General features: G+C 41.5%; 1 protein-coding gene across 1 annotated transcript; it reads left to right on the top strand.

Annotated features, from left to right (window-relative positions):
• Window positions 1-7406: 7406 nt before the first annotated feature.
• On the top strand, window positions 7407-48962 carry rtn4r (reticulon 4 receptor). The gene is made up of 2 exons (XM_079160493.1): window positions 7407-7526; window positions 47435-48962. The coding sequence occupies exons 1-2, from the start codon at window positions 7505-7507 to the stop codon at window positions 48814-48816; spliced, it is 1404 nt and encodes a 467-aa protein (XP_079016619.1). The 5' UTR covers window positions 7407-7504; the 3' UTR covers window positions 48817-48962.
• The last annotated feature ends 16767 nt before the right edge of the window (window positions 48963-65729 follow it).

Below are 65729 nucleotides of genomic sequence, written 5' to 3'. Positions count from 1 at the left end.
GTTTTAACTTTTAGTTGGAGTTAATGGATTTTCAGTTTTTGAAACCAAGGGTTTGTTTTAGGTCTGTGGAAATAATAGATGTGCTTAAATGTTCTTGGGCCCAAAGGCGTGATTCATGCACAAGTTTTCAGAGGTTTTTAAGATTTCTTGCTGGCAAACGGACAAGTAAACTTGAAATAACAATCTTCATGCATAATTACATAATTATTTTCATAGGATTTGCCAATAAAGTGGACTTTGACTTTGATTTCTCAATCAGCTAAAAAAAAACATGCGGTCATATGTTCATGAATCCATTCTAAAGTAAATTGCAAATTTTGGAAACTTTCCATTTGTTTCATGCGAAGATTGTGAGTGTACGCTGCTGTGGAAGGCAGCATGAAGGAGTCATGGCTACCATTTGCTATCTGTGCTCCCTATCACCCAGCAGACAAGACTAAATCAAATCCACATGAGACAGATGCACAAAGCCTGTATTCATCCAAGCATCACTCTTTCTCTCCGTCTCTTTATCTTTCTCTTTTTCTCTTTATTTCCCCCCCTGTCCGGCTCTCATTTGAAAAGGAGGAGAAAATCAAGGTCAGGCCACCGATCACGTGAAGTTGCAGGGGAATAAATTTCCACATACTTGTCCTCTCCGACCCACTGACAATCTCAAGGAATGTAGCCTTGTCAAGCCAGGTAATATATGACTAGTGAAGACATATCGCATGTTTGCATGGGATGCTTTTTCACCGTCTACCTTCCCTTTCCCTCTCTCCTCACACACACACACACACACACAGCATTCAAATTCATATAGGAAGTGATGGGTGGGTGGGTGCTTGATTCATGAGTCAAAAGCCACAAGTCCACATTGTCAATGTTTGAGGAGAGGAGAATCTAATTAAAATGGGAAGAGAAGAGAAAGTGAGTGAGAGAGAAAGTGAGTAAATCAGCATAATTACAGCTTAGTGCAAACAAGTCCACATTGTCTTTATTCCAATAAGTTAATGAGGTTACAGACTGGGAAAAAAAGAACAATTCCATCACTGCTATGGCCTTATGCAGGCCACCAAGGAAAATGAGCTGTCACCCGATCTTAATGGCGACCGGCTTTTCACCCAGGCCTGAATTAATATCCGACTCCCAGGCCTAATGAGCAAGAGCTGGGAAGGCAGAGTGAACTCTTTGTCCTGCGAGTTCGGTGAAAAAAAATTGGAGGAAAAGCAAGGAAATAAAAATAAGAAATGGTTGGCGCAGAGAGTAACGGCTCTTGTGACGGAATACATCGTTGTGATTGGATTCTGCTCCTCAAGGGCAATTCCAATCCCAAGATGCATTATCAGTGTGACAATCCGAAAATGAATGTTCTTGAAGTCTTTCACTATACACTGCAAAACTATGTACAAAGACATAATTAGGTGGCAGCAGTAGTAGTAGTAGTAGTAAAGTTGATTACAGCTTTATAGCACCTGTACCTAGACAGGTGTTATTATTGCATTATTGCTAGCCCCTAATTGTAGATTGCAGTTGTGTACATATTGATACACTGGAGCCCAGTAAACAGGGCATACTAAGGACTCTGAGGTCATGTGATTTGGTATGTGAGATTATTTACAATACGAAACTTCCTTAAAGGGACAGTTCAACACAAAATCAAAAATCTTCATATCTTTCCGCTTACCTTTAGTGCTATTTATCAGGATTTATTCTACAGTTCCCACATGAAACTGCTCTCAACAAGGTCAGTTGAATGTATTGGGTAACAGCTTCATGATTTCATGAGTTTTTCAAATGTGTTTTTTGGTGCTTTGAGCACCACGAGTCAAGTGCCGCATCATCCCATTATGTTGGCAAGAAGTTAGACATCTCTATGGTTGACATCTCCAAAGATAACTTTCAACAAAGTAATATAAATTGATAAATAGCACTTCAGGAAAAATATGCATTTTTTAATACTCCAACGGGTCAAATTTAACTGAGGCAGTTTTTTGTTTTTGTATATTACGTTGTTTCATTAAAATATTTAAGTCCCCCTGCCATTAACTTTTCCTAAAAGTGAATTATACAGCACCCTCTGTTGTGAAATACTGCCAAAATAAAGCCGGATTTGGAAAATGTCCAATTATACATATAAGTGCAAGCAAGTCAAATGTACCCCCAGACAATGCCCTCATTTTAGTGCTATCAATTTTGCTAGATAAACATTCTATGTATTTATGCAAACACATTCTGTCCCACTACTGTGCAAAGTAGAGCTGCGTCATAAATCAGGCATTAGACCTGCTCAATGCATTGAGTGAAGAAGACTCTGATGGATTGAGCCATGCATCTTGGGTTGATTCTGACTGTTGTTATGAGAAGCATAAAAGGTACGGCAACTATAGTGCTTCATTATTCAAGGTTTCAAGGGTGATTTATGTCATTATTTACAACACAGGGATGAGCAACGAAATGCAGTTGTAGCCCATTTTCAACTCAAGAAAAGCGGGACAACCAAAACAATCACAAAAACAGTTTTGCATTCCTGGAGTGCATTTTTTGAATTTGCATCATAAGGAATGTAAACAGCAGCATTATACAGCCCTGTGTTATTGAATGATAAATAAATGACCTACTCAGTGTATTCAATTGCGACTACTTTTTGGGGCAACTGAAATAAAGGATCCCGGGTTTCTCCTTAAGAATTGTATTCCTGATATTATGCAGATGACTTTGAAACAACACTCCCTAAATTTAGGAGATACAATTTATAGAAAATATATATGTTAAATTGTACTGTAGTATGAAAACACTCCAGACCGCTTCTTTTCTAAATGACTTGCTATAGGGCCCTGTCAGTACAATACTGGTTCAAGTGTAACTATGCTTCAATTGCATGACTGGGTTTGCCGTTGCTGCGAAAGCAAATATATGCACACATACACAGTACACGCAGTACATCGGCTTCACATTGTCACGTTGGAGACAGCTGTTTTCTGTTTGAGTTGATTGTGCAGCTGGAGAAAGTAATCTACATATACAGTATATTCAGTTTTTATATTTGGCCATTTTTGAGAATTATATTTCTTTGATATATTGATAGTTTAAGCAGGAGAGTGGAAATGCTGCTTGTCTTGTTACCTAATCCTTATGTTCTGAATGGGGTCTTGGAGAATTCTTTAACAGCTCAAAAACATATTTAACAGTGTTATGTTAGCTTGATACTTCACAGCTGCTCCTTATTTTATGATAATTTCTTATAAAAGTGATTTCAAACTGATGCCCATACAAGATAGATGATGATGTGTTGACCCTTACAAATTAGGTTTTAATAAAAGAAGTTTTAATACATTTAAAAGGAAATAAACGTTGATTTTGCAGCTATTATTTTTGTCATGATGTGAGCCCCCATATGTTAAGAAAGAAAAGCCAATGTCAGCAGAACACAAGAGCTGATTGGCAAAGACACACAAATGCTAACCTTTCCTTGTCTCCTTATATTTCTGCTTGTTGTGTTCAACATGATTTCCATAATTGCAATCACTGTACAAAGGTATTCTTTAGTGTGTTTTCTTGCTTTTGTAACTTCTGATGCATTTCATACAGTGTGTCCATGTGTCTGTGTGTGTGTGTGTTTGCATGTGTTTGTTTAATGTGGCCAATCCACCCCTTTCATTATTATGTGCAGAGTTACGAGGCCAATAAAAATAACTCCAACGATTAGTGTAAAAAAGTAACAGCACTGCTCTGAACTGGCTTTACCTCTCATATTTCACAAAGATGTACTGCGAAACTCAGCCAGCGGGGATTCCCTACCCAAGCAGGATTTACATTTTCTCTCCTTTTTCTTTACAAATATTTTTGACGGTTCCTTTTTAAAACATTCAATATTTATTTATATCCTATAGCCACTCCGTGCAGCAGGTTCGGGGGCAAAGTTGACAAATGTATTAGCCTCTTCCAGCTCGGCCTAGCAATGGCCAAACACAGCAGAGAGAATGTGTAACGCCGGGAAAACGCCTGCATCTCTTGGACCATTCTTGAATATTTACACGTTTCGGAGGACTATGGAAGAGACGAATTCTCAGCCAGGAAGAGAAATGTCATAGACATGCTTCACGTGAGTGTGTGTTGGATTGATGACCTTTAACATACACATAACCTGCGCCGCCAACCTTTTCATCTGGAGTGAATTAAAACCTTCAGTTTTAGCTTTCATTCACGTCCTGTAATTAACACTGGTCCTACAGTAGCTCCTGTGGCAGTGGGACACGACTAACTTCCCCACTACTGAAGGAAGTCATTCATGCCCCCGTTCTCCTTTTGATCCGTCAAACTTGTGATGAAAGAATGGCAGAGCCTTGGCGTTGGCGTCCTCTGCCTTTGAGACTCAACAGCTTGACTCATTTCATTAATGTCATGAAATAAAGATGCTCAATCTCCTTTTTTTCGCATTCGCATAGCAACGATCCACCCTTAGTTAATTTACGGTCGCTCGCCGTGAAAGGCCTCCAGCCTCAGAGCTCCCATGACAATTTACCTATGTCCTTTTCACTTGCTGGCACATATCATTGTGATACACTGTAATGGAATGAGCAGAGGACTCAGGAGTGAGTGGTTCTGTTTTATAATGAGCTGGGGGAGGTATAATAATCAGTTACAGTATACCTTTCACTTCCTGGCTCAAGGAGACGTCTCAACCAGTGAGCCAAATGAATGTTTTTCCTATCTGGGGATATAGTCATGAACTCTGGGAATGTATTTCAGTGGCCAATGTTTGCGATAATTTTAACGCGGTATGCTGTGACTTAATTAAGACCCTATTTTAAAAGCAACTTCAGTTCTTTTCTATTTAATGACGTTTCTGTTTTAAACTAATAGTTGCTTATATGAAAAAAAAGTATTTCACAGCAAGCACGTCTACATAACCTGGTTATTCAAGAATATATTTTCTATAATTAGTATCTAAATTAAAGGAAATATATGAATGTTTCCGTCTGTTGCCCCCCCCCCCCCCAGTCTTGTTTGTAGTGGTGATAACAGCATTTTTATTTCATTTTTTTTCTCTTGAGAGAAGCCTTATAAAATCCAGCACAAGAAATGGCACTTTGCCTGTTCCAGTACACTCCCGGGCATACAAACAAAGAGCATACAAATGCATGACAGGATTATGCACACACATGTGTTTGCCCACACGGATGCTCTCAGATAAAGCAGGAGAGACAGGCACGACCGTGAAAGGTGACAGCGTTTCCTGCTCTCGCGGGGTGACCTCGTTCCCAGCAGGTCGCTGCTGCGGCTTTGGACCGTGCCTCTACTGGCCATCTGGCCCTGCCGGTCACCACTGTGAGCAAATACCATGCGAGTGGCTCACAGACATACTCCGATGGTGTGATTCAATATTGGTGGTAGTTGTAAGCTCGGGATTAGCCTGCTGCTCATACCCCCATTTCACTCGACTACACCACCCACCTGGCTGTGGTTTTCCATTCACCTGCTCCCTATGGTAATCTCTTGGCTTTTTCCTGTCTCAGTCGACATACTAAAGTATAATTAACACAAGCATTTGATCCTGTGCTGGTGGGCCTCAAAATACACACACTGTAGTGTTTTCTGTACGTGTCACAATTTGAAAAGATGCTATTCCAAGTTCAAGATTTCAATTTGGAGAGTTTCCTGTATTTCATTATGACATGATGTACATGCCAGCAGATGGAAATATTCCAGATTCCCTCATAGAGAATGTAATGAACATGAACAACATTGTCTCCACTGTGAATTCAAAAGTTTCTCTTCCCGAGCTTACAGACACATACATACATACACAGTGTGATGCCTTTCTGTCTCTTAGGGTTAGCAGGGAATCATCCTCCACAGATGAGGCTTCTCTGTCTCTGTCCATGGAGCTGAAGATGTGTTTTTATCTTTGCCGGTAGGGGGCGTGTGGTACCTAAAGATAGCAAGCGCCGCTGCTGCAAATCCAATCCTCCTGGGTTTCAGCAAAGCAAGCATTACTGCCGAGCTACGAGAGCGACGGTGAACCGCTCTACGGTCCAGTCAGCGTTGCCGGAGTGAGTCTCTGCTGCTCACTAGTCTGATCACTTCGAAACGGAATATTTAATGTCGGATTCAAGGACATGCTAGGCACTTTGACTCTCCACATGGAGAAAATGCAGAGAGGAAAAACATGTCTGCCAGTGTTAAAGAAAATAATAGAAATACAATACAGAAACTCTCATTTATTCTTCCAATACATATAAATATGAGCAATCAACTATAAAGGGAAAATGAAGGGAAAGTAGTCTTATAAGAAAAAAGAAAGAAAAAAACAAACATCAGGGGAGGATAGTTTGGGGTCTCAGGTAGGTTTAAGCATTTCAAATGTTTTTCTGTCTGTTCGGTTAACCAAGAAGAACTGAAAACAACTCCGCCTATACGACATCAGAGCAGCCACATTGTCCTGTCCTGTCCCTGGGAGGGAGCGCGGGTCCCACCACCAGGCTGAGCTCTGCGCCTGTCTTTTGGGAGTGTTTTCGTATGCATGTGCGTGCCTGGCCGTGTCCGATCCAAATAGATTCCCCTCACGTCACCTTCCAACACACCCACCCACCACCATCACCTCCACCCCGGCACATAAAACATTCATTAGAGAGCAGCCCTGCGCTGCAAGAAATGTCCGTCTGAATAAGTCATTAAGTCTCAGATTTACTCTATTAATCGTTAAAGTCCATCACTTATGTAAACTCCCTTTCCATGTTTGTTTGTGTTTGGTATTTAGTGAAGCCAGGCAGAAAACACAGCGAGTTCGATACATGCGTAAAATCTCCCGTGCTTCGCCTTGATTGATATTGACAATTTCACTTTGAAATTGAAGAGGAATATATACATTTTTTTTGCAGCGTGACACGTACCCATAAAACATTAATCTCTGAATTCTCTCTCTCCCTCTTTCCGCCGAACGCACCTCGCCGCCCCGCCCTCCCTTCCCACCTCCCCGTGGTAAACCAACACTGACGCTCAGCAGTGCGGCCGACATCCGTGCGCATCCGCCACACTTTTCTCCGTGTACTTGGGAAATATACAGCGGGGCAAGTGATCGGACTGGATATGTGCTGCGATTTCAAAACATGGATCCAATACTGATTTTTCGCCAGTGCCGTTGATTCTCCACATGTGCGTTAACACTTTGAGCTATCTCTTTCTGCGCGTCCTACATTTTGGGGAGGTGTCGGCTGGTGTGTCGAGAGTCTACTGATCCCAATTTGGATGTTTATTGCTGACTATTTTTTTTTCTGAATCCCTCGTCCAAATGACTGAGCTCGAGTGCAGCCGGAGACGTGGCTCCCTACTCGGGAAGACCTACAGCTAAAGTTTGAAGGGTGCAGGGGTGCTTGAAGGCTGTTCGTCTCCCAGTATGCACTGGATTTGCAATTACCCATAAATTGCAATAAAACAGCGGATATCCTATCTACCTCCGCACACGCTGGGATTCATTCGACTTGGATTTACACAGCGTCTGGATTTCACCCACATCTAAATCATGAAGACCGTTATTATTGATGGTGAGTATATGCGCATCAGTCAATAGGACGTCTTTGTAAAGTTTCTCACATAAAGCAGACAGGAGGATCCTGCTTGGTTACTGCGCAATGATTAAATCCACAGCAGTGTCACTGGTCTGTGGAGAACAGATTCAGCCAAAGATAAATCAGATGTTCTAATTGGACTTCACTCTGCTGGCTCCTCTGGGGTTTGGTTAAACTGGTACATGACTGATAAACACCTCCAGTCTGCAGAGTAACACTCCGTTCTCTTATTTTTAGTGCGGACTAAAAAAGCAGCGTCAATATCAGTTATTGCGGCTGTAAACGACCTTGACTCCGGTTCTTAATTGAGTCATAATTCAGAGCAGATTGTGTGCATGTCTCTTTCTTTTCTCTCTTCACATTCGCGCGTGTGCTGGTGGACGAGCGGGTGTGCGCGAGAGACCGTGTGTGGTGTTTTTGTGGTGGCCAATATGCTCTCCATGATAACGCAACTTAACCCGGGCATCCGATCATCCCGTGTGGACGCTGAGGAGGGAGGGGTTGTTTGATGAAGTCCGCAGATGGTCCGCTTGGCGGCCCAATAGAACCTCTTTCTTCTCCAGCTCCTTGGCTTATAATTTGTGTTTTTGAGGCAACGTCCCGCTCAGAGTGCCGCCAAAAAAAGACAGGGAATCGGGCCTTTTAGCTTTCACCGACTGGACGTGGAGCTATTCTAATGAGGACAGAGATGCTCCTCCATTCCCGCCGGAAATGGCAAAGAATTGCATTTCTTGGCAGGAGCATGCCGTAGGCTGTGTGTGTGTGTGTGTGTGTGTGTGTGTGTGTGTGTGTGTGTGCGCGCGCGTGCGTGTGTGTGTGCACGCGCGCGCGGATAGGTGGAGAGAGGAGGGGCAAGGAGGAGGAAGCACCTGGCATGCCAGTGCGTGTGTTCCTGCACGCCTGATTGTGCCCCGTGCCTCTGTTGTGTAAATATGTTTAACGCAGTGCAGAGAGAACGACACTGACATGGCGTGTAATGCTTGATAAGCACCGCCGCGATGAGATATAAAGTGCATGTCGGCACCGTCCAATTTGTTCCATCAAGAGCTGGTGGAAAACGCTCATCTCCACCCTGCCCCACCCCAGCACACAGACACGCACGGAGCGCTTATGTAAGGCGCTGTACACACTCCCCTCTTCCTCACGTTGTTCATTACTTGGCTAAACCTGCAGGATTATGGTAGGAAAGCCGCAGATTATTGTGGGCCTACGGAGTAACTTTGCATTTAAATCAAAGAGGCACGTCTACTTTCATCCATACTTTGCATTCTCTTTGATATGTCACAGGGTGAAGCAAATGCATGTGCACACCCCACCAACCACAGAATGGCTCTGGGTCCCTCAGACCCCTCAGGCAGGTTTTCATCATCCAACTGGTGTGATTTAGCATCACACCTATGTCTGATTTTTTTTTTTATCCCGCTGCAATTATAATTGGTATCCCTCTCTCAAGGCTTCTGATTTGGCTGAGGAAATATGGCCTGTGTCTTGTGTTTAAAGTGTCAGAGTGAGGAGGGACTTTAATTTACACTCTTTTTAACCCAGTCAGCACATGATCAAATGGCTCTGTGGGAAAGCTGTTGCTTGGGGGTGCCATGTCTGCCTGTCTGCCAAGCAAAGCCAATCAAGCCCAAATGAATGGATACAAGCTATGATGGTGGAAGTGAAAGCTTTCTCTTCAGGAGTTTTAAACCACTACATAATTAGGCCATTTTTTTTTTCCATTTAGTTAAACTTTTGCTGTTGTTTTGGTGGTGCCTTGCCAAAAACTCTGCCCTATTTAAAAGAAAATAGGCCACAAGATGCAGCATCTGTGGTGGCGAGGTAATTGTTTAGAACGTATCAAGCTGTAAAATTAAAGATGGCAAGCAAAAAAAACAACAACAAAAGGAAGAACAATGGCTTATTTGCATGGCGACAGTGTGATAAAAAGCCATAAACTGCCAATGAGACACGGCATCTTCCGCATCCTGAAAGACAATGTGAAATTGATCCATCTTTGTGTTTGTATGGGTGTGTATATGTGCACAAGGGTGGGGGGGGGGGGGGGGGGGGGGGGGGGTAATGTGCGTGTGTGTTGCCTTCTGTTAGTGTATGGGGAGGTGTGAAGAAAGGGAAGAGGAAGAACGCGAGGATGCACATGAAATTGAGAAGTGTGGTGGTGGTCCGACTTATCGCTGCTTGTGTTACATCATGTGTTTCGGGTTAAATTGTCTTTCATCACACGTCCGTATGTCATCTGCACGGATGCTGCAGCAAAGCGAGAGTATTTTTCTTTTAGCGCTGCTTCCATCAGTGTGGAATGTGTTACTTGTACACAAAACGATGATAATGTATCTGTAGCTGGAAAGGTTGTTAATCAATAAGACTGACTTATTGATTGCTCAGGCAGGTGCTGAGATTTCTGGCTTTCATTTTTAGTCTTTTCTTTTTCTGGCCTGAATTTCAAGACCCTCCCAGTCTCCCCGGTCTCATTTATTCACTTTTTCTACGTCTTTAACAACTGAGGACAGTGCTGTGAGCTAGACCTTTCTCGCTATGAAGACTAATAAGCCTCATTACCTGACTCAGAGATGTGAGCAGCTCCAAACAAGAGGAGATAATACCTTCTTCTAATGTTGTTGCAGTTCCTTCTGTTTACCAATAGAGGTCAATAACGGGTCAGAGTGGTAATTGTCCCTTTATGAGAAAGTGTTGGGGTTTAGTAGGAGTCAACATAGCCGTGATGAGTGCAACAAGGCCAAATCCCAATCCGGCCTGTATGTCGATGCTGATTTATCCAGCTGCCCTTACTGACCATACGTAAAGCCGCTTTGTGTCTGACGTGGAACGTGCTCCGAACAGATGATTCTGTGCGACATACTTGTACAAACATTCACTCGTGAACTGCTCAAACTTAGATTTTGTCATACAGCTAATAACTTAAAAGGTTGGATAATTTGACATACTTATTTCTTATTCCATTATTTTTTATAATTTGTTGTTTGTATATATATTTTAATTCTATGTAAGGTAACTCAAATGACGCGGATCAATAAAGCATTTCTGATTTTGATACTTATTTAAAATAAGACATTATTTTTCTTTTACAAGTCATTATTAGAAGTTGTATTAATGTAATGGCAGCTCTTGTATAAGACAACAGCATATTGCATTTATTACAGTACAATGATATTTATTAAGGACATTCTATTACAATTATGAAACATTTGATTTAACCTTGTAAGATTAGTATTTATAAAAATATGTTTTATGTCGATTTCATATCCAATTAAAGTATTACTATTCCTGCCTTATTAGTCAAGAGTTTGTTGAAAAAATGTGATTCATACGTAAAAATGTTTTGGATTCCTTTTACATGTGTGATCCTGTGAGCCATTGTATTCATATTTCTTATCGATTGCTCCGTGTCTAAAGGATGAAGATGTCAATATTTTGTGCCACATAGCCTTGGTGGTATTAATGCCTTACTGAAAGTGACAAACTGCAGCAGGCTATCGGAGAGTGGATCTGCTATGTTCACTGCATCCGGATGAGCACACTCCTTCAGGGTCTTCTTTTAATTGGCCGCGCCCTTCAAGTAGCACTGCATTTGTTTATACAGTACACACACACACACACACACACACACACATGAACTCAGATTCCCTGATACACACACACGCACAGGCATGCTGGCCTCAGATATCCTTGGATCCATCCGCTCTAGGATGTCCCAGCCTCCCAGCCCTTCACTGCTAATCAGCAAGACAGAGGAACTAAGTGGATAAACGAGTAAAATTCTATTTGTTTATACAGAGGAAGCTAAGGGGCGAAATAATACAGAAAGCAGAAGAAATGGAGTACACTATTCCCCCAGATTACCAGTCCTTAATCCTCTCTGTGGGTTATTATTCTACTGTCACAATATTTAGAAGGACAATGAGCAGACAGCTGTAGAAGCTAGCCCCCAACCCCCTACACTCCTCTCCAGACATAAGTGTTGGTTCTTGTCTTGAGCCGGGTGTGGGAGCAGAGGGAGGACCAGAAGAATTAGTGTTATGCAACTTTAGGGTGGTGAGGCGGGTGGAGCCTTTATGGGGGGATTTATTCCTGTCTTTTTGCAAAAATCCACCCTGACACTGTATCGTAATCCCTTAAAGGTGCCTATGCATGACAGAGCAGATCAAAACCTCCCACGTGCCTGTAAACCCAACCCTTAGATAAAACACAAGGGAAATATGCATACAATATGCAGTTGCGTCATAGCGTGCGTTCACACCAGAGTCGTGATAAATGTCGACCGGCTGAGCCAGCGTGCAACAAGGAAGCCCCCCTCCCCCCCCCCGGTCCCCCAGTCCCAGGGGAGCGAATGAGCATCTGTTGATTCCTTTAAAACAACAATAACATTATGCGGCTGCAGCGCCTAAAATGCGAAAACAGAGCCGGCTAATTTGTCACGTTGGCCTTCTCACTCCACTGCACAGTGTCTTCTTTCAGTTTGGGGGTTGCGCCCTTTGAACTCGACGTGCCCACTTTTCTGCCCGTGCATCCATGAAAGCTGCATGGTTCCTCTAATCCTATTGCAGAAGTGTGCAGTGTGCGCCGAGCTGCCTGAGCGCCGGTGACGCTGATTATACCACAATGGGGAGGCTGACTGATGGCCTAGTAAATTGTTAATTAGACAGAGCAGAAGCCGCTCTTAAATTAGGCGCATGAATGGAGCCGCTGTCAGCCCTATAAGTCAACCCATGCCCCGCTCCTCTTCTCGCAGGAGGCAGTGCCACTCAGATAGATAAAGTGGCTGCCTGATCCAAGATGCGAGCACGAGTACATTGTAATTGATCACAGTGTTAGGAGGAAGGTTAGCATAACTGATCAACCGACACACATGATATGTCTAACCTTTTGACATGCAGTAATCAATGTGATTGATAAAAAGTCAGCACTCATAGCAGAAAGCTTGATGATAGCAAAGAGGCAGGTCCGTCAATACTTGGATTCGGTAAACACAGAGGACATTTTGATATGATTAGCCACATTTTGATGTGAAATGTGCTTTCAGTCAGTATGTTGGCTGACGCGCTTTTAACAGCAAGACTGTCAACTAAATATTTTAGAGGGAGGATGTCTTGAAGAAGAAACACATTTGTTTTCTTTTACCCCCTTTGATAGATAAATATCCTCTGGTGGTTATAGCGCTGTTGATCTCATTTGCATCAGTGACGTCCAAATGGATTCCCTACCAATCCTCGTTATCGTCCTTTTGTGAGGATGACTGTAGTTGTGATTAGTATGCACACTAGACAGATGGGAGTTGATGTTTTGGTTCTGCGATTGAGTAAGTTAGTCTGTGGACTAACACCCCTCGATGTCTCAGAACACTGTTATATCTTTAGGATAAGGTTTGTTAATCGTATAACATGACGGCAATAAAAAACGTGTAATCTGCAATTTAACAAGCAGAGCATGGCGGTGCATAGTGGAAAGTACTATGTTTGTGGCTGGATGTTGGTGCTTATAAAAGATTGTGTATTTGAGTGTCGTTCAGTTGCTTCATAAACAGACTCAACTTTGTTGCTCCTAATTAAAGTCTCCGCTTTAAGAAGACATCTGTCTCCTGCTGCATTTTTCCACTACAGTACTTAAGCCAAAAATGCGGGGGGGTTACCTTTCTGCACTGTATGGATCCTATCCATTATTTATCGTCATTCAAGGCAAAGTTCTAAAACACCGCTTCGGAACGATTCTGTGACTTTCATAAATAGCTGCATATATAGGTGTTTTTTTTATGTGAAGGAGAAACACTGTATGCTGTATTTACTGCACATTTTAGCAAACTTTCAAAGGGTAGTTCTTCAGCGTTGTGTGAAAGAAAAAAGCACCTTGAGATTGCAGAGCCCACCTAATGTCAGAGAGGGCAGACTACTCAGACAGACAGGCTAGGCTAGACTAGCCATGAATTGGACGGATGGATAAACTCATTATAAAAGTCTCCATCATAACACGGTATTGTCCATTCATTTCCGGTCTAATTTCAAGGCAGTGCCGCTCATTTTTAAGCATTTCGTGTTAGAATTGTTAAGATTTTGGTCCTGGTTGATTTGGGGACACTAACTTGTCTACTGGTTTATTCTGCACTGAGCTTTTTACATTCAGATTTCAAAAGCAGGCTAAAGTTTACTGGGAAAAGTCAATACTGTACATTGAAATGATGAAAAGATGTTTAGTTTGAAGAGTATGACAGTTGCACAATCAACTCATCAATTTTAAATCAGCAACCCATGTGGTTATTCTGCAAATTGTCTTTTTACACACGTGTGCCAAAACGAGTACAATATGCGTCAATGAATGAGAAATTCAAATATTTTGTGAACAAAAAAATAACTGTAAAAAGATTTGCGCAAAAAAAAGAAATCATGAAGAATTAAGCCAATTTGAATGAGAAACAAAGTTCAATAAAGCTCTGATATCGTGTCCAGAGAGTGAATAGTAATCAGTGAGGCTTATTAATAAGAAGTCTGGAGTCACCCGACTTCTTCGGCGAATAGAAAAAAATTGTTTTACATTTTGCCATCGGCTACTCCCATTTCAAATTGAGGTAGAACAAAGGCTTCAGAACTCAATGACAGATTGTGCTTTCATACAGTCACATTGCAATGCATTCACAACAGTAATGTGTCCCTGTGAGCGTGGTGGGTAGTTCGCAGCAGATATATGTACGGTGAGCCCTTCAAAGGAAATGGGTCGTCACTCTTCAGGCTCAGGGGAAATTGATCTGTTATAGATGTGAAAGCTCATGCCCTAGGTGCTAAACATATATAATATATACCTGCTCTGGTAGCTTTACACAAGGATTCCACACATTTTTGGTGGCTGATATAACTTTTTTTTCAGACACAAATCAATGTCCTGAGTGGTGGCAGGAAAAAGGATTTGTCGAGTAGGAAATGCAGAATCTTGCAACCGTTTCGGGAGTAAAGCAAGACTTCCCAAACATACTCTCAAGCCTAAAAGTGGAATCAATGAAGCTATTGTATCTTTGTATGCTCCAGTGAGAATGCCCTATAACCTTCACTTTAAAAAGAAGAACACTGTTGTTTATCGGGATGTAATTGGACAAGGCTGCCCTCTCAAAGCTAAATATAGTATGAAGGGAAGGTAACTCCCTTCAAGATGTAACATCTGTGTTCTGGGATGTTCATTTGAATCAGGTTTTGCGCTCACTCATCTCAGGGGCTCAAAGTAGGTCATTCTTATTAGAATGCAAATCTGACAAGTGCGCTTCACTGTTACTCTCCTTTTGTCCTGATGGATTGTGTGCCGAATACATATTCCTTCTGATTCTTTGCAGTCTTTCCTTCACTCACACTTTCCCTTACTCCTCTCACACTGCGCAATTCTTCCCTCCGCAATTCTATTGCTGTCTCACCCACATACACACTGTCACCCGTCTTTCCGTCTTCACTCTCAGGTGTAAATGCTGATTATCTTGTGTAGATATCAGGCCACGGCAAATTAAATGTGACCGCAATAGCCTGCCAGGACGTCCATTATAATGATATCTGTAATCTGCTGGGCTCAGGGGAAGCAGTGGGGAGGGCTGGGAAGACAGAGGGATGATGATGGAGGCGGATTTAGGATGTATCCGGTTGCTGGCAGAGGTTAGCGGACATGGATTTTCCTCCAGTGATGGTGTTTGTGTGGACTAGGACCATATGTCATCCATGGGTTTAAGTCCCATAAACCAGAATACCAGCAAAGGCTGGAACAGCATCTAAAGCTGAGGTCATGAACCATTGTATACAGTATGTCGTGTTGGCAAAGAGCAGATTACTTCTAGTGTTGTTCCGAGACCCAAAATGCCTCCGATACAGCCTAAAATGCTGGACTAGATATTGGCAAGTACGCAATATGCCGTTCCGATATCACATTTTATCATTCAACAGCTCATTTCTGCTACACTGGATCAACAACTCGTGTCACTCTCTACCTGATCCGTACATCCTGCCCGATCATTACTTTGCATGTGCAACTTTCAATCACTCGTTAGCTACTTCCAGGTCCTGAAAAACAACCGCAGCGTCCAAAATCGATGATGGAAGTAGTGAGCCATCTCGCTTATTTCTCAGAAATTGTCGGCTGCACTTTAACAATATACTTAAAGGAATTGTTGGTAATTCCTTTACTGGATTTATCTATACATTATTTTTCTGTTATGGCTGGCTGTCAAACTAGAGAATTAAAGAAAGTTTTATGGCATTAATTTCCTTCTGCAAAGGGTTTAACCTGAGCCAGGACATAATACCACAATATTAATCCTATCACATCCATGTGGAGTTATTTGTATACAGCTGGTTATTTGTAACGCACTGGCATCGGAATGGTACTTCATTTTGGCTGATTCACAACTTTAGGTATTGGAATCCGTATCGAGAAGGACATTTTTTCCGGAACATGGCAAATTTTTTACCCTACGAATTATTTTTTAATGTTTCGACTACAACTTTTGTGCTTAAGTGTTAATTGTTGCTGTGTTTCTACACCACAAATGTTGCCTTGACATCTTTATCCTCTTTATCATCTTTTTCTCTGGTGAAGTATTGGTTTTAGTAGAGTATTATGATCTCTATCTGTTCAGCCATATGTAGAGATCAGTGAAATCATGATAACTACACGTTTTTTGTCATTATTCCAACCAGCGCTGCCGCTAGAATCGCAAAATGAATACATTTCCTGGAAGGAAGGTCTTCACCGGGTGTTAGAAACAGCAAATATAGATCGTTTTTCTCCCTCATATGTTATCAGTCAGTGTTAAGATCCCGCAGTGCAGCATTTTGACACAATTCTCAAAGCATTAGAGCGGGCGGGAGACCTGCGTAAAAAGATTTCCCATGGAAACACGGAAAAATTGATCTGAGGAGCGAAAAGATCGTGCCGGGGAACTGTCGCTGTCCCGGCTGCGTCAGATGGCTCGCTTTCCAAACCTCTAATCAGAAATGGGGCTTGTTTTCACATGCCTGTCCGTGTTTCCAGCGAAGCCCATCATCACAGCAATTATTCCAGGGAGGGAGACGAGCACGGCCTGAGAAACAAAATAATCTCAGACCAATGCTCATGGTCCCACTGTGCCTTCTTGGTTCCTTAGCCAGCAGACACTCGTTGGGGGGGGGAAGCTGTGCCACAACTGGAAGAGGAAGCTGTGCTGTTCAGATGTGTAGTGTATCTATGATGTAGTGTTATTGTCTTCTCGTGCTGTATATACCCGTTTTGCATCCCTCATCAGAAACACAGAACCCGCTCCATTGTTTGGATAATGAGTTTTGACAGATCCAGCTTTTTCTCTGTTAGCATAAATCAAAGCCTGAGATTTCCACCTGGCACTCTGAAGAAGTAATTGTTGAAGATACTGCCATATGCACCCCTATACGTAATACAATTCAACTTTATGCCATTAAGTCAGAGGAGGGTAATTTTTCTGACATGATTTAGTAATTAAGCAAACAACCGTTGACTTGTGTTTTGATCTATCGTATGTTTAAGCTCTTTTGTCTTGTGGAAATTTCTGGTGGTTTTCAATAAATCTTTCAGTGGTTTTTGCCGTGGGTAATTGACAGGTCATGTTTTCTCCCCCTCCATCACTCCCTTGGAGGGCATTAGCATATTGAGTTCCGTGCCTGACTGTGAAGCGATTCCCACCATGCCTTTTAAAAGGCATCGCATGAATAGGCGGCACATTACACCGCAGAGAAATATGAGACGGGAGAGGGAGCACACTCTCCGTCCACTTTCCCTTTCAGCTCATACGCACTTCAGCGGGATGAGCTCCGCGTGCACGCGCAAACACGCGCAAGCTGCTAGAACCCCCTGCTGCTTGCTGACTCACACAAGGTTTAGGAGGCGGACCGCATTTCAGGTGGGGTGAGTAGTACATGTTACATTCCCGTCTCCCACAGTTAACTCTGGAGAAACAGCCATGAGATAGGTGCACCTTCCCCTCTAAGTTAAAGACACCTGAGTGCCCCCTGGTTTTCCCTAGTTTATTGTGTGTTTATCTTTGTGGATCTTGATTTCTTTTTAGGTTTTTCTCCACAGCACTTGGAGTCTATGTGTTTTAAGTAGTCCCTTTGCTTTACATTACGGTTGACGTCTGCCGTTTTTGATAGATCGTCTTCATTCTAAACAATTGACTGCACAGCCAGATTTGGGAGGGGAGAGGATGACGCTTTTAACAAAGTACTATCATATGTCGGCTTTGTTTAGAGGCCTGTGTATCATAGCAGGTAACTGTTTAACCGATCACCAAATACAAGCAAGAGTTTAGCCGTGTCTGGTAACTTAGAGCTCAGGAGAATTCAACTAGAATTCAAAGAGGTCCAGTTAGAGAAAATGTTCTTATGCAAAGGTCTGGAACATGATACATTCTAACTTGTGTTATGATGCAATGCCGTATATATTGAAGTAACGTTAGCAGGGTAAATTGTTTATTTGCTGTGCATTATTTGTATATATCAGTGGCGGGCCGTGTATTTCATACATTTTTTATATGTGAGGTCCCTTGCTGTATCACAGTATTTCCCGTCAATGGATTCTATCTGCACACAAAGTCGTAATGGAGATCTGTTATTTCAAAAGCTAAAGCACCACGCATTAGAAACCATAACCAGCCATTAGCTTCCTCCAGTGTGAGAGCACTGCACCTCACCACCGGCCGGGGCAAGGGCATTACTCAGCAAATGGAGGGACTGGAGACTGGAAACTTTATTGCAGATGAGGGGATGAAAGGAGAAATGGTTTACTGACATGAACTTTATGGGTCTCTCTTCCTCAAAGTAGCCTCATTTACTGAACCTGCAGGGGAAGCATTTATTGGGCAACCATTGTTGACTAAAGCTGAAATAAGGATGTGTTTGTGTTGGCAGTATTATTTCAGAAAAACTCACTCCTGAAAGACTGAAAAGTTGTAGCTTTTTTTCCCCCAATTTTGCTGTACATTCTTTGTCTTTCCACTCAACACGAGGATATGTTTACTTTATTTTGACAGGAAGATGTCACAATAATCCATCCACTGAAAATAGGCCTGGCTGATGTTTCATCTCCTCCAGTGGAAACTTATTATAATGTATCCGACATTGAAACTGCTCCTCTAAAAGGATTCCTCTGTCAACACCACTCTAATTATGTTTTTAGTTTTTCTCTCTCATATGAGAGCAGTGAGTGAGTACTGTCTGGAGTATGAGATGCCTTCTTTATTACTGAATAGGTTTTTCTGGCCCGCCCTCTGCCATTGCCGTGCACCACCTTCTCAATGAGATAGAGTTGGAGCGGTGCATATTGAGACTGTATTACAGTATCGACTCCTCATCCACTTAACTGGTGAATCAGCTCCGTTTACGACTAATTAAAGCCATTAAAGGGGACACACGCTAATGCATTTTTGCACAGATAACAGAAACATGGGCGGCAGTGGCAGCCGGGCTGATTTTACTGGCAGGTCAAGATGAGAGTAATTAACAGGGTATTAACGTCGCAGCGTGATTCGTACGCGAGATGGTGGCTCGGGCACATACGGACCTGATACGGATGTACTTTTCACTGTTCACACTTTTTAGTTGCTCCGCTAAAGGATCCTCAAAATAAATGACTGCAATGAAACAAAGATGTGCATCAAATGTTTTGCTAATTAATATATTAGATGAGTAGATTTCGTAATTGAAATAGTGGATCAACATGAAAAGACCTGCATTCCTACTGTATCTGTACTTTATCTACAGGACAGTGGTGAAAGGAAGATGTTAGAATATTAATGCAAAGTCTGATGCAGATTGAGGTGGAGATAGCAGAAGAGAGTGCAGCAGGGCTGACGATTTTTAGTAGGTCAACCCGAGAGTTAGCATCGCACTGGTTCCCTCGAACGAAAAGCCAATGGAATTTTTTTTTTATGTGGATTTTGTTTTTCTGCACAAAATAAACTCTATAACAAACACATGTTCATGATATTTGCAGCACGATAATCTTCACAAAGAAACTACACTTTTTTTATTTTTGAAGTGTAACTACAAGCACCAGAAGTAAAAAGCTAACGTCAGCCTATAAACGAACTGCACCACGGACACATGACTTCATGTCACCACCACTAAGCCAAAGAGAGATTAGTGGTTGGCGTGATTGCGCTTTGTAGTCTCATTTAGCCATTTGTTAGCAATCGCCTTTTTTAAGACATGTTAAAGCTTCAAACTTTTTCAATTTTATATCATAGATAGATATCTATCTGCTTTCTAACCAAAAAGCCATTTTAAAAAGCTCATAGATTTCCAGACAAGGGTACGAGAAGTGCAACAAAAATGCAGACTCATTTCAATGTTTTAGGACTCATTCCTACAGCACGCTATTAGGTGCTTGGGGGCGTGATGAAAAAGCTGCTTCCAAAAGGTATTACAACTCCAGGTGCAGCTATTGGAGGCACTCGTTTGTATCGCAGTATTTGCTGAAACACTGCCTCGCTTTGGAGCAATTCTCAAGAGCACCTCTGTAGAAGAATTATAGGTTACATCATCAGAATTTACATAACATTGCCTGCCGATTAACTGAGATTTGTACCGCAATGTACGGAGTTGTTTCTACTTCGTAACGTTCTACTGGAGGATTATGCAGGTTAAATGCATGAAGGACTTGCATAATGGCTATGCCTGTAAACAGGTAGTAGTTATTACTGTGCAGGCCGCCATTATTCCACAACGACCTGCAGCTTCTGAGCAGAAAGGGTTTTAGTCTATGTACACACATTTCCATCCTACCAGGTTAATCTATACCCAGGGTGGAAAATAACATTACTCAAGTACTGTACTATACTTTTCTCCCCACAACTACTTGACAGCTATGAGTTTATCTGGAGTGTTTACATACAAAACAGAGCTGGCCCTGCTCATAGGCGATGGAGGCGAATGCAAGTGGTGCCATCCATCCATAGAGGCGCCCCAAATGATTTTAATACTATTATTTTTAACTTAAATGCTACAAAAATTGCCAACAACAAAGGAAATATGAATCCTATTAAACACCACCACCCTAATAACTCCCACCTTTATTTTTTGGGGAAAGTTGAAAAGACTATTTAGTTGTTTGGGGAATGACCTACAGCACATTCTTTCTATATATTGAGTGTGATTTGCATTATTCAATCTCAAAGACATAAAGCTAAGCATCTTCTGTGTGAGCAGCCCGGTCTTTACAAATGACAACTGTGGCCGCTTCAGGGTAACGACAGAGTGTAAAACGACACAAGAAAAGCCGGAAATGCGTTATCATAACATACGGGGATGTCCTATGTTGACTTATTTTCACACGTTCCTATGAGATCAGGTTGCTGTGAGTGCATGAACACAAAGGTTGGTGCTAGAATTGGCTGCGATGCAAGGGGAACCAGCTAAAATCCTCCAAAGGGCACCAAAATGGTCAGCTCTGATACAAGCTAGAAGATCAGTTTACTTTAACTAAAGATGTGAATACTTCCTCCACCACAGACTATACCTTTTGAAATCCAGCCAGACTGGTGCAGTCTGTGTCTCTCTGCAGGGAAGGATGTAGGAATAAACAGAAAATGACATAGATACATATTCATAGTCCAGATGTAGATTAAAGAAGACAAAACAAAGCCTGATCTGCCACAAGGAGCAAGATGAAAGCAGAGGGCTATAAGAGTTCCCTCACCTAAGGTAAGCTATTGCTAAGCTGAGTCTGCAGTTATCTCTCTTCCACTGTGCTGAATACAGGAAGAGGGGAAAGGGAAGGGAAAATAAGGGCTCGGCATTCTGTTGCCAGATTGACTCCATCTTCAAAGAGATTAACATAGCGCCAGTTTCCCTTTTATCTTCCTTTAATTTCAAGGATGCCAGCCCAAATTAAAATGCAAGGCAACTGAAATGAACCTTGAAATATCAGACACACAAAGGAACATAAAAAAAGAAGGCACCCAGGTTGAAAAAAGTAAACATCCCTCTCACGAACTGCCCCGTCTCCCAATAATCCACTGTGGTACATTTTATTACAACAAACCAAATCATGTCTGCTGTTGTTGCAGAAATATTAGATTTTAGTGGACTCTTGCAGAAGCTGGCTGATTAGAGAGGTGAAGATATTTTTAAATCAAGTCGCAGGTTTAATAATTCAATCACAGAACTGTCAGGTTCATTAACATTCAGACAGAATAAGATTAGATCCACATGGAATTTTAGCCATGCTATATAGGACACTTGGAACTGTATTGTTATCTTCATACTTGTTTAGAGAAATACTTATTCAGATGTTTGGCTATGGCATCAGGCAGTAAACCTTTAACACTCCAATAACACTGATTTTTTATATTTAAAAGTGAGAGCAGGTTTGTGAATTCTCTTGATTCCCAGGTGACAGTGCTTTTTAATTGGTATGCAAAGTGGGCTCCGCACACCCTCCAAGTAACTGCTTTAATGACTGTTTTCCATGTCGGCAACAAAATCTCCAGACTTGCAGCTGTTCCCCTCTCAGTTTGTTGAAAAAACAAAAAATGAGCTTCTGATGAGGCAACACTGCTGCCCAAATGTGGTGTGGAAATTGAAGCGCTAAAGCAAATGCAACTTGTTCTGAATAACGAATAGGGGGTTTAAATGGAGTCCATATAAGTCACACAGGCGTCATACAACATGGGATTGGAAATAGCATATTCTTCATAGACACAACAATGCAACAAAACACAACAAAGCATACATCTAGCATTGCGACTGCATGACAAAACCTCTTTCTCTCTCTGTCACCCCAGCTCCATATAGGACCTTGCGTTTCTTTCGAAAGTTTGTATCTCAAAACTTGAAGTACATTGTTACCGTGTCCCCTCGGCAGGTATATGCATGCCTCTTCCTTCTCTGCGGAGCCAGCTGGCAGCAGAGCGTTCGAAATCGAGTGTCACAACTGCTTCCCGAGCTTCTCTAAAGAACATTTCAGCTGCTCTTTCCCCAATGCGACGCCGCTGTCACCGAGATAGCATGTTTAAGATAAAACGGGGATTAAAGGATCTTGGAAGGTGATGTAGCAGGGCTGGTGATGGCACAGAATATCAGACTGCAGGAGAGAACTCTGGGAACAGAGAAAGACAGAGGAGGTGAGTGGAAGCATGCATACTAATGCCGCCCTCTGGATTCTTGTCTCTCGTTCACTACTTTGCATATAGGGGTCTTTCCATCAACTTTAAATTTCACTATTTCCATGTAATGGCGCCTCCTACACAGTTTTCCTGTTTCGATATAACTTCCCCTACTGAAGCACTCATGAATTACCAAGCTGAGGCTGTTGCCATTCTGTGCCGCCAATCTGTCATTCTGATCCCCCTCAATCTGCCTTTACCTCAGTGTCAACCTGATCGAGGTGTCTGCACTGCATAGAAGTCATTTACCTATGGTAAATTGCAGGTAATAACTGACACAGCATATTGACTGGGCTAATTGACTTAGAAATGATGGTAGTTCAAAGATAAATGGCGGTGTGTCTGTAGTATATTTGTGTCATTAGCTGCATACTGTACCACAGTGAATACCTGAGGAGGTGCTCAAATGGGTTATCTGTCTGAGAGTAGGTGATGAAAACATATGAAAGTGACGGATACTGGCGTTCACTCAGCAGAGGCAGAGATGTAAGGGGTGATTTTCAAAGGCCCATATGGCCATACATAGCCTCTGTCATATGTTGAGATACTCTGCAAATAGAACATTTTGATTTCATGCCGTTTTTGCCCTCAATCTTGTCTTTAATAACGACATTGCACTCACCAAGTGCAAACAAAAAGTGTTTGTCCGATGCAAGGAAACTGCATGAGGCCCAATGTCTTGCAAACATCCATCACAGTTTACAGCTTCCTGTTTCAACTTTGACCTACCGTTCAAAGTGTTGTATGGACACGTTCACAATTTCACTCTATTTTCTTATTTCAGCTGGTATATTATCACAAGTGACAGAAATGACAGCTAAAGCAACACAAACAAAGACCCAGTACTAAAGTTGTAACAAACCAAGGTTGCATCTAACAATTATATTCATAATCAACTAATCTGCCAAGTATTTTCTGGATTCATTTATTAATAAATGTTACTATAAAACATTATAAAACAAAACAAATACAAGAGTCCAAGGGGATTTTGTCAGAATGACAACAATGATGACAACAGGATCTTAACATTTGGGTTTTGGACATTGGAGCACTTCCTTCAAAGCCAAAGAAGACAGTGGTGCACCTTTGAATCTCAAAAGAAGAAAAGGTCATATTTATTGATTAAATACGAGAATTTATTCCCTAAAATACATTTTTAATCAACTCAGAATCTTGGTTTAGAGATGTGGCACACAACAGTGAGACGGTATTTTTAAAGTAAATGTGCACTTTGAGCAGATTTGACTTGACTTGTGTAAAATGCCAAATGGCAATGTTTAACTGCGGGGGTTCGATGTTAGACAGAAAATGTCAAAATACATTTCTAAAAGAGAAAGTAGGTCAGAAGTCGGCATGAGACCTCTGTCTAAACACATTCACACCACCAACACAATCGCCCCGAAACAAGTTACGGGATTCCCCAGCAATAGAAAGGCAGTGTTCTCCTAAGTAGCTCACAGACAGGTGTTCAGATTTCGGGTGACAACCGTAGTCAACAGGTGCCAGAACACAACAGCTGCTGCTGCTGTGACTCGCCTGCTCTGACGTTGCCCCGGGGAGCCTTATGCCAGAGCTGGTTTGCGTTTATCTCGCATCCCTTTTTGCATTTCTGCAAAGGTTGTTGTGGCAGAAATGAGACTCGACGATGAAAAGTCTGACGGAGGGTGTGGGTTGTTGGTGTGAACTGTTCTTATCTTCCTTTTTATCCAGTAGTGTGAATGGAATTCGATATCCTCCGGAAAAAGTCAGTCTGACTTTAGTGTAGGTGATAACATGAAGTGGAAAAAGGAGAGCTCGTTTTGGGATTCAGAAAGTGTTTGGTTCTCATTCAACGCAGCGGTGAAGAACCCAAAAGTTCTTGAGGGTATGATGACCTCTTGACCCCTCTCCGAGTGATGGAGAAGGTCTCCACTTGGCTCCATTGGTGCCTATTTAAGAGCCACCCGTCTGCGCTAACTATTTTATCTGAGCCCCAGAGCGCCTATTGAAGTCCACATGATTGATGTAGTCTCATCTCTCCCGCTGTCCCGCTCTCCTGATGGGCAGATACTTTATTGACTCCATTTTGGAGAGTGTGTCCAGTCTCAACACTCGCAAGAAAAGTATAATCTCTTTTAAGGAGTAGATTCCAAATGGTGACCTCAGCGCTGAGCTTCAAAATGTCGATTTAAGTGTAACGTCCCATCAGATAAGTACTCCTGGTAGGAGAGGGCAGAATACAACAGGCTGTTGGTGCTTGGATCCAATTCCTATTGGCAGAATAGGAAATACTGGAGTTTGAATAATGGCATTTTCTAAGGTGACAACAGTCCATTGATGTTTGCTTTTGATCTGAAGTCTCTTTTTCACCCCGACTATTGGCTCCACTCTTCGGCCAATAATGTCTAGCTGGTGAACTTGCACAAACATCAAACCTGCAAGCTTCTCAGAGAAATGAATCCCGTTGCGTATGCACACAAATGCCAGACAACACAAACAGGCCCAATGGTACATTTAAAAGTACAAGCCGATTTCCTGCTCTTGCTTGCTTATCCCTGCTTTGTGCTATGATTTTCAGTTTACGGAGGAAAAAAAATACTTAAAAACTGTAATTCACAAAGTCGCTCTCTGCTTGCAATAAGGTTATGGCTTTGCATTTTCACCACTAAGCTCTGCTGGCTGTTTCAGAGGGCAGCCTTCACAGAGGAGATTGCGCTGCCCCTTGTAATATGCTACTTCAGTTAAAAAGGGCAGGTGTTTATCTTGTTCACATAGGATCCTTTGGTAAGGCTGATCTGGTGTGGAGACATTAGATCACAACCTTCATGTCCATTTGTTTGTTGAATGGCCATCTCTAGCAGGGGAAAAAGTTCTCAATTCAAAAAACAGGAGAAACCGTGGAAAAAATCCATTAGAGGAGATGCTTTCTTTAGAGAGAAACATGTGCTTTTCTTCCCGTGCCCCTTTCCCATTTTGTATCTTGCACTGTGTAAGGGAGTCGTGGTTAAGGCAACCAATTTGTTCCACTACGGGAAGCAGAAATGCTTAGATAATAGGTCTAAGCATCAGGGGATTGTCAGCAATGTTTTTTTCTATGCCCTATTAAATCATAATGAAGTAAAAAAAAGTTTGAAGAGTGATGTGTAAATCAGTTAGCAACATTTGATTAGGATTTACATCTGTCACGTTCGTCTCTGTTTTTATGGCACTGCTTTTCTAGCAGACTCGTTAAAAAAGAAAAAAGTGTCTTTCATTCTGGTATTTAGCCTAACATGATTTTGAAAAGTAGAATTGTTTATTTGAAATCATGCAACCAAAATAAACAGCTTGTTTTAACACAGACTGTTGTTGCATGTAGGCGTTTCCTGCCCCAACCCAGAATTGGCCCTCAACAAGCAAGAGTTTTGACTAGAAGCCAGCATCGTAGACAGACAGGGTTTCCAGTGTTAGGATTCCCAGACTGCAGAGCCTTGGAATAAAAATACCACAGAGTAACACAGCAATAACACTACACCACTTTGTGTTAATAGTTTGATATAGCATAGAAATATAAGATTCTGAATTAACAATTGGCTCTTGTTGTATGCATTGGTCTAGCTCTGAAATGATTAATGGAATAATTGTTTAGTTTACAGACAGAAAATGAATCACTTGAGTCATTTAGCAAGAAAGAATGCCACCTTTCGGGCCTTTTTTAAACAAGTATCTAAGAGCATAAACCAGAGCAAAAGTACAGTGCAGAAACAAACTAATATGAATACAATAAGAGCAACAAAATATGAATACAATAAGTGCTAAGTGGAAGGCTCACGGTAGTACTTCTTGAAGAGGTGAGTTTTCTGCCTGCGCCGAAAGATGGGCAGTGACTCTGCTGTCCTGACATCAGTGGGGAGTTAATGGGGAGTTAATTCCACCACTGTGGGGCCAGGACAGAAAACCGCCGTGATCGGGTCGATCGGCCGCAGGGACCTCTGAGCGAGGGGGCAACCAATCGCCCCGAGGCAGCAGAGCGAATTGGTCGGGCGGGGGTGTAGGGCTTGACCATGGCCTGGAGATAGGAAAGAGCTGTTCCTTTCACTGCCCACCAGAGTCTTAAACTGGATGCAAGCTCTTACAGGTAGCCAGTGTTGGGAACAGAGAAGGGAAGTTGTGTGGGAGAACTTGGGGCGATTGAACACCAGACGAGCTGCAGCTTTCTGGACAAGCTCCAGAGGTCTGATTGCCGATGCCGGGGTTCCGGCAAGTAGTTGCAGTAGTCCAGGCGGGAAATGACAAGAGCCTGGATGAGCACCTGCGCCGTCTCCTCAGTGAGGAAGGGGCGAATCCTCCTGATGTTGTAGAACAGGAATCTGCAGGAGCGTGTAACCGATGCAATGTTTGCTGAGAACGACAGTTGGTCATCCAGGGTCACACCCAGATTCCTCGCAGTCAGGGTTGGCGTCACCACGGTATCATCAATGGTGATGTACAGGTCTCGGTGCGGGCAACCCTTCCCCGGGAGGAACAGTAGCTCGGTTTAATAATAAGTCCAGTAATGCTGGATATTGTTTTTTTTAAATTAAGCTGCCAGTACCAATACTCTTGATACAGATATCAATAGAGTAGTTCATTCAATACCCATCATGTGAATGGAAGTTGTGTTTGTGTCCCACTGGCTAGCACTAAGCTCATACAGCTGTTACCACTGATAATGCCGTCCCCCGACCGTCGTCGCAGAAGCAGAATGCCCATCCTCCGGTTCTACCCAAGGTTAAAACTGTTGGCTCTGTCCGCACTGTTGCCTTTGTTAGCGCTGCTAGCAGCATTAGCTGGCTCCGACATGTCCCTGTTCAGAGTCGTGTGCAGACAGGCAAACCCTGGCTGTATGGGGCCGTAGTGCTGTGGGATTGGGCCAATCTCACGTCACATTAAATCGAAGTGTAAGCAAAACCATATAAATAACATAATATAATATCTGGGCACAAAAAGGAACGACAGCGAAGTTTCGAAACTGGCTTCTGTCGATACCTTACAGGTATTGAGTATGATAGCCCAGCTCCAGTTGGCAGTTTCATCCCCAGCTCCTACTGTCCAAGTGTCCTCGGGCAAGACACTAATCATTTTCCTGATGGTCAGGCCAGCATCTTGCATGGAAGCTAACTGCCATCCCTGTGCGAGTGTGTGTGAATGAGAGGCAAATTATAAAAGCTGTTTGGATAAAAGCATTATAAACTATTTACCATTCAGAACATATCTTTTGGTTTCGGACTTTTGGTTAAACAAAACAAGAAATCTAATGACATTAGTTCTGGGAACTTGTGATGGGCTTTTCCCCCTATTTTGTTTTTACATTTTAGACTTAGCGATTTATCAAGTAATTAAAAAAACAAATCGACAAATGAATCAATAATGAAAGTAATTGTTTATGGACCAACATGCCAGTGTCAAAGTCTCATTTTTTTGTTCATGGATCTCCTGCTATTATCATGGACCAAAAGGGTTAAATTGTGGTTCTTACACCAGAGACATTTGGAATACTTCAGTACTTTCATTCTGAGGCATCACATTTTGAAAATGATTAAAATCCATCCCAACTCATGGCTTGGCTTACTGGATTATTGATCTGGGTTTTGTCCATTTGTCTACTGATATAATAACCTAACCTAAATCTTTTTTTTGACAAGGTGTTGATTATAGGAATTTACCTTGATCAGGGCTGTTGACACTGTTCACTGATATTTCTACAAACGCCATTGATAACCATGTCAAGCCAATGACAGCTAAGCTGCTCCAGTCACTTTGCTGTGATTTGGCTTTTATACCACCTGCTACAGGGATTTGAGCTGTCAAACTGCAAAGCTTAGCTCAACACAAAGAGATGTAAGAGACGAAAACATTGTAGAACATATCTGGTGCACAAGGGCAACATGTCGCATCATAAATATACCTTTTCACCTGCACAGACAGATATGGCCTGGGCAGCTGGAAAATGTTAACAATGGAAGTGAACTGCATGCAAGACAATTAGCACAGTAGGCATTACTCTGCACTCAAGATGATGATGATGATGACATAACATATGCTGATATGTTGTATAAGATTAGTTTTTTGTTCAGTTAAATTTCTAAAACTTTTAATACAGTGTTGTTTGTCATGAACTTAATCACTCGTTTCTTTTGTCAAAGCATGTTGCATGTAAATAGTCCTTTGTGTCCTCTTCGTCTGGCTTGTCTTGTGCTGGCATTTCAGTGTTGAATCATTGCACATTATTAAATCAAATCTGCTGCTGGCAATACAAAATGGAGCCGAGAGGATGAAGGTCTAGTTAATGGATCACTTTCTGTTTTATCTTTCAAATAATGAATCTGTCTATTAATGTTGCGCTGACTTTGATGTCGATTCACAGGCTTATACACAATTAGTTATGAAGCTGTCTACTTCTCACTCTGTTTTGTGTTTCTTTTTCCCACTGTAAGACATACTTTTTTCATGGCCTTTGATGCCACAGCTCTTTATTATTCATCAACATCCTTGTAAACCCAGAAACAGAAAATATTCACATGTTGGATTCACATATCCACATCTAGATGTCTCTATCCATCCATCTATACAGTAACCATCTAAAAAGAAGATGGGGATGGTGGTCAAATGTCGGCTAGTTTGCAAGATATGTTTTATTCATGAATACGCCATAATGTACTACTGTGCCAAATACAGTAATTAACTGAATCAGACAAATGCTGCTTTATCAGATACAATGACATGAATGTGCAAATGATTCTATATATACAGTAAAAACAAATATTAACACAGATGGCTTTACAAGGATCCTTCTATAAACAACAAGGCAAGACACATTTAAATCCCAACTAGGCAGGAAAAGTCCACTTCTTCCCATCTAGCTGTCCTTGTATGAGAAGATTTATCAAAATGAGCATCATTATCTTGAAACCAGACTGGAAAAGGGCAGATAGCTGCACAACAATCAGGAAAAGGACACTTGGTTAAAGAAAAATATCATGACAATAAGCTGAAAAGAGTTCAAACACTAATACTACATTTTTTACAGACTGTTGTTGTCCTTATTCTAAGAAAATGGGATTTTCAGATGTAATAATAGACATAATACCTTGTTTAGATGGAGATTGCTTTGCAGTGAGTAATTCTTCTGCCATCAGGGACTGGAATGAACACTAGGGGGCAAGCTTAAGCCTCTCTCACATATCAATAGCATATTTGGGCAATTATATCTCCACTACCATCCTTTAACACTTTAGATTGCTTCACAAGAAGCGTACGCATGTGACAGACAGTGAAGTCACACGTTTGTTCATATTTGTTTGGGTGTGGGCTTGCGTGTGGTGAGCCACCCACATGAATCTTAATCCAAGAATAACATTCATTTGATCATGTACCATTCTGATTAAAAGCAAGTTGTGTCGACTTCTGGCATCTCAGGATTAAAAATGGATTGCATCCCCAAATCTGTCCCTCTTTCTTCCCCTCCCTCTTTCTTTCTCTCTCTCTCTCTGCAACCCCTACACACACTGTCAAATCTGCTGTTGCAGGCTTTTTTTCTTACGGTACACTAGCCTTTCAAAGCTTTTATGCTCTCATACGGTGGCTGCATTTGCTTTATTTCTCCGATCGTCTCTCGCCCGAACTCATCATCTCCCTGTCTCCTGCTCCCTCTCGCTATCGAGAGTCTCTCTCATTGCACACCGGCTCCTTTGCAGTGTCTGCCTCAATTTGCATCATTCCTCGGTGTGCGGTGTCAGCTCCGGCCTCCTGATCAAATCCTAGCAGCTCATGACTGCTTTCATCCCACATTTAGCTGCCCCTGCATTCGTGTATCTGCCTCCCGGTTTCCCACAGTTCTTTGCTGGTGCGGGAGCGGTGCACGCCTGTGTCTGCTGGTCTGTCTGCTGCGTTGGTCTGTCTGTTGTTTGTTGCTGGGGATCGGCGAACAGATGGCGCGCTATGTTTCCCCCTGCAGAGTGTGAGGACTACAATGTGCAGCATCATGCAAGATGGGTTTTATTGCAGAAACAACTACCATTATAGATCTCTCATACTTTGTGCCTTCCATCAGCACGGATAAATACCACTATATCATGATCTATGCATCTTGTCTCTACCTCCCTGCATACTGTCGCGGTGGAACGGTTTATCCTCCTAATACTTTATTTTTGTTGCTAAATATTTAATACTCATAATGCGCATGTTTTCTCAACAAATTAAAGCTGTAAGATTGAAAGGATTGTCCTTGACTGTTCGCAATGGATAACTGGGGAATTATTAGGAGCTTCGTTAGGGGACCTCTTTGTGCTATAGTACTCTGAGAACCGCAGTCGTTTGACAGCTCCAGTGTTCTGTAGAGATTATGGGCTTCAGCAAAACTCCCTGGGCAATGCTGCTGCAGCTAGAAATATATTTGTAGGAAACTAGCATCGGTTCAAGCATGTAGGCAGGACATCCCCCCGGGAGAGTGAGTGGGCTTAGATGATAACTCTCAAGAGGCCCCTCTTGCTAAAATATTAACAAGGTGTATGAATTCATTTCACTTAAAAGACTGAACTTAATTTCCTGCCAAAGAGTGTTGCCACCGATGCCGCCAAAGCGCATGAATGACAGAGATTGGTAGATTGGGTAACATCCATTCAGCCACCATCATGCAGCGCAGAGTTGTGCCACTCGCAGCAGAGGTGCATTTTTAACTGCTAATGAATCAGCTGTGTTCGGGGCCAGTGCCAGCCAGGCACTCAGAAGCCAAGATTAAAACTCTGCTCTTGCTAATCATAACAAAAGCCATGGGATTAGTTATTGGAGATAGAGTCAAGGTCCTTGCCCACACAGCTAATTGAGCTCTTATCCTGGCCCTGCCGGTAATGCCATTAATCATAAATGGCATGTCATGTTCGTGAACAAGTGCAGAAGCTCCATAAGCTCCTGAAGAGCTCGGAAAGTGCATAGTGCTTTGTTTTCAGAAGCCGATGCAGAGGCTTGAGGATACTGTGTGTCGATTAGCATATCAGGGTGTTCTGTTGGTTAGCTTAGACTTGGATACAAAAAGGTAACACAATGCACTTCTTTATGATCACATTTGTGCTCAATTCATTGCGGCACACACCTCCTGTCTTGCTTTCTGCTGGCAGGTGAGACTAATGATAATCTTTGGGAGCATGATTTGTTGCTCACAGCAGACACAGAGCCTCTATTTTTCTCGTGCATTCTACTTTACCGGAGGCGGTTTACCATAGATATAGCCAACAAGAGTGGAGGAGCAAACATAATCTATTGTTAAGCACTTCAGTTGCTGCACAGCTATTTCTGGATGCCCTGTAGAAATGCATTGGTGTACCTGCGAAGCTACGTCTACTGCAGCTAACTCTCACTGCTTTCTGCCCAGGAGCCATTTTCCTCTTTTGAAAACATGTGTGTCTAACCACACAACTGTTGTCTTATGACCTTTGATTGAACGGATTTTACCCAGGAGACAGCAAAATCATCGTCTTTTGTGCTCCTGTTTGACGCCATGCATAACTTTAATTGCCAGCCCATGATGGGGTCTATGAGGAGGCTCTAAAACGGGAGTGCTCACGTCAGTGTGGATGAGTAAATTAGCATGACAGTGGCGGGTGGCAGCATTGGGACTAAAGGGGGGGGAGGTGTTGGGGGAGATGGGGTTACGAGCTCAGCAGAATGATTGAAATCCCAGCTGTCAGGTGATGGCTGCTCAGGTGATGCGGCATAACGCTAGCGCCTCTCTCAGCAGAATGCAGACGCGTAGAGAAGAATTCAGAGGGTTTTCAAATGAGAGGAGACCAGGAGGGATTTCGTCAAGTGCTGTCTGTATCTTTCTCATTTCTTGTCAGGGCCACATATAGCCAGCAAACATACATGCATAATGTGAAGAGACACATGTACAGTTCAAACCGCCAGCTATTACAAATGAATCACTTGGATGGAAGGGTACACATTCTGCCATATACATTAACACAAACAAAAAAGGATGTTAAGTAATAAAGTAACTTCAAAATATATGACGGCTTCTTACAACCAGTCCCTTGGCATATGTACATGCCGAGTGAGTAACATATTTGATATATGAGCATAGACCAGCATATGTGGACAATTAAGAAAACACTATGTTAGTGTTTGACATTAAAAGTGCATTGAGCTTGTACCATATTTAAAGTACTGGACCTAAGTTACATTTTGAGTAATCTCCATTTTGATATTCTATTCTTATGTGATGCTTTGTTATAGATGAAACTACAAATTGATATGTAAAATAGCTCAACCTAAAACAACATTAAAATGCTGCTCACACTGTACAGAATCAATAATAACAAACAAACAAATATTTCAAATTTCAAACAAATTATTAACAGTTATTTTTACATTTAAAATCTGTTTTAATTTAAGATGAGACATTACAGGTAAACTGGGTATAAGGCAAGATCTAATGCTAACTTTTGCTGAATTTAGGATAAATTTACATACAGAAATAGACAAATTAGCTAAATAAATATCTATATTTTGGCTGTATTATTTCCACTAGTCTGAAAAATCTCATAATTTACCAGTGCATGAGAAAACAATGTGTGTCTTTTCTTAAACAAAGACCCTGATATTGGTAAAATAACTGCAATGATGGTGGTGGCATTTTGGTTTCCTCTACAGCGATTCTCCAATCCAACTAAACTGATTGCTCACAGAATGACTTTGGTTTAATCTAGACTGGTCAAAGATTAAGTGCTCGTTTGATGTATTTTTCCCCAATTGAAACTCACACAAACACAACACTTCATCCGGACCTAGTTTCTCTTCGAAGAGCACAGCAAGTGTCAGTCTAAGAGGGCCGCGGCCAAACACAGGATTGTAGTAATGAAGCTGTGAGAAAGATGTGGAGTTACCTTTAAAAAGAGTGAAGATTCATACACATGTGTTTTATGAATCAAGATTTATGTGCCATTTCCTTCTTGAAATTGAGACACTTGAGGAGACGAGAAACATGCTTTCTCTCTCTTGGTTATTAGTTTTCTCCTCTTTTTCAACATTCAAAAACACTTAAAATGTGTTGTAACCTACTCTAGAGTACCAGTAGTTTTTAATGCACACGTATAAGGTATTTTGTTGCATTGAGCAGAGTGTTAAGTCTTAATCGGTAGGGCATGGATGGACCAAAAGTACCATTAAAAGCAATGTAATGCTTTTGTATTATTCAGACATATCAGCCCCATTAGCACAAGCACTAGGAATGGAATTCATTTTACAAGCCACCAAGAGCTTACACGCTGGAGCTCCAGGGAGAAAGGAACAGCTGAAGGATGCAGTTTAAAAATACCAGATTGTTTTTCTCCAGGGCTGGAATGACTCATTACCCAGGCAGCAAAGCAGGGAGTCTTGTCAGTTGGGTCGTCCCACAGTACAGTGACGCGCAAATTGCGCCAGCGCATCACTTGCATTGCTACAGTCGTTTTGGGACAGTGACAACAACGGTTATGCACACATGTACTTGTACACAACTTATCACATGCAAACACCTGTGTTGGAATCCAGGGAAGGGATGTGTGCAGACGGCAGGGGGAGAGGGTTGTTTTCTGGGGAGGTAGGGTAAAGTCCCAGATGGTGGCCATATGCTGACGTGTTTATCCGCTCTTCTCGTCTCGTGGCTCACTTGTTCAGAAGTGAGGGTTGTTGGGAGATAGCCTGACCAGCCCAACGCCCAGATACTGGTTGTATCTGATGGCTGCTCTGCCGTGAGGTGTTGTGAAACCGGCTCTGACGTCACCAGCTCTCCTATCTCTCTGAATGCAGCCCAAGGAGGTGCGAGGGAGATGTTGGAGGGCGTATTGGGGGCACAGTGGCATGGCACTCAGCCTTGGATCATGCCTCACTTGGGAGATAAAGGGCAGGAATGATGACTTCCCAGCTTGAACTGAGCTTTGGTCCAGAGTTCGACCTTTCCAGTGAAAAAGGTGACTGATCCGTGGAGGCATCTGATGTAAAGAACTGCCCTTATCAGGCCGACAGGGAGGAAGAGGAGGAGATAGCGCGAGGAAATTTAACTGATTCTTGGCTTGACTGGTTCGGAATGTTCCTAATGTCTTTCAGTCTTCATCCCCTCCTCTTCTTTTTCCTATCCTTTCCTCCCTCTATCCTTCTTATCTGAGCTCCCCTGCAGAAAAATCCATTTTCCTGCAGTCGGCCTCTTTGTCAGCGCAGGGCGCGGCGGTACTGAGGCGGGTGGTAAATAATGCAAAAGTCTTTTTCCTTTTATTCTTCCAAAGGAGGGAGCGCTCACTAAGACCCTCTCTGAAGTGGGCTTATTAAACCAACCCGGCTGCAGCTGCTGCTATTCCTTTTGTTGCGGGGCAAGGTGAGGAAGAAGTAAGAATGTCCCAAATGGGAGATGCTTAGAGCTCTCAAAGTCACTAAGTGTGCCCTTGCTGTGGTGCACTGCGTAGATCCTGCAGTCAGTTTGTGCCTGATCCAGAAATATGCAGAAAGATAACATTGCCGACTTGCTGATGGTTTCTCAGACGTTGCTTTGCCTTATTATATCATGAAAAAGACGAGCAGAGGGCCATCATCTTGTGGACAGGATTCAATGGTCGATAAAATTCGTAAAGTTTGGAAAGATCGCTAACTTTTCTTGACAGCGCCCGTAGCAGCGCTGTAACCTTAACATGAAAATGATGACTTATTGTGGCATGTCCTTTTTTGGATTTCCCTTCCTTATCTGAGTAGCATCATCTTTTACCTCATTCTATTTGTTATCCTTTTTTTCCATTTCTTCTTACAAATAAAGATTTTTTTTCTTTTTTATTTACCTCTTATTTTTACCCAATTCTGTAACTCAGCTCCAGTGGTGTTTGCGTTTCAGTCAAGATGCTGCTTTCTCTCTCTCTTTAAAACATAGAAAATAAAGACCTTCTAGTGTGCTTGAAGGTCTCTATTTTCAGCTGTGCTTTAATATATACAGTAAATACTGTATACATGAGTCAACAGAGGCCGGACAAATTCAGAATTCTCCAGTTTTCACATGCTTTGGGTTTAAGCGGAAGGTCTGGGGTAGAGAATGAATCAGATGACTGCGGAGGCAGGGGAAGATATGAGATCCTTTACCTCACTAATGTCAAAAATCCACCTACATACGCTCACAGAGAGTATTGTAGCCTCCACAAATATTTACCGTTTTTTCAACAGTTTCCATTGCGCAACAAATCCCAACATATCCTCTTGACAGCACTACTTTGGAAAAAGACCTGTACAAAATCCAATGTGATGGGAGCAAAACACTGATGAGTACACTGCTCTTGTTAGAGGGCAGCACAGCAGAAGTAGGCCTCTTGTTATTGGCCCTAATACAATTCGCTTGCAGGGACTGACTCAAAAGATGAAAGAAAGGGAGAGGTTTGTCTTTTTCAGGTCAACATGCCTCCAGGGCTGCCTACACATCCAAAATAGATGGATCTACAAGAAAGCTGGGCAGAATTAGTTAACGCTTGCACAATGATCTACCTAATTTATTTATTTATTTGATTCTTTTCATTTGCTGCTAGTCTTTCGTCCTCTGGCAATTTCTTCCAGATGCTTGTGGGCACATTGTGTCTCTAAATTCCTTCCACTGCGTGTCTGATGAATAAGGCACCGTGAGCGAAAAACGAATTAACAAGTCATTGTTTAAGAAAATGGATAACTAATGGCATATGAGATGGCGCTTGAGAGCATGCGTCGTGTTAGACGGAGCACTTGAATATGCCGTCAATATGAGTTAGGATTAAACATGTTGACATTCTGATGTGACCATGTAAATACCACCCCAACAGCAAACCGGTCAGTCCCCTCAAACTGCAGTGGGCTGCCCACCTTATCCGGGTGATCTGCCTCATTCATCTTTCATTTCATTCAGTCTACATTTGTAGTGTAAAAAAAATGGTACAAAAACTACAAAACTCTTGTAGACTACAAAACTTTACTAAATAACTACAAAACTGATCTATTGCTGAAATCACTATTTATCCTTAAAGACACCCTAATGAAAACCGTTTGCCAAAAATACATTGGTTGAACATAGTGCAGACTAAAATTTGTCTTTTTTTCGTTAATTAAACTTGCCCATAAACACACCAATGACATATTAAAAACTTTTAAGGTGAAGTTTCAAGTTCAAACCAGCAAGAGTAAGCTAGATTTTCAAAGTATCCAACCAACAGCCCAGTGTTGCCAAATATTTTCCAATGAGTAGCTAGCAGCACTTGCTCCAAACGTCCCTAAAGTAAATCCAGCAAGAATGTCGCCAACACTGTCCCTTCAGGCCTCCCTCCAAAGTTACTTCCCCTCAAATTAATATTATGAATGTAAACATATCATAATTAATGTAAATAATGGCTATTGTTAGTACTTACAGCTGTCTAGTGGGCAGTTTGTGGAAGACTCCGGTGACACACAATGAGGGCACGGGCAAAAGATGATCAAGCCGCCAGGCAGGTACGTAGACAGGCACAGAAATCATTCCAATGAAATGATTGGACAAGCTAAAAAATACATTAACCACCCTAGCTTTAAACCAGCTGAGGGAAACTGCTGGTTTGGCTGATTATGATCTCTGGGTTCGTCACAACAAGCAACCCTTTCCACAGAGTGAAATAGTGTTCATTGTTAATATCAATACGTTGAATCCAGCAGCCTAGTTTACTAATGTAGTGACAGCTCACCTTTTCTACTTTCTCCATTTTAGGACAGATTTTTTTTTTCCACCCAGATTAAATTCAAAATGTCAGGAATAACTTCTATTTTTAATTGCATGTGTGCATAATCAGGGTAGCAGATGCAATGGTGTGCTCAACTCTTCAGAAGCATATGGATCTGTCTGCATGTGTACGTGTTTACGTGTGATGACATATGGCCATAGCATGCACTGTATCCCCCTCAGTGAAGAGGAGTTCTGTGATGTTTGCGGTTCTTTGAAGCCATGTCTTGGTGGGCTTGCCCTGTGTCAGTCTGTCAGTCTGAGGTGATTGCAGATGATACATTAGCAGACAGTCTGCATAGTCAGCCGTCCAATCCAGCAGAGTGCAATATTGCGAAACTGGAGAAGACTTAGAAAGGTTAGATGACACATTATGGCAGTAAAAAGGGTGTCAATAATGGTTTGTCTTGAAGCCTCTCGCCTCAGGCAGTGGATCTACCTGTACCATTCATTGCCTTTTCGCATTAATGAGAAATCTGCCCACTCAAAATACCACTGCATGACCTTGGAATGACTAACGTGTGTGCCTGCAATTGTTTTTGTCCTGGGTACAATGGTTTTGCAAGGTTAAGTAGAGCTTCCACGTCAAGAACAAAGCAGCAAAGGTGCTGGCAATTTAGAAATCCATTTTGGTTTCCTCTACAGCAATTCTCCAATCCAACTAAACTGATTGCTCACAGAATGACTTTGGTTTAATCTAGACTGGTCAAAGATTAAGTGCTCGTTTGATGTATTTTCCCCCAATTGAAACTCACACAAACACAACACTTCATCCGGATCTAGTTTCTCTTCGAAGAGCACAACAAGTGTCAGTCTAAGAGGGCAGCGGCCAAACACAGGATTGTAGTAATGAAGCTGTCAGAAAGATGTGGAGTGGATAATGTTTGCACCCGCTTCACTTCCAGGCCTGGAAAAACAGAATAGACCATCCTTTGAGAGCTCAACTATATGCCTGCAGCAAAGACAAGCTACAATGACATCAAACTGCGTAACCACTCATTACAGCGTGTTCTCTGCTCAGACCACCTTTTTTTTTCTCATCTTCACATGCCCAAATATGAGGCTGCCTGTGGGGGCTGTCGCCGCTGTCTCCCTCTCCAGCTGACACTTCACATGAGGAGGTGACAGCATTATCTGAAGCTATCATCCAATATTTGCTGGAGCCATTATCCTTTTTAGATAATACAGCAGTGATTCATTAGGCCTCGCGTGCTTATGTGCCAGTGCAGTGCAGTAACTGTGAGGGCTTGCAATCCTCACCAATTGAAATTTTTGACACGAGAGCCCCAGAACTGCATGAGAGACCAGTTTTGGGAGTGGTGATTCATGTTTTGTGTTTCCAGAACATCTGACATTCAAAGAGCTCATTCAAAATATGATACACCCCTTCTCCTCAGTCATGACTACCTGATGATACACATACTGCTGGTACCAACACCACTTATTAAATCCAGTGATACTGATTACAGTGCAAACAAGAAATGGTATTCATTTATTGTCCAGCGTACCGGCAAATGTTAAAGTCACATATTTACAAGACTTCTGTGCAAAAACAATGGAAAAGGAGTCAAGTGAGGCGAGGAACAAAGGGGTGGTGCTAAATCATAAAACAAACAATACAAAACAAGCTTCTCCACCCATCATATTTAGGCTGACTACTACAGCAGACAATGGCTGAAAGCAACAAAATGAAAGCCTATCTGGTAGCACCACTCTTACCTGAAACAAACCACACACAACCACCCATAAGACCTAGTGTTCACATAGGCAAATACTGCGTGCGGTGCGGAAATGATGAACGTATGAAATAAAACCAAACACATTCTAAACCTACTGCCCAGATCCCAGCCACCGAACATGTGCCTCATATGAGTTAACCCTTTAAAACACACATGAAAGACCTAAGTTAACTTCAACGTTAACTATCACACAGGTTAACATCACAACACAGAGAGGGGGACTGCTCAGTTATCAGATAGGCTGGTGGCTGGAACCAGAGACGAAAAGAAGGAGGGGTCAGTCAGAGACGGGGAAGACTGGGGCGCGCACACACAAGTGAGACGGCCGAAGTGGTCGACCAGGTTGGATGACGTGTTGACTAGCCTTAATTGATGGGAAAATTTGCTCCTACATAGTGAGACAAAAGAAGACTGTCACATGGCAACATGACAATTAAAGTAGCCTAACCTATCCTGTAAATATCCATATATGGCACAACTCCATAAGACAGCATGAACTATAGGACTTCTGAAGAGTTTTTAGCACATTCAGCTTAGAGTTCAGTTAAATCAATTGGTTGATGTACTCCCAACTGAGCATGCTGTTTCCTCGTTTTTGTGTATTTCTATGCAGGATAGATTTTCACACAAATCCTCTTAAGTACTTGAGGGGATGACACTTTCTGTTTCAAACCAAAAAAAAGGATGCCTCCTAAAACACCTGCGTGTAAAGTGTGCCTAAGAGCTAAGTAACACCAAAACGCATGGGGCATGTACTGCTGCAGCTACTGTTCCCTCATTTATTTTCTCTCCAGCCATGTGTAGATAAGATAAAGCCTTATACACTCTGTTAAACAAAAATGCTTGGCTGCACTACTGGCAGCTCGCATGCCACAAAACCATAAAGTAGGGCATTCATTTCTGCTCTTCTGTGGCCTAAAGAGTGCATTTGGACACCCCCACACTCTCATGCTCGGCGGAAGCCTGCATTATTTTCAGTTTACGATACTTGAATATTGCATTTTGCATGGTCTCGCATGTGAAAATTGCCCATGTCTGTGACATGTGGAGGCGGGCACAAAGCTGGATTTGAGCCATTCTGCAAAACCTCACGGGTAGACTTGACTCCCAACGCCTTCTGTGGAACATTTCACAGTGAGCTGTAGCAGCACTGAGGGTGACTTGCTTTGCTGCCAACTATACAATAGAGTTGTGAGGGATGTGCCATTTTTGCCCCCTAATCCAGTGGCGCTTTGCCACCATACGACAATTAATCCTCTGTAGTGGCATTTAAGCATACCTAACTCTATTTCGGCTATCTTTAAAAGGCAACAAAGAAGGAAAAGCGTTGACATTTTAGCAGCTAAGTTGATTGATCATTTTTGGAGTGCTGCCCATATGGGGTCTGAGGTGTAACTATTATCCATCCTTTACTTTAAAAAGGGACACCAACTGTACATGGCTCTTTAAAGTGTGATGAAAAGTACTACACAGGCTGAACAATGTTTTCCGCGGCTCTGGAGGAGCTTTGTCATGTCTGAGAAGTTTTTTTCATGTTGCAACGCATGGAGTATTTTAACCTCGGCTTATAGACTACAAATGTGTATCAGAAAGCCTGCAATACAAACAGTCATTGGGTTTTAAAGATATGGACATTAACCATCCTTTAGTAGACCACTCCTGCCTGGTGATCAATTTGCACTAGCAGTTGTGGGATCAATTGTTTTTGGATCTTCTGCAGTCCCCCACTGCAAATCTGATAGACGTGTTATACTCTTTAGCAATACCACAGAGTAAAAATACCTCTTATGTAGGCAGAATGTCAATGTTGTCAGTGAATTAATGTGCAAGCAGCCTAGTAATGTTAAAGCAGATTAAGGTCGAGTTGATTTGCACTTGTAGGTGAATTTTATCCTTTATAATAAGTTAATTCCATCATTCAAATTGTATCATATTCTTTAGAATGATGGTACAGCTTGTGTAAAATAAAACTGACTATAACTGTTATTTAAAAATGTTGTGAAGTACCACTATACATTGGCTTAAAATGAAACTACAAGTACAGTGCAAGTTTGTATCTTAGTATGGTACTTGAGTAAATGTATGTTATCAAGTTATTTTCCACCAATGTGGACAGCAACAAGAGTTTGTAAATGTTGAGCACAACGCAGTCTTGACTGATATCCCGCTGAGTGAGCAGCTTGGAGGTCAGTGCATCACTCAAGGGTCGATTGTAATTTGATGTCAGTTGTTGAAAGGGAGAACTCTTCACATCCACTTTCGCTTTCAATTGTTCGGCAGTCAAGAGGGGATTCGATCCGACAGCCCCTTGATTGCAAGTTTATTCTCTCTGTGTCAGGATATTGCCAGCCCTCTGCATTTCTCTCAGACAAGTAGACTCTCCCATACTATGTGCCTCAGGTGGACTCGGGAGAGGTATATCGTGCCCTCTGGGGTGCCCTTCCAGTGGAGAAAACATTTTAAAGTGCGCTCTTGGGTGCCCTTCCACTGTTGAAAATATGATCAAGTGCTCTCAAGTGTGCCCTTCCAGTGGAGAAAACAAGTTTAAGTGCCCTCTAGGGTTTCCTTCCAGTTTGAGAAAACATGAAGAAATGCCTTCTAGGGTACACTTTCAGTGGAGAAAACGTGATGAAGTGTGCTAGAAAACTTCAACAAATGAAAAGGGCACCATATGCAGCTGGTGCCATTTTCATTTGTTTCACCTCTGCCCCCTCAGACAGCCACCACTGCTTTGTGCACACATGTTAACATATATGCATACAGATCTATACAGACCCTCTTTTTCCAAACAGACACAGTGGCCTGGCTCTGGTTTTCCTTCTGCCTGCCGACCTCCGGTTCCCTCAGTTATTCATGAGCCATCTGCTTGGGCAAGTGCTGTGTCAGATGTGTGTCAAACAGGACCTCATCTGTCCCCCCTGTTCGTCTTCTAATTGTGTCCTCATCTGCATACTGAAGCCGCCACTGATGCGGCTGCAACACTCCATGGTTAGCCAAGGGACTCCAGCTTGACTGTCTGGTCCATCATGTCCTAAATAACCAGTTTGATCTAGTGTTTGCATCTTTATTTAAGATCATAGCATCTGGTTCATCAATGCTGTAAGGGAAAGCACAAATCTGTTTTTGGTTGCTTGTGTGAGTTTGTTTTGCGTGTGTGTGTTTTTTAGGAAGTGGGTTGAAGAGGACTCATGTTTCCATTGAGATACAGAAACAGGCAACTTTTTCAATAATAAACGAGAATGATGTCAGCAGCTAACATGCCAATAGGAATCGCAATTAGACATGATTTAGGATAAAAAAGTGAAGATATATAACTTGAAGTAAGACTAATTGTTTTGAAACCTGAGTAAAAGAAGAAAAGTATTTTTTTTTTTTTAACCCTGTGACAGGGTGAATGTGTTAGCCATAAAAGGGCCAATGTGGCTTTTTGATCACAGCCTTTTTCCATATGAATACGCCCTACCAACCAATCCCTCTGCAATGCTCTGAAGAAGACCATTTATTCCCTTTAATACAACTTTTTCACTTGGGCTATGTGGTAAAAGATGTTCAAAGCAAACTTAAATGGAATATTCTCCTGGTCTACCATGACATTGTAACTGTAGGCAACTCTGTAACTCATCTTTCAAAAGTAGTACTTGATCAAAAAGTCTACCAGAGTGGAAAAAGAAGCACTACTTTTTGAATGTTGATAATAAGGTAGTCATTTACAATAACATGGTTGCATGTAGCTTTACATCCAGGAAGGCATTAATCAAACCCGATTCGAGATAAAAGTAAATGCTTGATGAATCACTCAGGAGTTGAAAAAACAAATGTCCAAAATACTCAATGTTCACCGTCATTCAGTTTTCTATAATGGATCAATCCCATCTGAGAAAAGCCCTGAAGAAATATACACAATGTTAAACTAATCATAATCACACGTGGGCCAGAACGGAAACTTGCAGATGTTCTGAGAGTGATTAAGGAGCATTTATGAACTAGTTGCTTTGAGCCAAGTTTAAAATGGTTTAGCATGGCTTGAAGTCAGGTCGACCACATCTCACATTTGTTTTTTTTCTTGGAAAATAGCAATAAGCACCAGACGGGAGAGCAGAAGGAAGCGGAACAGTCAACCATTGATGATGGGCTGGAGAGAGAAAATAGAAATAAACATATCACAGACAAAAACAGTATGATAATAAATGATACGAAAACATGGTGGAGTCCCAGTCACCTACCAAATGAATGCTGCAATTGGAAAATTAAAAACTAGAATCTTGGCCACGAAACATAATGAGGAAAAGTTTTAAAAAACATAAAAAGTAGTTCCTTCCAAATAAAAATAAGAAAAAACGACTTTTGTTTCCTTTTTTTAAGAATGTAATCATCACATTTGCGTGTTGACTCCTCATAAGAAGTTTTTGTTTGTGAGATTTCAAGTCTCCATGTACCAAGTTATTGCCTTTTATTATTCTCAGTTCGCATTCATTTCTTGCTGCCTTGGCTGTGCTAAAATTGGGCCTCATACAACTGTCAGTTTCTCTAAGTTATTCCTTTCAACATGATATAAAAACAATTTATGTATGCATGGATGGATTCACACTAGATACATGACCTTAGCGAGAGGATCATGAATATAATAAATGCAGGCCTGCCTCTGAGCAACACAATAATGTATGATTTCAGAAAGGGGCCAGGAGGTCCCTCTGGAGAACTGTTGTGAATCATCTCTGACAGAGACATCACTTCCACTCTGGGCCAAGGGGATAAGACTGTCATGTTTGCCATCCCTGCCCAATCCCAAGCCCTTCAAAGTAAAGCCACCATGATGAATCGGAGAGGCCCTCTGAATGTGCTGTCCCAACATGCCCTATGTGTTCATTGCGACTTTCAGTGCAGGAGGAAGGCTTTGAATGTGTATTGTATTTTCACAATAAAACAAAAAGGAATGCTCAGAGTTTGCTTCGAGCTCCAAACATTCCAGGAACACATGCAAATAAGCGAGGAGTCTGGCGAAGTGATGCACTCATACAATAAGTAAACAAAGCTGTCTGTGCCCACTTATACCACTCCTGTGGGCATCTTTCTCTTTTGCTACTGAATGTAGTATCCTCTAGCTGCTTCTAGAGAACTGATAGCAGTATTATTTTCCAGAAGTTGCAGTAAGCGGTTATTATTTATTTATCTTCATACCCAATCTTTGGCCAAAAGTCTCCTGAAATCCTTACAAATGCAATTCTTCTGGGTGAGTTCTGCTGCCTCGGGGTGATTGGCTGCCCCGTTGCTCAGAGGTCCCTGCAGCCGATCGACCCGGTCTCGTCTTTTTTCTGTCCTGGCCCCACAGTGGTGGAATGAACTCCCCACTGATGTCAGGACAGCAGAGTCGCTGCCCATCTTTTGGCGCAGGCTGAAAACTCACCTCTTCAAGAAGTACTACCCGGAGCCTTCCACTCAGCACTTATTGTATTCATACTAGTTTGTTGCACTTATTGTATTCGTTTGTTTCTGCACTGTACTTTGGCTCTGGTTTATGCTCTTAGATGCTTGTTTAAAAAAGGAGATGCACTCACGACTTCTAGTGACTAATTCTCTTGAATACCTATCTTGAATACACTTATTGTAAGTCGCTTTGGATAAAAGCGTCTGCTAAATGACTAATGTAATGAGTTGTTTAGGAAGGACAAAGCAGGCTTCATTGCAGGTCTGTCAGATTGTCATGCCTTAAGCTAGCCGAATAAAAGCTTCACTTTCGCAATCCAAGCAAGGGACAACAAGAGGCCAATATCCTATATTTTCTGGTAAAAGACAGATATCTTGTCCTCGGCAGCGTCACAAGATTTTGGAGAATTAGTTTTGACAGACATTCAATTTGTCAAGCATGGAAGCAGTGTCACTACAGAATACTGGTCGCTCACAATGCTATAACCTGCCGTTTATTGTCAGGCTCCTATTGTAAATAGAAGTGTTTGTCTCAGAGGAGAGGGAGGGGGTGATGCGATGCACTTTACTCAAAGCTGAAGGGGCCACAGTGTCAGTCGGGAGGAAACAAAGAGGCTTGTCTGCTCTTAAACAGAGTGATGATTGCTACTGTACAATATTATAGCTCTCAGAAGAAAGGCCACCGGCAGGAAACAGGAAGGCAGAGCTCGGAGCCATGTTTTGACACAGCAGATAGGGGGAGATTAAGTGTTGAAACCAAAGCTGGAAGAAGACGATAAGGAATGGATTTAATTTTTTGCAACCAAAACCTTGTTGCTGTATTTTAAGATATTTAAGTTTGTGTCAAAACACGGCTAAACATTAATCCCTTGTTGGGTAATCTTTGCAACGATTTAGATTTGGGGCAAAGACAAGAAAGTAGTGATGACAATAAAGGTAAGACCAACATTGTTGACCCATCAATGGTGTGAACACAACTCCTACATCAGCTGTACATGGATACAAATCTCTAGAGTGGAAGGTAAGAGGTGTAACTGTGAAGTCATGCAGAGGTTATTCGGAAATGTGTTAGCGAAAGAGTGACAAAGATTTCAAGTATCTGTTTGCAACATTTGGTAATGCAATCAGCGTGATGCAGATGAGAAGATGCTGTTAGTGGGGAAACAAATAATTGGCATGGAGTTAATTGCATTGTGGGCCTTATATGCTGTCACTCAACAGATGCTAACAAAGACAAGACATATAATGCCAAGAGGTGAGGAAACCAGGCTTTGACATGCAACGCGTGGGTGGAAATAGCCTGTTAATGAATAGACAGCAGAGGGGGGAAAAATGAAGACGGCAGAGGAGATACACGAAGCGTGATGTGCGATAAAATATGGCTATTGTTAGGCCGTGCTGAGGGAAAAGTGCTGCGATGCAGAAAGAGTGGAAAGTCTTGACAGCTTTCCGGTGGCAGTCTGACGGCTGAGCAGGGAGATTGGAAGGAAAGTGCAGCAGAGGGCTGCTGTCAGGCCACACCAGAGCTCCGTTTAACAAGGTCCAGAGATGAGCTGCACCACAACACATTGCAAGGGAATGAGAAGAGGGGGAGAGGGGATGGAGGGGAGGGCTGACAAAGGCTCATGCATTTTCCAGAGCCTCGCTACCTGTCAAACCTGCAAGCCTGGGATTCCTCACATGTGCATGGGAGCAGGGATTGGAAATCCTCAGTAAGGACAGGAGTTGAAGCGGATTGACGGAATACCTGCCATTATATGCTGCTCCTAGACTTGCCCGTGACACTTTGACACCATCATCTCTCCATGCAGGGGATTGTGAGCACCAACAGATGCACTCCCTTTCTACCTCGACTGCACCTACAGTGGTGTAATGTCAGAAGTGATCATTCATATGTGATAATCCAGCCTGGTTTCACTTATCCTGGCTCTGTGTCGCGACTTGATCCGTGGTAGAGGACAAGCAGAAATAATTAATGCGAGCAAATGCAGAATACGCCTTATTTTAAAACACGGATGCCTTCGGGGGGGTAAAAACATTTAAGGATCTTTACAAGCCTTGCCCAGAGTGCTACAATACCTCATTTCATCTTCATGCTGCGCTTAGAAAAAAATTTAACAGTCAAGGCTGCACAATGGAAACTTTTGTGGGGCCTCCGCAGCCCTCTTTCCACCTTGGCCCCAGGCATCAATCTCTTAGCCTGGCATGAAAGCTTATCTCCCAGCGTCAGGCTAAATGTCAACCTCAGGAACGCTGAAACATCATTAGTTATGTCCGCCCTATTAGAGCAAGCTAATTCCACATAAAAGCCACCCACCCAATTTGAAATGAGTCAGCCTTCCCTTTACTCTCTTCAGCTGTTTAGGTCCTCACGTCAGCAGAGGCAGAGGGGAGGAGATGTGTCCCCAAACTCAAATAACATCACCATTGAAAAAAAAAAGAATTTATGTTCAGCATATTATTACAGAATAGGGAATCCTCAACGTAACATAAAATGTTTGGGATTTTGTCGGTGATGGGATTTAATGGTGTGTTCAGTGTCATTGGCCTACACTGTGCATATTGGATACTGCTTACACATCCTTAATGTTTTCAAAAATAATTTGTCAGTCATTTGAATATAAAAGAAATTGCAAAAACATCCATCATGCTCTATTTCAGAATGATTCTCAAATTGTGTTGTCTGATTAGAATGTACTGTGTTTAAAGGGGTTCATGCATATTGCATCCTGACCTTAAATCATCTATTTCCACAGATTTTTGCCACTGTAATAGCACTGCGATTTTTCAGATTTATGCACTTTATTTTCCAAACCCACTGATGTGTGTTTCTTTGTCTCCGTAGGGGGGCGACTCCTGTTTCTGGTGATGTGGCTGAACCTCGTGCCTCAAACTGTCAGCTGCCCTGCCAAGTGTGTGTGCTACAGTGAGCCCAAGCCCACTGTGGCCTGCCAACAACAAGGACTGTTTTCCATCCCTACTGAGATCCCCGTGCGGAGCCAGCGGATATTCCTCCAGAGCAACAAGCTGACGGTGGTGAGGTCCACCAGCTTCAGCTCGTGCCACAATCTTACAGTTCTCTGGCTCTACTCCAACAACATCAGCTACATCGAGGCTGGAGCCTTTTACGGCTTGGAAAAGCTGGAGGAACTGGACATTGGTGACAACAGCAACCTCCGCACCATCAGCCCTACAGCCTTCCGGGGCTTAACTAAGCTGCACACCCTCCACCTGCACAGGTGTGGTCTGTCAGAGCTCCCTGTTATGGTTTTCAGAGGAATGTTCTCCCTACAGTACCTTTACCTGCAGGACAATAACATTCTCACCCTGCATGATGACACCTTTCTCGATCTTGCCAACCTCACTTATCTCTATCTGCACAATAACAAGATCAAGATAGTAACAGACAACATGTTTCGAGGCTTAATCAATCTGGATCGGCTGCTGATACACCAGAACCGGGTTATCTATGTCCAACCTAGGGCTTTTAGTGATTTTGGTAAGCTCAAATCCCTGTTCTTGTTCTTCAACAATCTCACCGTCTTGACGGGAGAGACCATGGACGCGCTGGTGTCTCTCCAGTATTTGCGTTTAAATGGCAACCAGTGGATCTGTGACTGCCGGGCGAGAACCTTGTGGGACTGGTTCAAACGTTTCAAAGGTTCGAGCTCTGAGTTGGAGTGCAATGTTCCTGAGTTCCTGGCAGGAAAGGACTTGAAACGACTGAAAAGTGAAGACTTGGAGGGGTGTGTGGAAACACCTCAAATTCAGACCAATCTCTTCAGCTCCAAGGGGCAGAGTGGGAAATTCTCTTCCACCGAAAATCCTCTCGGAGAGACCATTCCCAGGTGTTGCCTTGGAGATAACGACAAGTCCTCCATCCTGTCTGGCAAAAGCCGCCAAATCACCAACAACCCCCTTAAGGAAAAGGAGAACATGTCTAAGACTAAATACAAAGAGCCGGAACGAACGAAAAATGAGACCCAGAATAAGCAGAATGACGGACCACTGGGAACCCTGTCCAACACCCTGGACAAGTCTTTGGAAAATCTAAACCCTGACCTTATAGACAATCTGGAGTCGTCTACAGCGTCAAACAAAAAGAAAAAGAAGTGTTCCAAAAAGCCCAAATCAGACGCCCACTGCATCAAAGGCCGGGGTTCTACTTTGCAAGTGCTGCACTTTCTCTTCATTCCCATGATCTGGATATCTCTAGCCATGTCTTAGGACTCCTAACATCACTCTGAACACAGAACTCAAGATTGTTGATGCTCATGACAATGATAACAGAAGATGCAATGACATCGACAGACAGTGACTGAAAAGCAAGGAGTCGCGTTAACCCAACGTGGGCGAGGACAGACGATGATAATGAAGACATTAAAGTACATTTAACAAAATGGATGCCTTTACAGAACACTACAGATATATTGTATATAATGAATTGGTGCCCAAAATTGTTTGTTCTTTATGTACTTAACTGTACTGTGTCAAAGCTACACTACGGAGTCTCCTCCCTTTTTTCCTCTCAAAAGCTTTTACTGCTTAGACAGACCACCGGAAGATGAAAAAAAAAAAGACGAAAACAAATACAGGAAATCAGAGACAGAGCGCACAAAAAGAATGTTGGGTCTGTTTAATGAAGATAAACGATCTCCCCCCATTATTTATTCAAAGTGATGCATTTGTTGGGTAATGTTATGTTTTTTATGTTCATAAAAGCAAATGTTTTACCTCCTCCCCATTTTAGTTCTATTTTCATGAAAGAAAGGGTTTATGGGTAGCATTTACCAAAATAATGCTGTCAATTTGTTTATGGAGATTGCAATGGAACCATAGATATGCATTTTATTTTACTTGTGTACAAGTATGAATATATTATGAATAAAAGTTCTTATTTCGTAGATATTTTGATATTGCGTGGTATTTCCCAGTACGACTCCAGCTTCTTAAATGTGAGGATATGCTGCTTTTGTCTTTAATGTTGCAAATTAAATTGTTATAGGTTTTAAGTTGTCGCTTGGACGAGAACAAATAAGTGTAATACATTGGGTTGTAGTAACATTTTACAAGTAAATAATCACAAAAATAATCAATAAATTAATGATAATGAAAACTAATACTTTGCTGAAGCCCCGGAACCTCAAGACAAACAGTAATACGTGAAGCTCTTTGAAGCTCCATCTGCTGGTGTGCCGTTTTAAAGCTGAAGCTACTATATTCTAAGACGGGTCGGCAACCCGCGGCTCCGGAGCTGCATGCGGCTCTTCAGGCCCTCTGTTGCGGCTCCCTGATAACACTGCTGGACACGCCGCCAAAAATAAAAAAAATGTTTTAATAGTTTGTCAATTAAAATGTGCGCCACATCCGATTACGTTGCTGTCAAGCGCCTTTCCCTGCAGGTGGCTAATCATATGATTTGCAGACCTCCGCCCTCTGTAAACTATTGTAAGCTATTATGTTGAGCACGTTAAGAGCTCTAGGAAGCAGTGTTCCGGAGTATGTGTTTGGGGCTTTTATTGTGGAGGATGAGACGGAAAGAGAAAGTTTCTGGTGAAGTGTGGGAGAAGTGAATAAAGTTGCTGCCGTCTTGGCGCAGATTACGGAGCCCCGTGTTCATTATTTTATTATTATCATAAAGTATTGGCGCAACATTAACCCTCGGCTACACTATCAATGGATAAATACAAAACAGGTAGCAATAAAATGTCAAGAATTGTCTTTATTCTTGTTCTATAATTTCACAAATACAACAAACTATAGTTTTTGTATATATAACTATATACAAAACTGTATAAGCTGTGATATCAAATAGCTTCTGCAGGTCCAGACACATTTTATTTGGTGAAAAATAGGGCAAAATGGCTCTTTGGATGGTAAAGGTTGCCGATCCCTGTTCTAAGATTTAGTCAGCAAAACTGGTCTAAATGAGGAGCAAAATGTGTTTGAATTTGGCAATAACAGCAGCAGATATTCTGTCTCACTAACCACAGTGAGAGCCAATCAACATTCCTCCTCCCAAACAGATGGTGGGCCTACTGCAGTGTGTTCATTGTTTTCAGGATTGTTGGGAACGCAATGACCGAACGCCTCGTCAAATGTGGCCTCATCCCAAACCTCAGGCGACCAGACTTAATTTGTTTTCTCCTCTGCCTTTTTAGGATGTAGGCACGGCAGTGCTTGACTCATAAGACCTGCAGCTCTTAAATAAAGAGCAGAAATAATGAGAAAACAAAAAATGTTTATTTTCTGATATGAATTTTAAAATGTTCACCTTTACTTTCCAACTGATAACCACCTATTTTTTACTTTAATGTCATATTGGCCAAGGAAGCATATTAAGATGAAATTACCAGGCCTCTGCTTGATGTTTACTAGTTGCAACCTCTGTCTGTGCTACAACCTCCTAATGCTTTCTGAAAGAGCAAACAAATCAATGAGTACGCTTTTATATGAAGTTAAAACAAGGTCAACATCTGCCAATGAAGTACATTTACAAGTCTTAAGTAACTGCTGCATGTGCAGTATGATGAAGTTGAATGAAAAGCCACAGGCACCGTAGCAAAATCCAGCATATGATTGGACCTTGAATATTACAAACACTACCACATTTCGTCTAATTTCGAGTGAATTATTTAACAGTGCATCAAAATGCTGTTGGAATATTCAAAAAGTGACTCCTCACATCACAACCGTGACATTGAAAGCAGAAGAGACCTTCATATTAGGTACTGTCTTGCTTTTTCTTGACATGGAAAATACAAAATGTCACTTTTTCACTAAGTTCTGCTAGGGCTAGTTGCCTGTGGTGGGTCCATGCTTGCTTGTCCACAGGCAATGTAGAGACTATTCTGTACCGAATTAAGTCAAGATCTTGTCAACAGCCCTGAATTATTTATCTCGCACAAAGTGACAGGATTACAAGGCAGGGTCTCCACAAATCCCTGGAGCTTTCAATTGCCGTCGATTAACCCTGGAAAGTAAGTGGACTGAAGGGGACCTGAGAAGATATTGATCTTGAGTAGAAATCAACAGGGAAAATCAACACGGCCCCTCCAACAGACTGCCACTACCCTCTGCAGACACACAAGCAGCTGCAGTCTAAGAGGATCCAAGTAATTGTATCTGACTAAATCAACCCTCTTCTGCTCAGGCAACCATCAAAAGAAGCCTCCCTATCTGAGTCCCATGTGTATATTAAACTGTTAAAATGACTGTTGTGCATAAGAGCCTGCTACTCCTCAAGCCCAACTGCCTTTCCCCATGAAACCTGCCCTCTTGACATTTGGTGAAAAGCTCCGGAGAAGGCTAGTAAGTGACCCTTGAGTTCAAATACATGCTGCAACATTATATTGTCATGTATATCAAATGTATTGTATTATACAAATCCAAAAAGTATATTCCCAATACACTGTGAGAAATGTCAATTATGCCGCTTTTCAAAATAGATTTAAAATTCAATTTAAAAAAAAAATATTAATGTTTGCTCATTACAACCTCATAAGAGTTTTTTTTAATCATTTGCTTTTTAGTTAGTTATTTAGCATTATAGCTCAAACTACTGCAGTAAGATTTAGTACTCTGGTAGACAGTTGTCACACGGGCAAACAAACATCAGGTTGAACACATTTTCACTATTATGTCATGTATTTCTGCACGTGAATGTTAAAAATCTATAACTACGTCACTAAACATTTCCTATTACAATAATGTTTGTACGGCCTAATTGAACTTCTTGTATTTTTCCAAATAGAAAAACTTCCAGTTTTTAGGGCATGCTTGCATACTTGGCACAATACTAAATAACAGACTTGTCCAACCTCCCCTTTTCATAGACTTTGGTTTTCCGTCTCCAAAGAACAGACAGCAAGTGCTCAACCAAATTCTGGTCTGAAAATGTCCCTTCAGAAAGTAAAAGGTTAAATAACTGCTGCTGGCTCGTTATTCTTCCTTCAGCTATGGTGGCTATCACTACGCTACCATGTAGTAAATCCTTCTGTCCATTTCAAACCACTGCTGCCGTTTTTCATTCAATAGAAATCAGTGTCGATGCTGTTGCAAACATAAAGCCGAATCTGCGCTGGAAGGAATCACCACTGTGTTCTGTAAAAAAAAAAGTCACTTCACTGATAAAAATGTTATGAAGTGTCTTGACTTCAAGAGCAGACTTTTAAATGAGCTTGATAATCAGAATAATTATCATGCTGGAAAACACAAGGCCTGCGGATTTGAGACTTTGAAAAAGAGACTCACGCTGAGAGGAAGCTAGAGTTCCTCCTGGCATTAGTAACAATTGGCAAGATACAAGGATCCGCCCTCACGAGTACATCACATCTCACTCACACATTGCAGTATACATGTATATTTTCCCTCTACATTCACATATACATCATTAGATTTCATGGTCTCTCTCAACTCTCTCTCTTAACCCTCTTACTGCATCTCTTCATTCTCTTAGCAGATTCCTGGTTGTCTTGCAGCTCTCTGTGGATATCCAGTGTGGTTTCTTTCAATTGTCTTTTATGTTTTGGCAATATTTTGAACACAGAAATGTGGCTTTGTTTGTAGGAGGTTTGAATCAAGCATGCAGATGACGGTACATATTGTTTAGAGATCAAGACGTAACAGGACATATTTGTGGAAATTCGAGAATCACCACCCATTCCTATGAGTCATTGTTCCAAGTGGGTCGGTATATTTAGGGATCGTAGGGATAGTTCACCTCACCCCAAATTCAAATATACATATTTTTCCTCTACCTTTGGTGCTATTTATCAAGAAAATCCACTGTGGATTATTTTGTGTCACCAGGTTATGATTTCTGGACAACAACGTTGCTCATGAGTTTTTCAAATGTATTGTTTTGGCGTTTTGAGCACTGCAAGCCGAGTCCCATCTAGTTCCATTATATTCAAAAGAAGGAAGACATCTCTATGGCCAATACCTCCCAAATCTAATCAACTCGCATCAAAACAATATTGATTGATGTATTGCATTAAGGATAACAGGAAAAATATAGATTTTTGATTTTGGAGTGAACTGTCCAATGTAATGGTAAAATATGTATTAAGTATAATAATGGTAAAATATATTTTAGTATCTTGGGATGTTTTGAAAGATGTTGTTCTACTGATGGGAAAGTACAGAGATACAGGAAAAGATCACTGCAGTCCTACAGAGGCATTTAATTAGTTCAGGAAACCAATGTCCTATCTTCCAAGGTTGTTCATATGCACACACGAGAAGAAGATGAAAGGAAACATTGTTTCTGACCTCTGTATGAGACTGACTCCCAGTTGATCGCACCTGGAAGACTCAAAATAATGAGCGGAACAAATCAACCTTTGTCCAAAAGCCTATACTCCCTTTCCTATGAGGTAACTAAAGGCGTGATTTCTTCTATGCATAAAATATGATGTGCCTTGTACTTTGTTGACAGTGGCTTGCACAGTTCACTGAGATATGTATCGGTGTGTCCGCTCTCCTGCTTGCAAGCATTAAATTGACTCTTACTACTTTGAGCATTCATCAGACTCTGTTTATTTAATCAACTCTTATCCCGCATCTACATAGAAATATTCCACAACACTGTCCCTTTTAAGCTCAAATCCTACGCAGAGACCCAATACAGTATAAACACAACTGCATGCAGGTCCACTGTTTGTGTCCATCTATTTTTTCGAGTATATGCAGCCCATTAGGAATATAGATAGCCATTTTCCATATGCAACCACCAACCACTTCCTTTCGACTGATAGTCTAGAGTGTAAGACAGTGTTCAGATCAACATTTGCACATTCTCCAAAGACTGATTGAAAGACCATTGTGTTGCCATGGCGGAACTCTAAATGGCAAAAAGCTCTGGAGAGAAAACAAGGTTTGTCACATCTGCCCCAACACAATGAAATGTTATCTTGCGACACACTCTGTCTTTCCAAAGTTGTAAAATTGTCTCATAGTGTTATGATAATTAATCTTCTCCGCACTACTTGTAGCAACCAACCACACCGACATCACTTGTTTTTAATAATATCTTCGGTCTGAAAAAGTTAAATGTAAATGCACTTTAGAGGAGGCATACACTTCAAGTTCTTATTTCTGGACCTTCAAACTTCATAACTGTGTGTTGCTTCCATACACATACTAATAGACACCAACATTACAGGATCATTCCAATTTTCTTCCAGCTGACCACCCTAGGAGACCCATCAGCCCTGGCCTCTTTTTACAAGCCCCCAAACGTGTCTGCGGAGGCTGTGAGGTCTTACAGCGGTGCCACACTGGGGCCACAGCTCCATTCAACAGTGCCTAGAAACAGAGGCTGAAACTTATCCCTCGGTCGGGGTGTATTTCTTGGTCTCACTTTTACAACAACAGTTTTACACTCCTTTTCCACTGATGAAGGGAAATGAAGCTAATTACTGGCACTCCATCTGCAGTGAGGGTCCGGATGCAACATAGATTAGCATCTTGGTAGGGAATCAAAATAACAGAATAGGGAGGAAACTCTGGTAAAGGAAAATAATCAGCATAGCAATAGGTTGCATTAAGCTGTTGTTTTGAGCTCTGCAGCTGACAACATTCACAAACAGCCATCTGTTATTCTTTAGTAATATCAGGAATAGGTCTGTCTCAAACGCTGTCTTTAAATCCCACCGTATCATCATACAATGCTTCGTCTGATATCCTACAAAAAGTTATTCCTCATTTTTCCTGCTTTATCCTACAAGCAATACATGTCTATTTCCACTCATTACACGCATACAGTCTTTTGGAAATAAACTTCTCCCTTCACAGGTAATAACTTGGTTAGGTTTAGGCAACAAAACTAATTAGTTCAGGCCACAAAACTATCTTTGTTGGGTTTAGTAAAAAACATCATGACTTGGCTTAAAATGACTACAACATATAAACAAAACAAAACAAAAAAGGTTACAAAAGTTAGTGGTGAGGTTTAGGCAACAATAGTACTACTTGGTTATGTTTAGGCAACACAACTACTGCTTGTTTGTCAACAAAACAATAGTCTTCTGGGTGAAATCCCTGAGTTTATACACCTTCCCATTCTATTGGGTTTAAATCACAGTGCATTACTTTAGATATAGCTATGAGCAGTGTATGAGAACAGTCTGTTCAATATTTAGTTCAACAGTTACGGGTTTGGATGTGAAATTTTTGGATAGAAAAACCCTCTAATCATATCCAACTAACCATCTGGTAAATGAAAAGAAAAAAAAAAGTTTTCTCCCCATCATTTTAATTGTTGCACAGTATCATTTTTTTGAGAAATGATGGACCTCATGACTCACTAAAACTTTCCATTAAACTCAAAACAGCTTAACATTTTTTTTACAAAATCCTGAGCTTTTAAAGCATGGGTGAGGCAGGTGTTACTAAGTGCCATTTCCAAAGCAGGCGGAATAACGATGACTGATTGAAAAGTCAAGGATATGTGAATCAGCTGGAGCAGTATAAGCTTTGATTTGCTCAAAAACCCATTTAATATTTCCAGAGTGTACAGCCCGACTGCTGAAACTCCAAAATATCAAATATTAAATGCATAAATAAAACATTATAAAATAATCATATTAATACAGTAAAGTAAATATGATTAATTCAATACATCATTAACGCTCAGCTCAAATGGTATTTCTTTATTATCTTCCCTGTAATAAGGAGTAGTGCAAAGTGTCTTTTGTTTTGAAGACAGATTCAATAATGTAAAAGGAGTATTGCAAAAATGGTTGTAGAACAGGGGGCCGTGCTAATGGTGATTAAATGAAACAATAATTACTCTATTTTTGACCAACCTGGTCTCACACAACTGACCAGCTTTACTGCTTTCCAGTGATGCTCCAATCCTGCTTTGCTCTCTTGGCCCAGCTTATTGCATCATCATTACTATTATTAATGTGTATTTTGATGCCCGGTACTTAGTCTTCCTTTTTTTCTCCTTTTCTCTTCTCTCTTAATCACATCCACACAAACCAACAGACCACAACACAACTGTGGCTGCCTTGTTTCTTATGAATACATATGGTCAACACGTGTGCATATGTTGTTCTGCACGTGATGAGTCTACATATGTACATACATGCATTGTATTATTGTTAGTGTGCTACTCAATAAGGGAACTGGTCTAGTTGTTGCAATGACAGAAAACATTTTGATATTATTATTTTTTTTTTTGCTCGTATTTATCTTTTGTTGGTGTGGTTTGTAGTGCATGTAGTTGTATTTTGTATTTTCTATGGAGGTTTTGCACATGATGAGTTTTCCTGTACATACATGCATTTCCTTTTCATAATTAGTAAATCAATTATCTTGATTGTTGCAAGAACATAATATAATATATTTCTTCTTATGATGTATTCTTTCTTACTACTGTTGTGTTTGGTTGGTGATCACCAGAAAATACTTGGCTCCTTTTCCAGAAATGTCCCAGAAACGCTGAGAAACCCTTCGGCTAAAACACGTTTGTTTCTTTCGGCTGCTGTGCATTATTATTAATATTACATACATTCTTGATTGTGATCTTAGGGTCTGCACCAGTAAACGTATGACAGTTGAGTCGACAACCCATAACACCTCTTGTCATCGCAAGTGGACCTTACAATGGTCCTGGATTTGAGTTTTGTTTAGTCTGTGTTGTAAGCCACATTTATCCATTGATAATGTCTGCATTTATTTGTGCAAAAGAGTTTTATCCTTTTCATGACATCTCAACATATTCTAAATAGGCTACCATTCATTCCATATATTAATGCAAAATGAAGGGGACAGGTATCTTTCATGAGTTTTAAATTTGTTAGTAAATCTACTTTTTTTTAAATGTATTCTCAGAAGGCCAGGAAGATATGTTATATCTAAAAGGGTTTACAAAAATTTCCAAGCACATTTTATTCCAGGTTAGAGGTTAAGAGTTCAGTCAGAGAAATAGACTGAACTCCTTGTTCCTATTACTCATATTTAGATGTCATATAGCTCTGCTTACCTTTGTAAACAGTCTTCAAAAAAGGAGATTAGTTTAAAAGCAGCAAAAAACAACGAATCCCCGCCTGTTTCTGGAAGTCTCTCTAGTCATTGGAAATGAACCGCCTTCAACATCTCATGCAAATTCTAGCAGACGCAACATGTCTCCTCTAGAAAACACCAACCTTTGATCATAAGTAATAAGGCTTTTTTTTTTCCTAGCTTCAGTGAATGTGACTGAAATATTTGAGTTCGTGGCTCGAGGCTAAGGCTTATGTGAGAAAGTTTAGACCGCTCACTGCAGAGGAGTCCCAGACTTCGACAGTAGGGCTAAAAGTGTTTGCCTTCCGTTCTGCATACTAAACGCTCCGAAGCTATCGCGCTCTCCTTCTATCAAATCTCACTCTAATTCGCTCTCTATCTCTGTCTATTTATTTTCTGTCGCTCCTCTTCTCCTCTTGCCCACTTTTCTTCACCAGCACACGGTCTATAATTCATGTGTTGGAAATCTCTCTGAATAATATATATATGTATATATATATATATGTATGTATGTATGTATATATGTATGTATGTATGTATGTATTTACACTTTTTTATGTGTTTCGAGGCTAAATGTTACATATGTGCAGCTTTTTGTAAACCCTGCTTGAAAATGGTAAAAGGGGTCAGAAAATGTAATCTACAAGTACACTTAACGATTTGATAGTATTGGACACATGTCTATAATTTATAACCTGTTGGCAACACATTCAGCAGGGTCAATGTACGATACATTAAATTCATGTTGAAGACCAGCAGGAACATATTGCTGAGGGCACAAAAGCTGAAAAAATTAAGACCAGCTTAAAATCATTTCGGGCGTGTCCATGATCCCACATGAAAGAACCAAGCACTCAAAACTCCTTCAACCACCAGAAGCATACAGCTGGACACACATTCAATGAAAATCCCTTCGACAATTTAAAAATATATAACATTTATAAACAAGGGATAGCATGAATATTTTGTCTTTCCCCACTGGTCACGGTCTGTACAATATGACCTGATTTACAAAGCAGATGATTTCACTCACCCATCAAACCATAGACCTTGAACTTTGTGTAATAAAATGAGAATCTGCATTCATATGATCAAAAAACTTGAAACTTTCCATTTCGTACACCATGTGAATGATGTATGAAATACACTCATGAATACATTCATAATTGTTGGCCGAAATCTTTGTAATTGCACTGACTATCCCCATTTTCAATGGTCTCTTGAGCCTACTTCAGAATTGCGACTGTATCGGCTTCAGCCCCGAGAGCCCACTCTAAAGGTCATATCAGCACGACCTTCATCGTGATCCTCTTTTAAAACGATGAGGATCATGATTCTATTTTAGCCATTTGTGCTATCATAGCATAAAATGTTGCAAAGGGATTATCTCTGAGCATTTTAGACGGGAGTGTACTGAGAATGACGTCCAGGGAAGTTCAATGTCTATGGGGCTATCACAATATTTGGACACAGGGTTGGAAAAAATCCTCGAAATATCACAAGATTCATTATAGGCCAGGATAATTATGGTAAGATTGACACCAATAGGGAGGACCTTTGACTGATGACAGTCCTATCTGCCTCACACCAAGGCTTTATTTAGGCTTGGTATGTCCAGTCTCTGCATCATAAACAACATCTCACTTTCTGGCCAGGAAAAGGGTGAGCTGTATAACTCCGATGGGGATAATCTCTTTTATGTGGACTGAGCTGTTCATTATTTCTCAATCGCTGGATTTGGGAATATAGAGTGGCAATTTGTTCTCAATCCTAATTCAGCCAAATTAATGCTGCAAGTATGTTCATACCCGGGCCTGCACCGAGGGACATAGAGTCCCCACCAAAGCTGCAACTGGATGCAGCTTTTGCAGTAGATTAGGCCGATATCCAATAGGATTTGGTCCCGTACACCTCATAAAAGCACTGTGTAAATGGGTCTATCTAATGATCCAATTTAATATGATTAAAACGAATAAAGCTACCCATATACAGATGCTCTATCTCTCTCTCTCTCTCTGTGTCAGTCCATCCCTCACACACACACACACACACTGCATTACCCAGGGCCCTGCACATTACCCAGTTCTACGCCAGTTTATGCAGTGATCTGTGCTGGTGTGGTTATCCTCACAAGGCCAACAGCACTAGCAGAGATCCATAATCTGTTCCAAACCAAATGTCCACAATCCGTGAGCAGGTCTCAAACCACGCCTACTAAAAAACACCCAACAGCACACTGAGCGGCTAATCCACTGTGACGTCAAACACAAACACAAACCAACAGCAATGAATGTAAAGTGATAATCTGCAAGTTTATGTTCTTACTCATGAAATTATAATTTGTTTCTTTTCTTTTTATTTAAATTAATTTCCTTATGCAATATCTTTGGTGTCAAAGGGTGCACTGCAAATACAATTATGTATCACTTGTGCTGTGTTTTTCCTTGTATTGTTGTTGCAGCCTCAGTTCCTGGAAGAGGTGCTCCGTGTCTGCTCAGAAATGAAAGGCAACTCTCAATTTTTAAATCTGTGACGGTGCATGCCTCTGCTGCATTGAGGTTAATTGTAACTTCAGGAGACAACGTTTGTATCTCTGAATCCATGAAATCTCCCACTTCCTGTTGACCGTACCAGTCCAATCATTTATCTTGATGGAGTTTGCACCTCTTCCTTTTTTATTGCTTTTAGCATTCACAACAAATCACAACAGTTGATGGATAGAAGCACATAAGAAATGGAGCAGCTGGAAGAACAATATATTGATGAAGACACAAAACCACTTTTGAATTATTACATTAATAAAACTTGGAGCATATATAAAATGACGAGACAAGAAGTCAATCTTTCCACTGGAGGGTAACGAATTGACAGTAACTGACTGCCATCACCTGGGTGTCTATACTGTGTTGATTTTCCCATATCTTACATTGGATTTTCAATATATTACGACTAACAATTTAACCAAATATACCTCCTACATTTAGAAAAAAATTAGCAGAAAGACTTTTTTTGGACTCTGGTCCACTCTTAAACTGAAAGAACGGACAACAAGTGAATCAGCCGCATTGTTGCTATACCAAAGATGCTATAGCAAAAGATGAGGCATTACAAGCTTCTAAGTGTTGTGACCGTCATGGGGATGGATAGAAGCAGATTGGGTTATATTTGCATAATGTAGTCATATTTTCTTTTGCTAACATAAGATATTTACACAGTCTTAGCATTACGGATATTGTTAGCAAGGGCGTTAGCGAACGTGTGTTGCCAGATTTTGGGAGTGTGTGTTGCTGAGATAGAGAAAGGTCACAAACAAAGTTAGTTTTCCACTGATTTGTCTAACCAATGAATGCTTGTTTTTTTGTCAGACTGTTCAGAAGATATGTAGCTTTTGAAAAAAATGTTTCCAATATTTACTTTGGCGAATATGGAGCAAAAGAAAATCGGTCAAAATCTGTTTCCGTTCACTCCCAACAGAATTATTAGAGTCATCACTTGCCGTTAGTTGGGAAAAAGATAATTAAAAGTCATGGATCATCTCTTTAAATAGAACCACAGGTTTGGAAAGTGTGAACCTTTTCATCAGGAGCAGCCGCCAACCAAACTGATACGTTAAAGGGTGAAATAGGACCGCAGGACTCAGCCGGCACCGAGAAACATGTTGAATTAATGTACTCTCACTGCGAAGCCATCTTCACGGACAGAACATGCTCTTAACTGGGAGAGCTTGGCAAGCCAACATTTCTTGATGTACCTCAGGGGCCTAGGGGGACTGATGTTCAATTCTTTACACTTCCATGGCTTCAATTTTCACTTTCTAATAGAGTGAAACATGTTTCAGTACTAAGGAGTCAAACAAAAAAAGGATGGCTTTGGTTCCCCACAGCACTGCAGGGCTATAGAGTCACAAAACAGTAAAAACTAAAATGTAACAATTTTTTTTCTTTTCATTTACAATGAATAATTCTATGAATAAATGACAATGTTCGTTTAAAGCCATTTCACTAGAGCTTTACTTTATTTATTTCACTTTTAAATCCTGTTAATGCAATCATTAATATTTATTTATGCATGTAAACAAACAAAGACCTCTTTCTGTCAAAAGCAGTCAGAACATGTTTTGAATGATTTTTTTTCTACTTTTCCACCAGGATCGGCTCACAATGTTGCTCCTCCACTGCCAATAACCTGCTGGTGCCTCGCCACAGGGTGAATATGTCCTGCTGTTCACTCCTGTAAATATGACCGATTCCTTTTAATCCGCACCATTGTGTGCTCATTCGTTGCTCAGGTTCTCCGAAATCTCTTCATTCTTGGGTTTAGACAGGAAAGAAAGCAGAAAGGAAAATGGAGAAATAGAGGGAGGGAGGCAGGGATGGTGCCACTTGTGATGCTGTTTATTGCTGGAGTAACTCCAGCCCAACCTATCTCATTAGTCTGTTTGTGATTAAAAACTACTCTCAAGCTGATATCATTAACCTGCCCACACAACCATACCCTCTCAATGGGGCCTTACAAACTAGCAAGAAGAAATGAGCTGGCGCCTCGTGTGCAAGCTCTAAATTCAGCCACTTCATTCAAAGCTGCACCAACATAATCGTGAGGGTGTTTCTGTTGGATACACTGGAAAATAAAAAGAAATAAAAATCAGATATTGGGTTGGAGTAGACACTGAGTAGCGTGTGATAGGGGTTGAAAGAGGACATTCGCCGTCTATCAGCGATTATGGTGGAATCTATAGCCTTTTCCCCCACTGTCACCATTTATAATCCCTTCCTATATTCCTTTATCTGATTGCAACCACAGTCACAAGCTTCTCGGTGTGAGATTACAAACATCTGGCGGGTCATCTACTCTCAAGCTGTTATGATAAACTCGGCAGCAGAGAGGGCCTCTGGACAGCCGCGGAAAATTCTGTGATGGAATATCCCATGTAACCGAAGTCCTAATGTAATGCTTTGTCATTGCAATGAGATCCACCGCCTAATGCCCTGCTGGTGTGGGTATGTGATTAAAAAGCGTAATCTGAGAGGTTCCTATAGACTGATATACAGTATATCACTTCACAGCCAGACTTTCTCCTTTTCAATGCATTTTTAATTCACTGTCTACCAAGGTGTCAAATGTTGTATCTAGATGTCATTGGTGGAATGGGGGGGAATAGAAAATGAGAAATATGCAAAATTGTCCTTGGAAGATAGAAGAAAAACACTGAAATTGTGGTGAGAGGGTGAATTAAATGCTCCCCCTGAATGTTGTAGTCTATATACAGGCATTACCATCTTCAGATCAAAAAGGCTGTTGAATCCTATCCAAAGCATCTGACATAGGGTCTGGCAAAAGATCAAACCAAGCACCAAATGGAGAAGTGAAGCTTGTAAGGACATTCTCAGGCTCTTGTGCATTTAAAGAGAGCATTAGTGGAGTTTACAGCCCATCTTGTGTGCTAAATATACACTTTTAAATCGTAATCTTGAACCCAAGGACTAGAACATGGGGTCTTTTTTAGGGGTATGGCTTATGGCAATGTTGTTCTGATCAGTCTGTCCGTCACTTTGGTCCACACTGACAGATATTTTGGACATTCATATTTGTCATTTAATGAATCCTAATGACTTTGGTGATACCCTGACCTTTCCTCTCTACATGAGATTTTGTGTTCGCCTTTAGGAGGGATTATAATAACTCTTGTTACCCCTTAGCTTTCCATTTAGTCCCACTGTCAGGTCAAATTGTGTCCGACACTTTGACGAAATACCTACAGAATGACTGATATTTTTTTCAGGCAATGGAGCATAATATTTTTTAAACATTTCTAGGGGCTTTTCTGTTACTTTTTTCCCTCTTTGTAATGGAGAACCACACACAATGGACTGGGGGCATTGTTTACTCTCGCGACCAGCTGATTGCGCTGAGTACACCGCTGCTGCTGCCCGGCGCAAGACCTGAAATCCCGGAGGAACTGCGGAGAAGACATTCGGGGTTGCAGTGCTGCTGCTAAGCTGAAGGCGAAGAGGAGGATATAAAACAGACAGCTGGAGAGACTCCACCAATGTGAGGCTGCAGGACCTGACGGCATCAGCCCCAGGGTCCTGAAGACCTGCGCCATCCAGCTGTCTGATGTCCTGCAACACCTCTTCAACCTGAGTCTGAAGCAGGAAGAAGTCCCGGTGCTGTGGAAGACGTTGTGCCTGGTTCCTGTTCCTAAGAAGACGACTCCATCTGGCCTCAACGACTACCGACCGGATACCTTCACATCTCATGTGATGAAGGTGCTGGAGAGGCTGGTCTTGGCCCACCACCGACAGCAGGTGAAATCCTCACTGGACCCTCTGCAATTTGCAAACCAGCCTCATGTGGGAGTGGACGATACCATCATCTACCTGCTGCAACGAGCTCAGTCGCACCTGGATGGGACCGGTGGCTCTGTGAGAATCACTTTCTTTGTTTTCTCCAGTGTATTCAACACCATCCAACCACTGCTACTGAGTGAGAAGCTGCGAGTGGTGGCGGCAGACATGTCCACCGTCTCCTGGATCACTGACTACCTCACAGGCAGACCACAGTTTGTCCGACTGGGCAGTGTGCTGTCTGATACGGTGGTCAGTGGTACTGGAGCTCCACAGGGAACTGTCTCTCCTCCTGTTCACCTTGTACACCACTGACTTCCAGTACAACTCAGGGTCATCTGCAGAAGTTCTCTGATGACTCTGCAGTGGTTGGGTGTATAAGGGATGGACGGGAGGAGGAGTACAGGGTTAAACCAATAGATTTAACAAACTGGTTAAGAAGGCTGGCTCCATCATTGGCTGCAAACTGGACAATCTGGAACAGGTGGTGGAGAGGGAGCAAAAAGACTTTACAATAAATCACCTCTGGCCAAATCACTCCCACAACTATAACATGTTACATTGTTGTTTCACCGCTACAGTGTTTGTTAAATCTTTGCACTATTGTTTAGTTAGTTCATTTAATATCATTCTATTTTATTGTATATATTGTGCATTTTTGTATTTAATATTTTTTACTCTGTTATTTTGATTGCTTTACCTTTACCTGCTGCTGTAGCAAAACGATGTCCCCTTACGGGATTAATAAAGCACCTATCTAATCTAATCTAATCTGATCTAATCTAATTAATCTAATTCCTCCAGATTCTTATAACTATATTCATCCCAAGAAGGGCAATTCATTCTTAGCTTTACCTAGTTCATACACAGCTTCAAAAGAGCAGACGGGTATATGCCAGAGGCAACAGATCAACATACATGAGTCAATGCAATGAACAAGAAGCAGCAATAAAAACAATTAACCATCCTGCTATAACTCTTATGAACTCACTTTGAAAGAATACCAAGACATAACCAAAACCAGATTGTATCGAGACCGAAACAAAGTCAAGTTTAATTCATTCCCCTAAAATGACGGTCTCCCTTTAGTAGCCTGATAGCAGAAGGAACATAGGACTTAGAGTACTGGTTTGTTCTACTAAGGGGCACATTATAGTGCCGGCTTGAGAGCATTACCATACATTTACAGGACAGAACATGCTCAGGTTGGGTAGTAATTCCCCTTGCTTTTTTTTGGCCACCTGTTTCTCCCAGAGGGAACTCAAGTCTCTTTACTGGGCTCCAATTATCCTGGAGTAGACTCTCACAATATTACCATTTAGGCTATTCTTGTTCTTCTGTGACAACCCACTGAACCAGGTAATAAATGAGGAAGTTAGAAGAATCCCAATGAATAATTCCACATTCAGGGATTTCTTTGTTGTTCACACCTGACAACCAATTCTGTGATTGTGTCAAACTTGAGTGGGGTCAACTAATTAAAAAAAAGGAGATAATATCAAACAAATGGAAAAATGAGAATAACATTTGCAGTCTTACCCTGCAATATATGCCAAACACGATCAGGCTGTAAAACCATATTTTTTACATTGCTCCCAAAATCCCAAAAAGGAGACAGATTTGCATTACTAATTGTTTATAATTTTAATTAGAGACAATAACAAGTAAGCAGATGTCCAAACATCAACTGTGGCTTTGAGCAATTAATCACTTCCCGAGTACTAAATATGAGTCTTTTGATTCCATTTTCCATCCCCTTTCATTGAGGCTGAAAGAGGA

This window comes from Pholis gunnellus (genome assembly GCF_910591455.1).
Source record: "Pholis gunnellus genome assembly, chromosome: 6".
Classification (NCBI taxonomy): Eukaryota; Metazoa; Chordata; class Actinopteri; order Perciformes; family Pholidae; genus Pholis; species Pholis gunnellus.
Note: the sequence above shows the minus strand (reverse complement) of the source record. Positions and strands in the feature narration are given on the sequence as shown.

Bases quoted from the DNA above. Each gene is read 5' to 3' on its own strand.
- rtn4r (XM_079160493.1), top strand. From the start codon at position 7,505: ATGAAGACCGTTATTATTGATG. The intron at 7,527-47,434 runs GTGAGTATATGC...TTGTCTCCGTAG, and splicing joins GAAGACCGTTATTATTGATG to GGGGGCGACTCCTGTTTCTG.